Source organism: Chenopodium quinoa, unplaced genomic scaffold (assembly GCF_001683475.1).
Source record: "Chenopodium quinoa cultivar QQ74 unplaced genomic scaffold, ASM168347v1, whole genome shotgun sequence".
Classification (NCBI taxonomy): Eukaryota; Viridiplantae; Streptophyta; class Magnoliopsida; order Caryophyllales; family Amaranthaceae; genus Chenopodium; species Chenopodium quinoa.
The window spans coordinates 3018499-3090587 of record NW_018744895.1 but is presented as its reverse complement, the minus strand read 5'-3'; the positions used below and the strand labels follow the sequence as shown (position 1 = coordinate 3090587).

Sequence of the window (72089 nt, the reverse complement as noted above, 5' to 3'; positions counted from 1 at the left end):
TTTGGAGCAAAACGAATCACTTTTCTTTAAAACAAAATTGGATCACTTTTATGATTTCACCAACTTTAAACTTTCTATCCAAACATGCTAACTGCTAAGTATACTTTTGATTACAAAGTCAAAAAGGTAATTATCATCAGCATTAATGTTAATCCTACTCTTTCAGTATTCGTGTATATCCATTTCAACATTGTTACATGCAGATACAAAATTATCTCTAACTCGTCAAAAATTTGGAAATCCTGAAAATGTTAAATATAGTCCTAAAGGCAATATATAAGGAACGCTAAATATTTACAATACATTAGGTAGATTGTTATAATCTCCTATGTGGAAAATTTGCCAAAGTGAGTCTATAAGGGAAACAATTTCCCAAAGTAGATGCGTGGCAAAACTATTTACCAAACTAAGCTTCCAGGAAAAAACGCCAACTAGGCTGGCGTTTTTACCCTGGACGTTTATTTTTTTTAAATTTCAGTCAAGGCAAAAACGTCATCCAGGGTGACGTTTTTACCCTGACTGAATTATTTTTTAAAAAATTAGCCAAGGTAAAAACGCCACCATGGTTGGCGTTTTACCATTACTAAAAACGCCACCGAGGTTGGCGTTTTTGTATCGGGTAAAAATCCCCACATAACCTCTATTTTTCAGTTGTTCTTCAAAACACAAAAACCCCCAATTTCGCAAACCCTAACCCGCGACTTCTTGGTTGGCCAATCCTCCATATTTACAGCAAATTCAATACTTCCCCTTGCTTAGATCTTCATCATACTCACTAAAAATTATCCCTTCTTCGTTGTTAAACACTTTTACTCAGAAATTTGATCGTAATTGAGGTATGTATTTAGTTTAACTATTTTACTTGTTTATCATGTTTTTTGGGAATTTATATTTGAAATTTACAATGTATGTACAATATTGTTGTAATTTACAATTTGTTGTGGTTTCTATTCATGTATTAGCCCATTTGATTTGATATTGCTTTCTTAAGTGTTATTGGTTGCTTTTGTATTTGTCTGAGCACTATGACTGTAATGACAAAAACTGAATACACTAATTTTATGACAATTTTTATCTTTGCACTGTTGCACACAAAATTTGTTAGGTACATTTAAATGTATGTATACTACATTGTTGATGAAGTATGTAAATAAGTACGTTGTTGAACACTACGTTGTACATACGCTTAGCTTGAAGATTTAATAGAATCATTGTGGTTTTAGTTGTGTTCTTTATATGTGTCATCTAATATGTGTTCCGATTGTTATGTAGAATATGGCTTCACAATTGATTGTTTTGTTATGCCGTTGTGGGGGTGAAATTTTGTGTGTCGGATCGAACGTCGAGTATAGAGGAGGAAAAATGGAACCGTTGGCATTGAAACCTTGTATGACTTACAATGATTTGTTGAAAAAAGTTTATACTATAACTTGTTCAAACCCAACGAGTGTTGAACTGAACATTAAAATGAGGTTTGAAAGTATCAGTGGGATTCAAATCTTACCTGTTTTGAATGACGACCATTTAGAGGTTTTGAGGGGTGTCGTTGCAATGAGGCCTCTTCCCATTGATTTGTATGTGGAAATAGTGCCTATGTGTACTCAACAGACTATTCGCTTGACAGAGCAACAACCTACACTTCTTCCCTCATACAATGCAAGCTCGTTACAAATGCCCTCATACAACATTCCGTCATCTGAATATGGAATGGGATCTTTCAGTAGAATGTTACACGACGATCAATTTGACATTCCATTAAGTTCACATTTTACTTCACCTGTACATGAAGGGGGGTCGGTGTCAATGTTGCAGCAACCTGGTCCATCTACCTCAAACAATGACATTTCATCACCGATGTAGTGGCAAAGTTACTCTCCTACGCAAGAACATGTTCAAGAAACACCGTTTCAAACTTTGGTGAATGCTGAACCTGTTGTAAACAACGAATTGTCTGTTCTTGATATGTATGATGATACAAACGACGAGGGTGAAGGCGGAGATGAGGAAGATGTTATAAACAACGATTTGTCTGTTCATGATGTTGTTGCTAGAACTTCAATGCCTTGGTTCACTCAAATAAACGAGAACTATGAGGTGGACATGTATTGGGCTGATTCGGGGAGCCAGACTTCGTTTGTTGTCGGGGGAGAATTTGAGAAGGGCATGATTTTCGACAGTAAGAAAGTGTTGTAGGAAATGGTGAAATTGTATTCCATAGAACGGAATCAGTTCTACACCACGGTGACGTCGAATGAGAATGTCCTTCATCTTAAATGCAAGAGGGAGTTGCACAGGACAGACCGACGAGGAAAGGGGGACGTGAACTGGGCAGTTTAGCATGCCCCTTTCATTGACATGTGAGACCAGCGGTTGCAGCACGTCGCGGATGGTGCGCCTTTCCAAGGCTTGATGGAGTATCACGATCCATACATGGTATGGTACAGGAACATTACCCGGCGTGTCATCAACCCTAACTACACCCCACCCTCAACGCATTACCAGCCAGCTTTTGAAGACATCAATGGATATGTGAGTTTTTGGTGTCATTTTTTTTTCCAATTTATAATTTCTTATTAAATTGATTGATTGTTGACTAATTTAATGCAGGCGTTTGATATGCTTGCTATACATGATGCACTGGAAGTCTTGAGCATATCATATCCCACCATACCGCAGTTGGAAGAAATTCAGGCAATGACTGTGAGTAGCTTACAGAGACATGGTCATGGCCATCTTATCCAGGATCGGGACCAATCACACTGCCGTTCACACCGTGAGGTTGGCGACAGTAGTAGGGGACAGACTCACACGTCCCCTACAGCGTCCCCGAAGTTTTTTGACGGTTAGGAGGATATCGCCATACCCATGTCTGCACCATACTCATCACAGGAAGGACCATCTTCCAGCCAACAGACTCCTCCCAGACTTCTTCCCCAGATCCTTTCACAACGGTATCTCAGTACTATCGTCGTAGGAGACCGCGAGTTGATAAACAACAATTACATAGAATAGGTGAATCAGGATCTTAGAACTTCTTTTGTTAGTTTGTTGTAATCAGATTCTCTAGTACATTGTATCCAAACAAATATTATCAATTTTACTGACCTTTTTAATTGATTTTAGGTACATTATCAACTTCAACATACGCATTCATTCTTTTCATTGTACTGGTTGTTGCTGTTGTTGTTGTTGTTGCTGATGTTGTTATTGTTGTGGTTGTTGCAGTTATTGTTGTGGTTGCTATTGTTGTGGTTGTTGTTGTGGTTGTAGCTGTTGTTGTGGTTGTTGCTGTTGCTATTGTTGTTGTTGTGGTTGTTGTTGTTGTTGTTGTTGTTGTTGTTGTTGTTGTTGTTGTTGTTGTTGCTGCTGTTGCTGTGTTTGTGTGCAGGCCAGGCTGAGTGTTGCAGATAAAAACGTCAACCAGGCTGGCGCTTATGGCTGAGAGTAAAACGCCAACCATGGTGGCGTTTTTACCTTGGCTAATTTTTAAAAAAATAATTCAGTCAGGGTAAAAAAAGCCACCCTGGATGGCGTTTTTGCCTTGACTGAAAATTAAAAAAAATAAATGCCCAGGGTAAAAACGCCAGCCTTAGTTTGGTAAATAGTTTTGCCACGCGTCTACTTTGAGAAATTGTTTCCCTTAGAGACTTACTTTGGGAAATTTTCCCTCCTATGTATCTGTTTCTTGATGTCGGTGATAGAGGCCTCCATATATATAATTAAATATGGAAAATTTGGGTGACCAATTTGCAGATTTGAAGATCATTGACTAGGCATAAAGGAGACAAAAGATGGAGCCCATTCAAAGATCAAATTGGTAGAACGTTTTCACATGAATCATGATTCATGATGATGTTCCCTCATTGGTTCATTCTACCTTTCCACCCCTTTTATATCAAACAACCATAACTACTCCGTCTATAGTTGCATTATTAACGATAAGCCGAATTGGTGCTCTATGAAGATGAGCTAATAAACACCTTGGCTATCACTAATATATGGCTGGTGAATCTGGTGCAGCCTCAACCCAGCCTGTGTCTGGGTTCGACCAGCCAATGTGGGCTGATCTACAAGCGCACATCCATTGTCAAGCAAAAGTTCACCTAACCCGGTTGGCTGGGCTCAACTACTGTAGAATCGTCCACAACGTAGCTAAATTAGCTACCTGATACCTGTAGGCACAATTTTCACCCAAGTTCAGAGCTGGTGTAGTTGTCATCTATTGACATAGAGGACTGTAGCACAGACCCAAAGCTCAATTTCAGTACAAGAGGATAAGCGTTTAACAAACAATGTCCAACACTCTCTGCATCTAAAGGGCTGTTCAAACTATCATCAAGAGAAATTAAGAATCCCTCTTGTTCAAAATACACGTTAAATTTTGCAGAAAATGCATGATATAATTCTATCACAAGAGTGGATAGCCTAGAAACATGTCAAATTCAGAAACACATCACAACAATTATGCATAATATAAGCTCAACACCGTAGTGATTGTACTACAGAATCAATTAAGCAATTCATAAACTAAGTATTAGCAAGAAGATCCAGTATATGCACAGCAGTAAGAGATACACAAATAGTACAAGTATATGATATAAGTTAAATACCTAAAGGCATTAATTAGAAACATGGATATGAAAAAAAATTCACATCAGAAGTTTTTCCAACATATACAATTTTCCATTACTTGGCAAAAAAAGTCATGTGACACAGAATATACGAGAGAAGGAAACTCCTTCAGTATGTTTATCAGAGAATGCACAATTTGATATACATGTAGTAAAGAAGTGCACTAATTTAGTTACTTTACAGGTATTATGCTGCTTCTTGTGCATGAGTCTCCTCTCTAACAAATGAATTACTCTGGCTATGAAGATCAATCACTGTACCGGACTCTGACTGGTTCTTTTTGGTTGGCACCTTTTTCTTCTTCTCCGGAGGCCTAGGTCCTAGAGCACTTATATCGATAGTAGCACCAAGTGTTCTTGAGGATTGTAATATGGCATCATACGCCTTTGAAGAGGGCTTCAGATCCTCATTTAACGCACTCAAATATAAGTCATACGCTAACCTAGGCTTACCATCATTTGCAAGAGCCTCGATCAACGTATCATATGTGATCTCATTTGGGTCAATGCTCATACTTCTCATGCGTTGAAACCACTCGTAAGCAGCACCAACCAGACCATTCTTTGTACATACACTAATAATTGCATTGAAAGTAACAACGGTTGGGTTGATACCTATTGAGACCATTTCTTGAATGATATAGTCAACAAGATTAAATTTTCCAAGTCCAACATAGACTGAAGCCATAATTGTGTAAGCATATAAGTTGGGTTCAACGCCAATTTTACGCATATGCTCCCACACCCGTACAGCCTCGTCATATAATTTTCCTTTTTCGAGAGCACTAAGTAATGCTCCATATGAAATTACAGTTGGCTTTTCACCTCTCTCTATCATTCTCTTGAATATTTCGACAGCTGCAGTAGCTTCCGAAGCCTTAGAACAAGCTATAAGAACAGCATTCCATTCCCTACTTCTTGGTTTCAAACCTTTGGCTTCCATCTTGTCCAGCAACTTTAACCCCCATCTCCAGATTCCTCTCTTCCTAGCAGCACTAAGCAAGACATTAAAGTGAGATACAATCAGCTCATATGCCATATTATTTGGTTTCGGCCCCTTATCTAACATATCCTCATAAATTTCCAAAGCAGCCCACCATTTCTTAGCTTTGCCCATCAACCAGATGATATGATTGCATACTGATAAACTTATATCAGAGTGATTTTCCCTTATTCTATTATATAGCTCTTTGGCAACTGTATAATGCTCTTCACGTGTACAAGCCCAAATAAGTCGCTCATACTCTTCACGTGTTGGTGGAAGTGCAGCCTTGTCCATTTCTATAAGTAATTTCAAGACATTTGTGGTAAAATTTCCATCCTTAACAAGCCATCGCCGCATGATTTGGTAGCATATGCGACTGGTGAAGTTCTTAAGCTTAAGATACTCATAATGCCAGTCAATATGACCATCTATCTTGAGCTCTCCACTCATATACTTCTCTCTCAGAGCAATAAAAAAGTTTAATGCACCAATCCCATCTTCCATTCTTCGATAAGCTAACAAGGCTGTAGAAAATGAAGGAGGAGACGGAGATAGTCCCTTGCATTTAATATCCTCAAAGAGATTTAGTGCCTCAGCTGTTCGCCCTTCTTCCAAATATATGCCCATCAAAGTATTATAAGTCACGACATTCCGAGAAATGCCAACTTCATCCATCTCACTCAACACCATGTCAACTTTATCAAGCTCTCCAGACTGTTTAACAACACTAAGCAGGCTATTATATATGTAAAGGTTAGGACAATAAGCATCTTCACCCTCTTCACACTTCATTTTAAGCCAATCAACAACAGCCATTGCAGGTTCAAGTCTCTTTTCCCGGCCAAAACCACTTATAATGGAAGAAAAAACCTGAAGAGGCACTTTATCTTCATCTTTCATGATCTCTTCCACATCCTCTACTGATTGTGCCTGCAACAAACATTGTGCAAGCCCACGCACATCAACTCGTCTATCCATTTCCTCTTCCTCTACTTCTCCTCCGTCTCTAATTTCTCCTCCAACATCATCACCACTTCCTATACTCTTACTCAAACACAACTCACCATCATCTTTTTCTAACCGCGTTTCCTTCAATTCATCAATTTCCTCCAAATCCTCATTAATAACACTATTGCCAATGGCTTGCTCCTCTAAAGCCCACCCCACCGGAAAGCACAACCCGGATAAACTTCTCGATTCACCCGAAAGAAACAGTTTAATTTTATCACACTTAAAGAAAACCCTAACACCTATATCATCAAAATCTGACCTACTGTGCCTAGAAGATCTCCTCAGATGAACAATTGAATCAATTCTACCCAAATTTTTTCTTCTAATAATTCTACTTCTTATACGCCCAAAAGAAGTAAAACCCAGTTGAAATTCAAGCTGGGGAACTTCCAATAATTCCCCTCTCAAAGGCCAAACACTTAAAGTTTGCATTTTTAACAATAATTCAGGAATTAAATTCAAAACCCATCATGAAAATACACAATTACAAATCAAAATTACAGTAATTCAGCTCCAGTTCTTCTTTCAATTTCATAATTTCCTGAAATTTATGAAAAGTAAATTCAAAACAACGCTCATTTCTTTCAGGTTATATATATCTAAAAATAAACAAATTATATAAAATTCAAAGCAAATTAAGAATAAATATGTGGAAATTGAAGGAAAAATATTATTTACCCAGAAAAAATTGAGAAATTTGTGGACTAGAGTGAATGCCGTGGCGCTCCAAAACTCCGGCGCGAGAAAATGTTGACGTGGACAACTGTCTGAAAGGATAGAGTTGGAAGTGTGACCAAGTGATAACTCCTCACTAGTCACAAAAATGTTATTCTTATACAGTAAATTATTATAACTGAGTTATTATTACAAAGTGACTCATTTATAAAGGCACAAATGTACTTTAACGTCAAAGCTTAGACAGTAATTATTATTAAGGCATGGGCCAAGTTGGCCCGCGAGTGGCACAGGCACGACATGAGCCTACTTGTAGCCCAGCACGGCACGAAAAACCAAAGGTTGGGCCGTGGGCCGTGCCATGAACATAATTGGGAAAATGGCACGAGTCCCAGGCGGCACGACATTTTACCCCGCCAGCACAGCATTCGGCACGGCCCGAGTCGAAAAAAACGGCTATATTCTCATTTTTCCTACGGCTATTTTGAGCAACAACTCTATTTTAACGGTTCTTTTTTATTTCTATTGGCTACTTTTTTGTTCTAACGGCTAATTTATCAAATTCTTTATAAATACGTCACCTCATCATCCATTTCATTCCAGAATTCATGAACTCATGTGTTCTCAATTCTCTTAATCTCTTATTTTCTTAACCTCTTATTCTCTAATCTCATATAATCTTTAATTATCTAATTCTCTCAATTATCGAAATTCTTAAGAAAAAAAATTAAAAGTTCGTGAAATTACTTAGTGGAAAGCAATCGAAGTTTGGTCGTAAGATCTAACTCATCTTTATTACTATTGTTATTATTATTGTTATTGTTATCATTATTATTATGATGAAAAATAACAAAAACCTACAAAGTCAACCGAATTACTCCTTCCGCCCACTATTATGTGCAACAAACCTACTTTTTGCGGACTCCCAGGCAAAATTTCTTAAACAAGATTATTGAAAAGTAAGAGGAGAGAAGGGATAATTAATCCAAATTAAAAAAAAAAACACAATTAAACATTGGAGAACAACCACCATTCACGAACGCAAAAACACCACGCCACTCCATGAAACACCAACACCCAAGCCCACCTACGCAACCCCTACAAAACCACCACCAAAACCCACTACCCCACGATACCAAACCGCCGAAACCACCACCCCATGAAACCAAACCACAGAAACCCCCACTACACGGACCCAGACCACTGAAACCCACCAGCCCACGAACTCAGACCACCAAAACCCACCACGAAACCCACGACCCAATGAACGCACCAAAACCACGGACTCAGATCTGGAATCGAAACATTAAAGGGCGGTCTTCTTCTTCAATTCATGAGAATGGGTTGAAGGAGGGGAGAGAAAGATAATAGGAAGATGAAGAAGGTGAAGAAATTTGATGATCGAGGAAGAGGAGAGAGAAACTAATTAGGGAAGATGTAGATGATCAGTGCAATTTTTTTTTTTAAAAAATTATATAAGATTAATTACATTGGATTAGTTTTTGATTAATCTTTTTTTAAGTATGTAATTGAAGTTATATATTTATAAGTAAATAGTTACTAAATATGGAAAAAAAACATTTGTTACACATAATAGACAACATCCATTTTTATAGTATATGTTGCATATAATAGTGGGTGGAGGGAGTACACGAAATTAGTGGGGAGCCGAGATACAAGAAATTATTGTTAGTAATTTATTATTATTGTCATTATTATTATTGTCATAACTATTGTTATTGTCACTATTATTATTCATTCTTATTATTGTTGTTATTATTATTGTTATTAATCATGGCATCAAACCCGAACTCCTCCTCCTCCTCCTCTAAGAAAGCCAAATCAAAACATGCTAGTAGTACGAGGGAATCACCAAATCCAAACACTTCAATACCCCCCTTACCCCGACCATTCCTATAATACCCCGTATTTTTGAAGTTATTTTAGTCTCATATTTTGACGTATTTTTCTAAATTAATTATTTTCTAAAGAGTATTTTAGTTTTGGAGCCAAAATGATATTTAAATTTTGGCGCCTAAATCATTATTTTACAAAACTAATTAAATTGGATAACCCAATAAATGAAACTATTTTATGCTTATGTTATAAATAGTACTTTTGATTTCTCAAAATGAAATAGCTAAACCGAAATTATATTAATTCGGTAGATTAGTTAAATTGTATTTTCGGTTTTCATAGAATAAAAATCTAAATTGTTTTAATATCTTTCTAAATTAATTATTTTCATGAAATATATATTTAAAGATTAATTGATTTAATTAATTATTATATGTCAATATTTTCGGCCACCCCAATTATTTAATAAAAATCTGATTTTTATTCTTCAATTATTAATTTTCACAAAATAGATTTTATTGGATTATTAATTTTAGGCAAATAAATTATTTTACAAAATCCATAAATTAACATAGAGGGACCGAAATTATTGAGAAATATTAAGCTCAATATTTTCGGCCACTCATGAATTTTCTAAATGATTCTAATTTATTTTATTAAAAATAAAAATCCTTTAAAATTCCTCATTTCTACTCTTAAATCTAAAATTTATTTGATCTTATTCTATACTTTCACTCCAAGCTCAAAATCTAATAAACAAAATTTCATGATCAAATAAAATCTAATATCCTTCCATACATTTAAAACCCTAATTTCTATTCTTTAAAATTTCCATAAATTATACAACCCTAAATTTCTATAAACTCATCACCTAAACACCTATAAATACCCCCTCATACCTCTCATATTCTTCACACCAAAAACTCGATTCCCTTCTTCTCTTTTACTCTTCTTTTCCCTCAACCTTTTTCTACTTTTCTTCTCCTCATTTCCAAAAGAAGATCTGCCTGTATATCTTTGGAGCTAATGTTCAGGCACTTCTGCTCAATTTTGGGTTTTTCCTATTTCACAAAAAATTATTCCTCTCAAAAAAATACTTGAGGTTAGGCTCAAGAATCACCCAATTCGAAGTTATATCAAAGGAGTTATGACCTCTGCAAGTTTTGCCTATCCTTTCCAACGCAAATTCAATTCCCTTTAATCCTATTTCTTTATTTACTCCATGGTTAGTTTTCTAAAATATAATTATCTATTTCACAGTTATAATTTTATATTAAAGTATTATTTTTAAAAGAGTTTTATAGTCCATGCACATTAGATTTGGGTTTATGTCTAAAGATGTTGTGATAACCGTATGGTTATGTTAATTACAAGGTGTATTCGTGATTGAACTTTGAAAGTGCGAAGTGTTGATTGATATTCGGAATTAAGGTACGTTATGTGGTTTGATACCTTCGAAAGTTGACTATGAAATTATGCTTTAATATAGTTCTTATGAAATTATGTGCCGTATGAAATTATGTTTTACTTATGAAATTGTGTTTTATGATGGCTTGAAATTAATGATTTTGGTTAATCAAAGAGGCTTTGAATTGAGATTAAAATTATTAAAATGATTGGATTAAAAATGATTTACAAGTTTATTGATGTCCAAGTATAACGGATTTTTTTTAAAAGGTGCTTTTAAGCAATCAATCGATATGGTTATGAATCCCACTTAGGGAATGGATTAGAGAAGGCTATGGACTTTGCATGACCTAGCCTTTCCTCAAGATTGACCTTTGTTCATAAAGTAAACCACTTGGGGGGTGTGCACACTTAGTGAGGAATTGGTTTTGGAACGTAATCGATTGAGTTTTAAACTTGTCTTGAAAGAATTGAATTGGAAAAGCTCTTACATGAGTATGACATTGGAATTCTTATGAATTAAACTTAAATGATTTAAATTATGTTTTACTTATCTTACACATAATCTACTTAGCATAATTTTCTAATACGTGCTTTTGTTTTGGCTTTACCCTGTTTACCATTTATGGTAAGAAGGTGAATGTTTCAGGAGGAAGTTGATTGATGCATACGGGAGTCCACGGGAAGTAAACCACGTGAATACATATCCTCAAAGGACATCAATTTTCAAGAGGATTAACATATAGGGACAAAATGCTAAGGTGTACATCCTCTTGAAAATTGATGTCCTTTGAGGATGTGTATTCGATGTAAGCATCTTCACAATAGGTGGAGCATAGTAGGAAAGGACACTGGCATACAACATTCTCATTCCTTCATCTATGAAGGTTACTCTTAGAAAGCGATTAGATACATCTTTGTAATGCTTAAGAACTCGATTGGAAAGTTCGACATTAGGTGGAAGACAATAGGCCAAATTGGGGTTATGATCAACCTCCTAACTTCTACAATGTCACACAATAGGCCTCAGTTTGTGGCTTAAAACCAGCACTTAATTAACATTATGGCTTGAAACTTATTCAGAAATGCTGAGCATGTTGCGTTGTTCAGCTTGACAGAATACTAATCAGGATCCAGATCGCCTGAGGGCTACAATAACAACAGCTTCTACTGAATTATACCATTTATGCATGGTAAGCAAAATGGTACAGCAAATTACAAACACAATAACAGCAGCATGCTCAGCATTTCTAAACTGAAGAGATTCACCTCATGTTTATGGATAAATTTTTGGAGCGCTATACCCCGCTCTTGGCATTGCCCAGACGTGATTTGGTCATTACCAATCTTTTCACCAAACCTTAAGGCGAATCTTCTCCAGAATTCGTCAGTCCACAGACTTTTGTTACTTCCTAAAGCTGCCGAATCTAAATTTCTGAATTGCTGTTATTTACTTGTGAATTTTGTTATAAATTACTATTACAAACATTGATATTGTTGTTACAAATTTAATATTGTTTTTATATTGTGAATTGTTGTTATAAACTTTAACATTGTTGTTACTAACTTGTTAATTGTTGTTATAAATTTTTTAATTGCTGTTATAAACATGTGAATTGCTGTTATAAACTTTAACATTGTTGTTACTAATTTGTTAATTGTTGTTATAAATTTCTGAATTGCTGTTATAAACATGTGAATTGCTGTTATAAACTTTTTAATTGCTGTTATAAACATGTGAATTGCTGTTATAAACTGGTGAATTGCTGTTATAAACTTTAATATTGTTGTTACTAAGTTGTGAATTGCTGTTATAAACATGTGAATTGTTGTTATAAACTTCTGAATTGTTGTTATAAACTTCTGAATTGTTGTTATAAATTTAATATTGTTGTTATAAACTTGTAAATTGCTGTTATAAACTGGTGAATTGCTGTTATTAATTTCTGAATTGCTGTTATAAACTTGTGAATTTTGTTATAAATAACTATTACAAACGTTGATATTGTTGTTACAAAGTTAATTGTTAAGATAAATTTCTGAATTGCTGTTATAAACTTTTTAATTGCTGTTATAAACATGTGAATTGCTGTTATAAACTTGTGAATTGCTGTTATAAACTGGTGAATTGGGGTTATAAACTTTAATATTGTTGTTACTAACTTGTGAATTGCTGTTATAAACTTGTGAATTGCTGTCATAAACATGTGAATTGTTGTTATAAACTTCTGAATTGTTGTTATAAATTTAATATTGTTGTTATAAACTTGTGAATTGCTATTATAAACTTGTGAATTTTGTTATAAATTACTATTACAAACGTTGATATTGTTGTTACAAATTTAATATTGTTGTTATATTGTTAATTGTTGTTATAAATTTTAACATTGTTGTTACTAACTTGTTAATTGTTGTGATAAATTTCTGAATTGCTGTTATAAACTTTTTAATTGCTGTTAAAAACATGGGAATTGCTGTTATAAACTTGTGAATTGCTGTTATAAACTGGTGAATTGCTATTATAAACTTTTTAATTGCTGTTATAAACATGGGAATTGCTGTTATAAACTTGTGAATTGCTGTTTTAAACTGGTGAATTGTTGTTATAAACTTTAATATTGTTGTTACTAACTTGTGAATTGCTGTTATAAACATGTGAATTGTTGTTACAAATTTAATATTGTTGTTATAAACTTGTGAATTGTTGATATAAACTGGTGATAAATAATTGCTGTTATAAACTTGTGAATTGCTGATAAATTGATGATAAATAATTGTTGTTATAAACTTTAACATTGTTGTTACTAACTTGTTAATTGTTGTTATAAATTTCCGAGTTACTGTTACAAACTTTTTAATTGTTGTTATAAACATAAACTTGTGAATTGCTGTTTTAAACTGGTGAATTGTTGTTATAAACTTTAATATTGTTGTTACTAACTTGTGAATTGCTGTTATAAACATGTGAATTGTTGTTACAAATTTAATATTGTTGTTATAAACTTGTGAATTGTTGATATAAACTGGTGATAAATAATTGCTGTTATAAACTTGTGAATTGCTGATAAATTGATGATAAATAATTGTTGTTATAAACTTTAACATTGTTGTTACTAACTTGTTAATTGTTGTTATAAATTTCCGAGTTACTGTTACAAACTTTTTAATTGTTGTTATAAACATGTGAATTACTGTTATAAACTGGTGAATTGCTGTTATAAACTTTAATATTGTTGTTACTAACTTGTGAATTGCTGATAAACTGGTGATAAATAATTGCTGTTATAAACTTTAACATTGTTGTTTGTTGTTATAAACTTCTGAATTGTTGTTACAAATTCAATATTGTTGTTATAAACTTGTGAATTGCTGATATAAACTGGTGATAAATTGCTGTTATAAACTGGTGAATTGTTGTTATAAATTTCTGAATTGCTGTTATAAACTGGTGAATTGCTGTTAAAAATTTGTAATCTTTAATATTGTTGTTACTAACTTGTGAATTGTTGTTATAAACTTCTGAATTAGTGTTACAAATTTAATATTGTTGTTATAAACTAGTGAATTGCTGATATAAACTGTTATAAACATGTGAATTGTTGTTATAAACTTCTGAATTGTTGTTACAAATTTAATATTGTTGTTATAACTTGTGAATTGCTGATAAACTGGTGATAAATAATTGCTGTTATAAATTTTAACATTGTTGTTTGTTGTTATAAAGTTCTGAATTGTTGTTACAAATTCAATATTGTTGTTATAAACTTGTGAATTGCTGATATAAACTGGTGATAAATTGCTGTTATAAATTTCTGAATTGCTGTTATAAACTGGTGAATTGCTGTTATAAATTTCTGAATTGCTGTTATAAACTGGTGAATTGCTGGTAAAAATTTGTAATCTTTAATATTGTTGTTACTTACTTGTGAATTGCTGTTATAAATTTCTGAATTGCTGTTATAAATTTGTGAATTTTGTTATAAATTACTATTACAAACGTTGATATTGTTGTTACAAATTTAATATTGTTGTTATATTATGAATTGTTGTTATAAACTTTAACATTGTTGTTACTAACTTGTTAATTGTTGTGATAAATTTCTGAATTGCTGTTATAAACTTTTTAATTGCTGTTATAAAATTTGAATTTCTGTTATAAACTTGTGAATTGCTGTTATAAACTGTGTTATAAACTTTAATATTGTTGTTATAAACTTGTGAATTGCTGATATAAACTGGTGATAAATTGCTGTTAATTTCTGATAAACTTGTGAATTGCTGTTATAAACTGGTGAATTGCTATTATAAACTTTAATAATGTTGTTACTAAGTTGTTAATTGTTGTTATAAACATGTGAATTGTTGTTATAAACTTCTGAATTGTTGTTACAAATTTAATATTGTTGTTATAAACTTGTGAATTGCTGTTATAAACTTTAATATTGTTGTTACTAACTTGTGAATTGTTTTTATAAACTTCTGAATTGGTGTTACAAATTTAATATTGTTGTTATAAACTAGTGAATTGCTGATATAAACTGTTATAAACATGTAAATTGTTGTTATAAACTTGTGAATTGTTGTTATAAATTTCTGAATTGCTGTTATAAACTTTTGAATTGTTGTTATGAACTTGTCAATTATTGTTATAAACTTGTGAATTATTGTTATAAATTAGGAATATTAGGTACATTGCTTGTAAGTTTGACATGCCAAAGTATAGAAAGAAAGACATAACAGATATTGTGCGTTATTGTGTCTTTATTGTGCGTTATTGTGCGTTCTTTTCAATTCAACAAATTTCCTAAATTTTATGCCTATTGTTCCTAATTTACCAAATTAACACTAATGATGTCTACGGATATGAGATATAATGTAATGCGCAAATATCAACATTTATCATGCATTTATCTTGTAGAATCATATAATCATACCATTTAACATAGCTTGGATGCGAATATGCAGTATCCTACTCATTATTGTGTTAAAAGAGTATTGGAGGTGGACCTTGAGACATTAGAGGCCTGAAACACTTCTCATACTATTGTTTTTCCTAGTAGTTACTAAAGGTTCAGATTATAACACATTCATACTAGGTAATGTATAATACCTAGTAGTCCTTGTTGGTATGACATGTGCTGTCGATTCTTCTGCGTCATTCTCGATTCTTCTCCTGCATCGTAAGAATGTCGGATATTTACAAAAAATTCTATAAAAATTGGAACTTTACAGTTATAAAAATTACAACAATGCTTACTTCAACTTTCAAGTCTGCAAATTCTCTAATAATCTCAGTATATGCATTAGCAGCCGCTTGTGCAACATCCAGACTCTGTGCTAGTAGATGACTTCTCCTTTGCTCATAGTCAGTTGAGGTACGCTCTCTGGATGTTCCAGGTCTCTCAAGTGGACTACTCAAACTAGCACGCTGGATTTGGGGAGGAGTTGCAGGTGGGCTAATGGAATAGGCATGCTGGATTTGGGGAGGAGTCACACGTGGGATAGTCGAATAGGCACGCTGAACTCTTTCCCAAAATGAGCAAGCACCACTACCCTGTACAAACATAAAGTTGAAAGGCCAAAAAATAAACTTTGATTTATAATTATCTAAACTTAATAATTGCTTGATTAAGTTGGTATGTTTTTTGGTATTTGTTGACTTAATAATTGCTCGATAATCATGTACGATTATATAAACAAGGTCGAAAGTAATTGGGTTTATGCATTGGAGGTTTCATTAAAAATTTGTAATCTTTGATGACAGGGTTTATGCATTGGAGGTTTCATTAAAAATTTGTAATCTTTGATGACACGCAATTATAATTAAAGTCAATGGTCTCAAATGGGTTCAAGAAATTATAACTATCATAGTATCACATGAACAACTCTAATAGGTATCATAAATTAGAACCAATTATTACCTTAACAACACAACACCAATATTTTCCGGTTGAGCGAAACTCATTCCGGCAATAGCCGCGTCCACATGGACAACTCTTCAGTTCGTCCACAAAAGAGAAGAATTTACAATCTCCATCACCATCGACCTAACCAAATGGACCTAACCAATTAATGATAACAAATAACACCTAAGATGGTACATGCCTATAGATACATGTGAGGAAACTCACCGAACCAGGGCATTTATAATAGCGCCTAAAATGGTTGATGCCTTTCTTTTGAGTGACTTTTTCAACTAACGGACCCTTCCCACAGGGGCAAAATAGCTCCATAAATAATTCAATAAATAATTCTGAAATAAATAAACAATAAAAATGAACAAAAATCATCAAAAATGAGCAAAATGTCTTAAAATGAACCAAAGAATAAAATGAATAAAATAAGGGCACTCATACGTGAAAATAAACAAAATATTAAAGTCACCCAAACAGAGCCAAACTTCAGCCCCAACATTAACTGATCTCAATTCAGACCATAAAAGTTTTCTATATTTAACATTGGCATCTGTTAATTTAGAGGAGAATTGAGAAAGAGGGGTGTTTGATTTTTTCTAGTAGGTGAGCCATTTTTTGGGTTTAGAATTACTGATTTTTCTGTGAAATTAGATACTTGTTACAAACTCATGTTCAATTGTTATAACTTTAATATTATTGTTATAAACTTTAATATTGTTGTTATAAAGTTTAATATTGTTGTTATAAACTTTAATAGGATATTGTTATAAACTTTAATAGGATATTGTTATAAACTTTAATATTGTTGTTATAAACTTTAATAGGATATTGTTATAAACTTTAATATTATTGTCATAAAGTAATGCAAATTCGTATTACAACTAAAAAATTATTAATTTTATTACAATTGCTCTCGACGAGTTTTCATATTTTGATGACGATTTACAATATCATCCATTGACAACGGTAAGGGTGAAAAACCCAAATCAAATCAAACAAAACCCTTTTGAATTTTAAAGTGATCAAGGAAAAAGGAACTAACCTAAAAAAAATCGAATTTCGACAGACTCACATCACTCACAGGCAATGACACCTCACGTTTGACGCCTGACGGAAAAGGCAGCCGGTGATTCGGTGAACGGCGACGGGGACACGGGGCTGCAATTTGGGCGAACTTTGAGGCTTAGGGTTTCAATTTGGAATTGGGGTTGTAAATTGAAAGTGAGGTTGTAAAGGAAAAAAAAAAAAGTTGGGTCTCCTTCTTTGAGAAGCCAACTTTGAGAGGGCATCTGCTACATAGGTGTACACCGGTCCAAAACCGGACCGGACCTGGACCGGACCTGTTTGGACCGGGGACCTAAATTAGGTAACTTTGAGGACCGGGACCGGACCTGAATGGACCTGTTTTGTGATTTTTTCGTTTTTTTTTTTAATAAATAACTTGTTTCAAAGGCTGTGATCCAGAATTACTATAACTTTAAGATGATTCTAACCTCATAAGATTGCCAATTTATCTCTTCTATGTCCACTCTAGTTCTGTTTCATCAAATTTAAGCATAAAGAACCAAACTTTAATATCTAACTTTCAACGACTAGAAAACCCAACAACCTTAACCTCAAATTTGTCCATCTTCAAATCATCTAAACAATTTTTATCATGATTAATATTAAATACAGACCAAAAAAAGAAATTATTTTGACAGGAGGCTCAGATCGGCATAGCATCAAACAAACAATTTGGTGTGGCAAATCTAGCAAGGGAAAAATCAACAATGGCGGCAAGCTGGCAAACAAAACCTGAAAATATGTGCATTTGAGGAGAGAGAAAATCTCAACCCAGCAACATGCAAACACCCATCAAATTGCTGCCAAGCCAAATGGCAAATTAACCAAAACAAGAAATACCCACAAAAACCAAATTGAAAATTGATTGCTATTAAACGATTAATTATCATCACAGCCTCATTATTGGTACAATTACTACTTCTAGTACTACTGAATCTTATTTTTATTTTTTGGGTTTTTGGATTGATCGATTTTGGGCGGTGGGCGGAGAGACAGTGACTCAGTGAGACTTGAGATTTTGAGAAGTTGAGAGTGAGGGAGAGTGGGAGACAGGGAGTTAGCACTTAGGGTTAGAACTTAGAAATGAAAGAGAAAAGTGAAGAGTCAGCGTTGATTTTTGATTTTTTTTTTTTTTTATAAAAATACAATTTTCCCGGGTTTCAGGTCCGGACCTGAAAACCCCGGGTTTAGACCGGGTCCGGACCGGGACCGGAAACCTGGGTTTTCAAGGACCGGGACCGGACCTGAATCAACGGGTCCGGGTCAAGTCCGGTCCGGTTCAGGTCGGTTCAGGTCCGGTCCAGTTTTTGTACACCCCTACATCCGCCTGATTATTTTTCCGGCACCACAACCAAAAAATCTACGAATGCTTGCCCTTTAATTGCCTTTCTGGGCTCAAAAGATATGGCACATCCACTCAACTCAGTCGCCCAATTTGCCATTCGGCTAGTGGCCTCCTGCCTTGACATATGTTTTTTCAGTGGCTGATTAGTGTAGACAACAATGGGATGCGACAGGAAATAAGGCCTTAACTTCTTAGATGCGATGTAGAGTGCTAAGCCAAATTTCTCTATTGTTGAGTACCGGAGCTCAGCATTTCTCAAAACATGGGACACAAAGTAGACCGGGAGCTACTTGCCGTCCCTTTCAGCAAGGAGGACGGCACTTAATGAATGGTTAGAGGCACCTAGGTACAATACCCACAAAATGGGTCAGGTTCGGGTCGGATTTGCGAGTCGGGCCGAAAATTGACAGGTCTAGTTGCAACTATAAAAAAACGGAGGAAGTAGTAGTATTAGACTTTTTTTTTCAAAAAAACTTTTTAAATATTTTTTCTATACAAAAAATTGGAATTCCCATACTTCAAAGTTTAAAAAAAAAAAAAATCAGAATTACTTGTGTTGATTATGGAGTATTAATCAGAATATACTTTGCATTGTATATGAAGGTTCTACTTTACACCAATTTTTAGATTTTATATTCAACAAAGTTACTTGTAATAAGAAATACTCGTACTAGCTTTGTCTACCCCTCCTTTTTCCAAGGCTGCCATGTAAGTGCCAAGGCAATTAGTGCTAGACCTGCTAATGAAACCGTCGTAGACACTATTGCAAGTCGTGCAACCATTTGTATGCTTGAAATCAACAAGGCTACAAACACTAGTACCAAAACGAACCTATCTATATTTACATTCTTTTGATATAGGTATTTCTTGTGGCATTAGGTGGTAGACATGACGAGACATGCATTAACTATCCGAAATGAAAGTGCAATCGACGTTGCTACACCAAAATGCAGCTTTATATGCTCATCAGCGCACTCACTCTTCAACCACCAGAAAATACATAATTTTGGCCTTTCTTGTAACCCACCTTGGGCAATTAGCTCCCCAAAAATTCTATAAATACCCACCTCCATTTCATTCCCAAATCACAAAATCACAATCTCTTCTTCTTATCTCTTAATCTCTTATATTCTCTAAATCTTTGGGGCTCCAGATGAGTACCCACAATAGTACCATTTTTCCACTAATCATGAAAAAACATTTAAAGCCTATCATCATTAATTACCATTTCAGATTCACCATTTAAATTAAGTGATATGTTTGATACGTAAATACCAAATTTTGTTAAATTTTAAGCTAAAAACTTTGGACTGATGAATTTTGAACCCAGAAAAGCAAGCTTACTAATATCCGAAATGAAAGTGCAATCGACGTTGCTACACCAAAATGCAGCTTTATATGCTCATCAGCGCACTCACTCTTCAACCACCAGAAAATACATAATTTTGGCCTTTCTTGTAACCTACCTTGGGATAATTAGTTTCGAATTCCCATTCGAATGTTGACTCTAGAGATAAATGCTGCAAGCCTGCTATTATTAACTGAGAACGATCTTAGATCAGTCAACAATACATGAGATATATCAGGATGCTTAGAGTTAAAACTGGGCACGGGCGGGGGTGGCCCGCGTGCTGCCCGGCACGGCCCGCTCTTCGATGGAGCACGCACGGCCCGTTCCCCAGCCCGGCACGACACGCAAGTCGAGATTCGTGCCATGGGCCGTGCCACGGACAAGGTTCTGCGATTCCCAGCACGGCCCGGCACGCGACCAGGCACGCAGGCACGGCCTGCCAGGCAAGGCGTTCGTGCCGGCCCGGCTGCCATTAATGGCTAGTTTTTGGGCAATTAGCTCCCCAAAAATTCTATAAATACCCACCTCCATTTCATTCCCAAATCACAAAATCACAATCTCTTCTTCTTATCTCTTAATCTCTTATATTCTCTAAATCTCTGGGGCTCCAGATGAGTACCCACAATAGTACCATTTTTCCATTAATCATGAAAAAACATTTAAAGCCTATCATCATTAATTACCATTTCAGATTCACCATTTAAATTAAGTGATATGTTTGATACGTAAATACCAAATTTTGTTAAATTTTAAGCTAAAAACTTTGGACTGATGAATTTTGAACCCAGAAAAGCAAGCTTACTAATAGTTTGACGAGACATGCATTTACTATCTGAAAACAACAGTAACAACTAACAACCATTACTTTTGGGCATTTGGCATTCATTCCCTCTCAAATGTTTCACAAAGCTCAAAACCAAAGTCCAGAATTAAAAGAGTACGTAATTTTTTTCTTTAAAGTTCTTCAATTTTGAAATTTTTTTGTTAATTTTTTTTGTTAATTTTTGTCAAGACGTGAAACGGATTGAGTAGTCAAACTTCCTCAAAGTCGTTAACTATCTTCAAAGGTGTGTTTGTTAATTTTCTTTGTTTGTTTAATTTTCTGGGTAAGTTTAATTTTTTTGAGTGCTTGACATTCGTAACGTTTGTTTAATTTTCTGGGTAAGTTTAATTCTGGGGGTAAGTTTAGGGTAAGTTTAATTTTCTGGGTAAGTTTAATTTTGGGGGTAAGTTTAATTTTGGTTGAGTGCTTGACATTCGTAAATCGATGATATTTTTTCCATCGTGTTGCTGTAATTCGAAGTGTTTATGAAATTCGAATAGTGAGCAGTTGCAAAGAAATTCTTAGACGGTTTTCTTTTAAGGTTTTTGCTTAATTGCGGTGCGTAATTGGACTTTTGATTGTTGATTCTGATGATATTTGTTCATTTATTGATGAAATTTGTTCATTTTAAGACACAATAAAGAAGTTTATAACAATAAAGTAGAAGTTTGTTTTGGGATGAAATTGACTCTATTTCAGAAATGTGAATGAAATTTGCAATATGTTTTGAGTTAAATGTGAAGATTTAAGAATCATATTTGACTTTTTGATGGAAATGTGGTTGTTTTGTGACTTTTGTGTGAAGTGTAGTAGTTGTTTGTTGTTAGGGACGATTTGGATGTGGTTGTTGCGGAAGTGGGAGGCGCTGTGATGATAGTTGGTGCTGTTGGTGCTGCAGTAGTGCTACTGCTGTTGTGGGTTGCGTCTGCTGCTGCTACTGTTGTTAGTGGTCGTTTTGGCCAGTTGTTGTCGTTGTACTATTGTTGTTACAAACTTGTGAATTGCTGTTATAAATTTATGAGTTACTGTTACAAACTTTGATATTGCTGTTACAAATTTAATATTGTTGTAAAACTTTAATAACTTTAATAACTTGTTGTTACAAACTTGAATTGTTGTTATAAACTTGTTCTCTTGGTTGCATCTGCTGCTGCTACTGTTGTTGGTGGTCGTTTTGTGCAGTTGTTGTCGTTGTACTATTGTTGTTGCGATATTGTGTGTGCAGTAGGTTTAGGTGTCATATTTATAGTGTTGGTTGACTTTTGATGGAAATGTGGTTGTTTTCTGTGAAAGCCAAGTTATTTACCACCGCTGGATTTTTATCTTGCAGGAAAAGAAAAATTAAACTTATCCACCACTGAGAGTGTCTCATCTAGTGTTATTACGGTAATATGTTGAGAGAATTTTTTTTTTTTTTTTTAGTAATGTTTATATGTTGAGGATAAGTTCTTTGAGCTTTGTGATAAGCTTGTTCTCTTGGATTTTTATTGACAGATGATTGAAGCAGAGAAGGAACATTATTTATATGTGATAAATAAATATGTCTTCCCTCTAATTATTTCTCAAAAGTATTCCTGGGATGACTTAGAATTATGGCGAATTTTTAGTCACAATTACAACAAGGAAATTAACAGCAAAGGCTTACGTATTGCTAAGCGCACTAAAGCAGAGTTGATTGGAATGGGAAAAGTCTTTAAATGGTGCAGCTGTGTAGAACCCTCTCAGGTAAGTTGATCATTACAACCTTCAAATTGATATATAAGTTTACACACGACCCTCAATTATTTATGGCTGGCGGTTGCATATGCAGTGTACCTGCAAAATCCCGTTTTTTTCCGGGTGTGTGGGCTCCTGTAGAATATGTACCTCTTGTACAACCCACTTCCGGTACATCGGTTACTTGGAAAACTCGTGGTTCCAAAAGAAAGAATTATGATGTGGATGAGGGTAGTTCCAAAAGATTGAGTTATGATGTGGAACAGAATAGAACTGAAGAGTCGAGTGGACTCATGAAGAAAGTTGCAGACGAACTACTTTTAATAGTTCCAAGTGAAGAATGTTCCGATTTAGATATTTTGAGGGCAAGCTATGTCTATGATAATCTACTAATGAGAAAGCAAATGTTGCCGGTTTTAATGTTTCTACAAGCCACCAGTAAGGATAAGGTTTGAATCCTCAAAAATCAACTACGTTTGTCTGCCATTGATAATGGGATCCCGAATACGGACCCGAATGCGACTCAACTACTTATGTCACCACACATGTAGTTCATGTAGTTGAGTTACGATGATTTCAGTTGCTTTCTTACCCTTCTTGAGATCCAGTTTTTAACAATAAGTAAGTTTGTAACAAGTTATTACCCTTCTTGAATTTGTAACAAGTTTTATCTATAAAAGACGAAACGGTATCCCTTTCGTTGTGATTAGATTCGATCAAAACTCTGATTCATAACATTATACACAGATTTTCAATTTAGGGTCCGTTTGGTAGGGTGTAAAAATTTTCAATGTGAAATGGTTTTCCATGAAAATCATTTTACAATGGAAAATTCATTTTCAAAAAATGTTTTCCGTTGTTTGGTTGAATGGAAAATGATTTTTCATTTTAAGCATTTTCCATTGTTTGGTTGAACTGAAAATTCAATTGTGAGGGAAAATGTTTTCCCTCCACTTGTGATGGAAAATGTTTTCCCTCCACTTGTGATGGAAAATGTTTTCCTTCTAAATTGTGGGGAAAATGTTTTCAATAAGGTGGAAAATGTTTTACACTAAACCAAACAATGTAAAATGGGAAAACACTTTTCAGTGAATATGTTTTACGCCCTACCAAACGGAGCCTTAGTAATAAACTTAAGTTAGGGTCCTAAGAAGAAAAAACAATATCTATTTACCCAAAAAAACAATATCTATTTACCAAAACAAAAATAAATCGACTTTATAACTTCCGTTTTAAAATTTAAACTTCCCATCACTCCCACTCCTAATAAACTGACTTTATATTCCTACCAAAAAAATAAACCGACTTTATAACAAAACCCTCTCCTCGCCTTCTGTCAAAAAAACTGAACCCTCTCCTCGCCTTCTCTCAGGAATTCTCAAGCGAAATTCAGAAACAAGCAAATGGGAAAAAAACTGCAAAACCATCAAAGGAGGAAATCGAAACGCTCAAGTAAGCATTGCTGTAATTTTTATAACTGTAAAGTTCCGATTTTTATAGAATTTTTTATAACTGTAAAGTTCCGATTTTTATAACTGTAAAGTTCCTATTTTTATAACTGTAAATATCCAACATTCTTACGACGCAGGAGAAGAATAGAGAATGAAGCAGAAGAAAGGACTACAAGGTATTATACATTACCTGAACCTTTAGTAACTGCCATTGTTATTTTTAATGTTGTTGATATGTTATATTGGAGGTGTAAATGTCTGTTGTGCATTTTATTGTTCATAATGTTATTATTGCTTATATTTGATGGTTTTTTTTTTGTTTTTTTTATTTTTCATATTTCATTTTTTAAATTGTCTTGCATACATAAAACTATGGAGTTATTAAAACATATATGATGAATGTTATTTTTAATGTTATAAACTATTTTGAATACCAAAGCAAACCGCAACAAACACATTGTTATTTTTAATGTTATAAACTATTTTATAAACTCATTGTTATAAACATAATCGTTATGCTTACAAACTTTTATACTGTTATTATAAACTCTTATAAACTCATGTGTAGTTGTTATAAACTGTAATATTGTTATATTGGAGGTGTAAATGTCTGTTGTGCATTTTATTGTTCATAATGTTATTATAGCTTATATTTGATTAAGGTTGATGTTTTTTTTTTTTTTTTTTTTTTGTTTTTTTTTTCATATTTCATTTTTTAAATTACAATGCCCTTATGTCTTGGCTCAATTAAATTATCTTGCATACATAATCTCTTACTTCATAATCCCTATATCCAATGGATAGCAGGAGTGTACTCTTGCTCTAGTCCATTGGACCTAGGGATTTGAGGAAATTTGAGGAAGAGGGGTTGTTATAACTTTAATATTATTGTTACAAACTTTAATATTGTTGTTACAATTACAAACTGTACTGATTTTGTTACAAACTCTAGTAATGTTGAAGCAAAAGACAGACATCTAATACAAAGAATTCCTCCAAAAGCATTCATCAATATGCTTAAAAAGGGTATGTCTGACAATCACAAGGAAGCCATAAGAAATATTGGTTTCGGAGGGTTCTTAGACCTGGATATTGGCTGGACATCCAGGGGACTTTTCTGTGCTAAATTGATAAAGAGCTTTGACGTTGCTAAAAAATCATTAGTATTTCCTTCCAAGGAGAAGATAAAGTTTAGGCCTAAGGATGTACATCTGGTCTATGGAGTTCCCGCCAGAGGAGCTAATATTGATGTCTCCAAAGCTGCAGATGCAGAAAATCAAGCTTTCTTTCAGGTATTGAGGACTGAATACTACTAATGTTATAAACTTCAGTATTATTGTTATAAACTTTTATTTTATTGTTATAAACTGTAATTTGTTGTTATACACTTTAAGTTTTATGCTGTGTTATACTGTGTGTATTCAGAAATGGAGAGCCCAATTCGGATTAACGTCTGGAAGTCCTTCAAATGCCAGTCTAGTGAAAAGAATACAAGACCAAACAAGAGAGGCTGAAGTTTCTGATGATTTTTTATTAAATTTTGTCGTAGCTGCTGTAAATTGCTGTATTAGGTCAACAAACAATCAGTCAGTTTACTTTAAATTTTTACATTGTTGTAAAGATATTTCAAAAATAAACTCTTATGACTGGTCTTCTATTACTCACCAACAACTGTTAGTCTCAGTTAAAGAGTGGAAGGATGGATCAACATTCTTCACAGGTCCACTGCCCTTTCTCATGGTAAGAATAACTAACTGTTACAAAGTTTCTTTATGATGTACAAAAATTTAATAAACTTTTTTTTTATGCTTTTATACCAGATTAACTATTTTGATAGAATGAAAAGAGGGAATTTTCCATCCCCAAGACAATTCCCTCTTATATCAGTATGGAACCAGGATTTGGTTAAATCAAGGATAAATATTGAGCAGAAAAAGGGGTATGGAAATGGTGTTGTCATGCGCAGATTGAAGCTGGAACAAGATCAGCCTGCCCAAAAGGCTCGGCCTGCCCAAGAGGCTGGGACTACCCAAGAGGCTGGGACTGCCCACGAGGCTGGGCCTTCCCAAGAGGCTGAAAATTCTGCCCCTAAGAAGAAGGAGTTCTTTGAAAAATTTGCTTCAAATGTCGATGAGATTTATAAAGTTTGGGCAGCTGCCCAAGAGGCTGAAGGGCCTGCCCCTTCCAAAGAGGTGTTCTTTGAAAAAAGTGCTTCAAACATCACTGAGATTTATAAAGTTTGGGCACAAACATAAGAACCTGGACAATCTTCTCTTGTTGTATCTCCTGGTGAATTGCTGTTATAAATTTCTGAGTTGTTACAAACTCTGATGGAAATGTGGTTGTTTTGTGTCAAACCCAAGTTATTTACCACCGCTGGATTTTTATCGTGCAGGAAAATCTCCTCATGATTCCCCACCGAGAATGTCTGGTCCTGGACAATCTTCTCCTGTTGTATCTCCTGGACAATCTCCTCCTGAACCTGTTGTATCTCCTCCTGAACCTGGACAATCTCCTCCTGAACCTGGTGAATTGCTGTTATAAATTTCTGAGCTGTTACAAACTCTGTTGGAAATGTGGTTGTTTTGTGTGAAAGCCAAGTTATTTACCACCGCTGGATTTTTATCTTGCAGGACAACCTCCTCATGATTCCCCACCGAGAATGCCTGTTGTATCTGCTGGTGAATTGCTGTTATAAATTTCTGAGCTGTTACAAACTCTGTTGGAAATGTGGTTGTTTTGTGTAAAAGCCAAGTTATTTACCACCGCTGGATTTTTATCTTGCAGGAAAAGAAAAATTAAACTTATCCACCACTGAGATTGTCTCATCCAGTGCTCATGATACCCCTTCTGTTGTATCCAGTGCTCATGATACCCCACTGACCATTGCTTATGATACCCCTTCTGAGCAGCATCTACAGGTGGATGAAGGGTATGTTGTTATAAACTTTTGAATCGTCAAAAAATTAACCTTTTGAATTGTTGTTATAAATTTAATAATGTTATAAACTTTAATGTTCTAATGATTTTTTACAGTATGAAACAAAAGAAAGTTAAACGTAAGGGATCGAGAACAGTAAATCAATGTAAGAGACCGAGAAGAGTAGTCCAAAGCCTTCCACTGAACCAAAGATCTCCATTTATGGTTCAGAATGAAAAACCATTATCAGATGTTTAATTAAGGAGAGTTGTTGATTATACTTTGTTGCTTGAAGACAAAACGTAAGTGTTCCAAACTTTACAATTAAACTTTAATTCTAGCCTTATATTTGTGTACAACATACTAATGTTACTTTACGTTGATGAATATGAAGGGAAGAGTTATTTGATGATGGCTTGAACTATATGACCAGATTAGAATTTTTATCATTGAAGGAGGGCACTCATATTTTAGACAATATGATTAATACTTGGGCACACATTCTCAATGAAGCAAACAGAAAAAAAAACCCTCATTCAAAGGAAAAGAAAGAGAGATTTTTCTTCAGCACAACTCCCTCGGTAAACATTGTTCCAAACTTATTCTCTTTGTATTATAGTTCAATAAAGTTCTTATTAACTATTAACATGTTGTGATTAACTAAATACATATTGTTATAAAATATATATATATCATTACAAACTAGTAATGAACTGTTATAAACTGATAATAGATTGTTATAAAGTTTTGGTTGAATTTTCCTGGCCTTAGCAGAAGGCACCATTTCTTTGCCCTTTGCCACTCATTGAGTTGGTCTTCTGCTTCCTGGCCTTAGCAGCAGAGACCTTTTCTTTGCCCTTTGCCCTTTGCCACTCATTGAGTTGGTCTTCTGCTTCCTGGATTATCAAACAATAACCTTCCTAATGCAAAATCTCTCTTTATCATGTAAGAAACATCATTGGGATTTTCCTTCACTACTCTAACCTTCACAATCTTTATTTTCTTAAAGTTATATGAAAGAATAGGGTAACATTTGACATAAAATTGCTGTTACAAACCGGTGAATTGATGTTACAAACTTTAATATTATTGTTACAAACCTTACTATTGTTGTTATAAACTTATGAATTGCTGTTATAAACTGGTGAATTGCTGCTATAAATTTCTGAATTGTTGTTACCCTATTCTTTCACATAACTTTAAGAAAATTAGACATCTTCAAAAGTTACAAAAAAACATTCATGAGAGGTTTGCATCGATGACAAGATAAAGAGAGATTTTGCATTAGGAAGCTTAATGTTTGGTTATTCGGTAATTTTGGTTAACAGATGTCAACAGATATGAGATCAGATTAAAATTTGATGAAAGAGACAATTAGCTATTTGAATGGAAATTTAACAAGTCGCATTTATCAACAAAAAGATAGAATCATACCATTTATGGATGCTTCTATCACACAAAGCCATCTCATCTTCATTATTGCGAATCTGCAGTATTCCTACTCGTTGAGTTGGTCTTCTGCTTCCTGGCCTTAGCAGCAGGGACCTTTTCTTTGCGCTTTGCCCTTTGCCACTCATTGAGTTGGTCTTCTGCTTCCTGGCCTTAGCAGCAGGGACCTTTTCTTTTCTCTTTGCCCTTTGCTTGACTCGATGCAGTCGGAGTAACTGTTGGCTGGGAAGGTTGTGTTGATGCCTGAGACAGAGGTGGACCTTGAGACAGTGACTATGTTGGCCGGGAAGGCTGTGTTGATGCCTGAGACAGAGGTGGACCTTGAGACAGTGACTGTAATTGTGGCTGCTGTGAGGGATAATAGATTGTTATAAGCTTACTAATATTTTTGCACATTATAGGTTTATCTACTCACTGACAACTTTTCCGCAAAACATAATACATGGGAGTTCAGATAAAATAAGGCAAAAGAAAGCATGGAAACAGAAATGGGCATCTACAAGGTGACAAACTTTAGTAAATTTGATCTGGTAAGCTAATCTGATAAAGTACTTGTTATAAATCTTGTTATAAATTTTAATACTTTTTAATCTGAAAAATAACAAAAAAAAAATGTTGCAGATATTCTTTCCAGTAATAGCTTCTGAGCACTACTACATTTTTTGTTTCAACTTTCTGTCCAAAAGCCTTGAGATTATTGACAACAGATTTTTGGAAGGCGGAGTGCCACGGGAATCCAAATACCACGATTTTCCAGAAAAAATGGTATGAACCTATGAATTCAAATTTGATATTGTTGTTGTTATATACTGTATTGTTGTTACAAACTTGTGAATTGCTGTTATAAACTGGTGAATTCACAAGTTTATTACAACAATCCAAATACTACGTTTGTTTTATTGTTCTAAACTGATATACTAATGCATTAACATGTGAATTGTTGTTATAAACTTCTGAATTGTTGTTACAAATTTAATATTGTTGTTATAAACTTGTGAATTGCTGATAAACTGGTGATAAATAATTGATGTTATAAACTTTAACATTGTTGTTACTAACTTGTTAATTGTTGTTATAAATTTCTGAATTACAATTACAAACTTTTTAATTGCTGTTATAAACTTTTGAATTGTGTTATAAACTGGTGAATTGCTGTTATAAATTTACAAGTTTGTACCCCTTATAATGGGCATGGAATAGGTCATATAGGCCATTGTTGTTACAAATTGTTGTTACAACTTCAATATTGTTGTGAATTGCTGTTATAAACTGGTGAATTCACAAGTTTATAACAACAATCCAAATACCACGTTTGTTTTATTGTTCTAAACTGATATACTAATGCAATAACCTCTTTTTTGTATAAAGATAAAAGCATTTTCAGAATTCCTGAATGAAAAAAGTCTAGGGAAAAATGGTAACCTTGTTGCTGAGTTCGATATTGTCATAAATGAAATGAAATGGAGAAACAATGACAATTTCATCGACTGTGGAGTATTTGCCATGAAGCATATGGAAGAATACCAGGGGAAAGGTGAAAATTGGGACATCCAAATTAACATAAATGATGTGAGTTGTTATAAACTATTGTTCATTTGTTATAAATTATGATATTGATGTTGTAAACATATGTATTATTGTTATAAACTAATGTTCTTATTGTTCAGGCTGAAATCTTGAAGAAGCTCATAATTGAATTATGTGGAAGAATTATAACTTCAACGTTAAACCAAAAACGAAAGCAAGTGATTTCAAAATCAAAGGATTGGGCAAAGAACAATTAAGAACATTTTGTTAAGTGTACGTATTGTTACAAACTCATGTAATATTTTTGGATATTGTTATTATTATGTGCTTCTATTATATCATTTAGCAAAGGAAACAACAATTCAAAAATTTAGAAATTTATAATACAACAATTCACCAGTTTATAACAGCAATTCACAAATTTATAACAACAATACAGTTTATAACTTGCTCGGTCTAGGGCCAAGATGGAGTTCGAAGTTCGGTCCCTGTATAAGGAGGCCTAGAATCCTTCTCCTAGGGAGTCGCAGGCCTTCTGAATAAATCATCAGCTATTGTTATAAACTCAATGCTTTAAATGACTGCTTAAAAATCAGCTTGTAACTCTCCATTAAAGCTCCATAAAACCGCCATATGATGCTTGTAACATCCCCTTGGTTAACACTCATTACATGCTCTCTTTATTCTTCTACACACACTTTTAACATCAACTAAACTACTAAAACTGAAAATTAAACTACTATAATCAACTTATCAGAAGTTACACCAAAGGTGGCACCTAACTTAATGAAAGAAAACTTCCCAGATTCACCTCCAAAATTTGCATGTAACCTCATGGAAGTGCATACTCATGATCCATAGCATACTCATGATTGGACTTGGACTCACGAACCATAACATACTCATGATCCAATTCCGGATCAGCCTCATTGTTTGGGGTAAAAACCCGTGAATCGCTAAATATCGCCCGCAAATTACCATATAAAGCCCACAAATATGACTTGGTGTGACCATTATGCCCATTTTCTAAAATTGAACAAATCTCGGTTTAAAAAATGTGGAGCCGTACTGGCTCGCCGGGGGAGACCGGAGGGCAGGCCGGAGATGCGGGGGACGCCAGAGGTACGTCGTCGTCGACGGAAAACGAGGTAAGTCACCGTTAAAATTCACGGTTTACCGTAGGAGTGGCTCCGGCGCCTAGGATGGACGCCCTAAGCGTAGGTGTGACCATTATGCCCTAACACTCTAAGAAGAAGATACGTGGCCCAATAAAAAATAAGACACGTGTCACTATACCATTGGTCCAAAGCTGGCCAACCAAAGGGTGACACGTGGCGCATAAGTGTAAGGGGAAGAAAACGGGCCAACAGTCTAAGCCCTAAAATCAGATAAAGCAAGGATACGGCCAAAATCTCCGGAATAAACCCGAGAAGGGCATACATCCCAAGGCTATAAATGCTCTCATTAATGAGGGTAAAAGCACGCTTTACACAATTTATTACACAAATACTCTCTTTATATACTAAATTGAGCGTCGGAGGTGAACCTGACCCGGTCGTGTGTCCATTCATTTCATCAGTCTAAAGTGTTCATGGCTTAGCCTAAAGTTGTACGACACTTAATTCGGTATTTACGTATCAAACATATCACTTAATTTGTCATTTAGTCATTTACGTGTCAAAAAAACCCTACTTACAAACTTCAACATATAACGGCAATTCACAAGTTTATAACAACAATTCACAAGTTTATAACAGCAATTCAGAAATTTATAACAACAATTCACAAGTTGATATCAAAATTCAGAAATGATATGTTTGATACGTCCTAACCTCCAAATTGGGCCAAATTTGATATCAAAATTCAATAGCTTGACGAGACATGCATTTACTATCCGAAATGAAAGTACAATCGACGTTGCTACACCAAAATGCAGCTTTATATGCTCATCAGCGCATTCACTCTTCAACCACCAGAAAATAAATAATTTTGGCCTTTCTTGTAACCCACCTTGGGATAATTAGTTTCGCATTCCCATCCGAATGTTGACTCTAGAGATAAATGATGCAAGCCTGCTATTATTGACTGAGGCCGATCTTAGATCAGTCAACAATACATGAGATATATCAGGATGCTTAGAGTAAAGGTGAATGGTGATAAGATGATCCAACACCACACCTCCCAAGAACTCCAAACGCTGCAAAAGAGAACGTTTTCAGAAAACTTGTCCTTTTCAAAATTAATATCTCAAATATATCCAAAAACAACAAATTAAGTAGGCTTTATTTGACACGTAAATGACTAAATGTCAAATTAAGTGATATGTTTGATACGTAAATACCGAATTAAGTGCCGTACAACTTAGTTGTTAAATTTTAGGCTAAGCCATGAAAACTTTGGACAGATAAATTTTGAACCCAGAAAAGCAGGCTTACTAATAGTTTGACGAGACATGCATTTACTATCATATACTTTTGGCAGAGAGAAATAATCAACAGTAACAACCATTACTTTTGGCAGAGAGACCTATCGGCATGCATTCACTCCCTCTCAAATGTCTCACAAAGCTCAAAACCAAAGTCAAAGAAAACGTAATTTTTTTCTTCAAAGTTCTTCAATTTTGAAATTTTTTTGTTAATTTTTTTTGTTATTTTTGTCAGGATGCGAAACAAGTCAAAGAGTACGTAATTTTTTTCTTCAAAGTTCTTCAATTTTGAAATTTTTTTTTAATTTTTTTTTGTTTGTCAGGACGCGAAACGGATTGAGTAGTCAACCTTCCTCAAAGTCGTTAACTACCTTCAAAGGTGTGTAATTCGAAGTGTTTATGAAATTCGAATAGTGAGCAGTTGCAAAGAAATTAGGTTTATATTTTTTCTTTTCTTAGACGGTTTTCTTTTAAGGTTTTTGCTTAATTGCGGTGCGTAATTGGACTTTTGATTATTGATTCTGATGATATTTGTTCATTTATTGATGATATTTGTTCATTTATTGACATAATACAGAAGTTTATAACAATAAAACAGAAGTTTGTAACAAGAAGGAATAACACTTTTATAACAATAAACAGAAGTTTATAGCAATAAAACAGAAGTTTGTAACAAGAAGGAATAAGTTTATAACACTAGAACAGAAGTTTATAACAATAAAACAAAATCAATGAAATCTGGGTAAGTTTAGTTTTGGGATGAAATTGACTCTAATTCTGTGGTTGTAGTGGCTCCTTCCTTACCTCGACTCTGTTGGTGCTGCAGCAGTGCTACTGCTGTATTGGTTGACTTCTGATGGAAATGTGGTTGTTTTGTGTGGATGCCAAGTTATTGTTTTCTTGCTGGATTGTTATTTACGGTTATATGTTGAGATAATTTTTTTTTAAAAAAGATTTAGTAATGTTTAATGAAATCTGGGTAAGTTTAGTTTTGGGATGAAATTGACTCTATTTCTGTGGTTGTAGTGGCTCCTTCCCTACCTCGGCTCTGTTGGTGCTGCAGCAGTGCTACTGCTGTATTGGTTGACTTCTGATGGAAATGTGGTTGTTTTGTGTGGATGCCAAGTTATTGTTTTCTTGCTGGATTGTTATTTACGGTTATATGTTGAGATAATTTTTTTTTTTAAAAGATTTAGTAATGTTTATATGGTTGAACATTGTTTATATGATAAGCTTGTTCTCTTGGATTTTTATTGACAGATGATTGAAGAAGAGAAGGAACATTATTTATATGTGATAGACAAATATGTCTTCCCTCTTATTATTTCTCAGAAGTATTCCTGGAGTGACAAAGCATTGTGGGAATTTTTGCTCGCAAGTACAACAAGGAAATCGAATTAAGATGCGTAGATATTATTACCCGCCATGTAAATGACTTGATTGGAATGGGAAAAATTTTACAATGGTGCAACTGTGCGGATAAAAGTAGGGTAAGTTGATCATTACAACCTTCAAATTGATATATAAGTTTACACAACCCTCAAATATTTATGTGTGGCTGTTGCATATGCAGTGCTACTGCATAGTCCCCATTTTTCCGTATTTTGGTGCACCTGAAAAATATGTACCTGGTGTACAACCCACTTCCGGCACATCAGTTACTTGGGAAAACCGTTATGAGGTGGAACTAAATACCATTGAAGAGCCGAGTGAACTCATGAAGAGCGTTGCAGACGAACTACTTTTAATGGTGCCAGGTGAAGAATTTTCTAGTTTAGATATTTCGAGGGCAAGCCATATCTATAATGATCTAATAATGAATAAGCAGTTCACGCCAGTTTTGATGTTTCTACAAGCCTCCAAGAAAGATAAGCCTCGAATCCTCGTAAATCAACTACTTATATCTGCCAATGATTATGGGGTCCAGGATATTGATGTGGTCCCGAATACTCCAGATTAGATTATTGTTATAAACTTTACGATTATTGTTATAAGAATTTATAACAACAATATACTATTTGAGGAAGTCCTAAAAGGGATGGTTGTTAGATTTGATTTATGTTGTTTTATGTGTATGAACAACATCGTTAGAATCTACATTTCAGTGGGGTTGATTTTTGAAGAGGGAATATGCTAAAGGAGTGAGATGGTGAAACAATTTCAAGGAGAATAGATGAACTTGTAGCTGAACTTCCTTTTCTTTCAAACTGGTTTCACTAAAAGTTTATATTAATAAGATAGAAGTTTATAATAATAAGACAGACGTTTATAACAATAATAATATAGTTGCTAAATTCATTGTTGCTAAATTCAGATTCTATAGATGGACACATTTTTTACCAGCGTTGCTGCGATTGTTGAAAACTTGGCATAATAATCCTTCAATAAATAGGAGAAAGGAGTGTAAAAGTTCAATTATAAAGAAGAAATATGAACAATAGGTATTTGTTAGGAATATAAGGAAGAAACAATAAGAACAATGAGAATTTATCTTTGGAACATTAACTTGATGCAGTCGGAGTAACTGTTGGCTGGGAAGGCTGTGTTGATGCCTGAGACAGAGGTGGACCTTGAGAGGCCTGAAACACTTCTCGTTCTAACAGAGAGAATGACGACAGAGGTGGACCTTGAGACAGTGACTGTGCTGGCTGGGAAGGCTGTGCAGCCTGAGACAGAGGTGGACCTTGAGACAGTGACTGTTTGAAATTAACAGATGTATTAAAATTTGATGAAAGAGACAATTTTCTTTGCCCTTTGCTACTCATTGAGTTGGTCTTCTGCTTCCTGGCCTTAGCAGCAGGGACCTTTTCTTTTCCCTTTGCCACTCATTGAGTTGGTCTTCTGCTTTCTGGATTATCAAACAATAACCTTCCTAATGCAAAATCTCTCTTTATCATGTAAGAAACATCATTGAGATTTTCCTTCACTACTCTAACGTTCACAATCTTTATTTTCTTAAAGTTATATGAAAGAATAGGGTAACATTTGACATAAAATTGATGTTACAAACTGGTGAATTGATGTTACAAACTTTAATATTGTTGTTACAAAGCCATCTCATCTTCATTATTGCGAATCTGCAGTATTCCTACTCATTGAGTTGGTCTTCTGCTTCCTGGACTTAGCAGCAGGGACCTTTTCTTTGCCCTTTGCCCTTTGCCACTCATTGAGTTGGTCTTCTGCTTCCTGGCCTTAGCAGCAGGGACCTTTTCTTTGCCCTTTGCCCTTTGCTTGACTCGATGCAGTCGGAGTAACTGTTGGCTGGGAAGGCTGTGTTGATGCCTGAGACAGAGGTGGACCTTGAGACAGTGACTGTAATTGTGGCTGCTGTGAGGGGTTGGTTGCTGCAGTAGATATTTGTGCTACCCCTTTGTTTTCAGTAGGTGGTGGGGCCTGAAACACTTCTCTTTCTAACAGAGAGAATGATGACAGAGGTGGACCTTGAGACAGTGACTGCATACTCAACAACCATTCTTTCATTTTTTTTATTGTCTTGAATACAGTGACTGCATACTCAACAACCATTATTTGTCAAGAATGGTGAACGTAGGTGCAACAGCATCATCACGGTGCAACAACATTTGTACAATGATAGGATCATTGATGCTAATTTATAAAAACTAAATCGTTATTACAACCAACTTCAAGCCTTCTTGGTACCAAAACCTATACTTTGTGCATTTATTAGATCAATTCTTAATCACTATCAATGATCTCAACCCTTCACAATCAGCCACTGTGATAACTGAAAGCTATATCACTGTAAACAAGACTGTGATAACTTGTACTCTCACTTGTACAAGTTAACCCAGCCTTCCCACCACCAAGCTATATACAGTCTGACAATTAAATTTAAATACACGATATAACACTAGATTGTCAAAATCTAACCTTATTGACTCAATTATCAAACTAGACTCCAATAGTTCAATTATCCAACTTTGAAGAACCCTAAAAACCCTAAATTGAATATAGTGACATAAATTGAGTATAAATTGAGAATTTAGTTTTACATTACCTTATATATAATCTATCTTGTATATAATCTCAATGGAGAAATTTTAGTTTTACATAATTTAGTTTTACATTACCTTGTATATAATCTATCTTGTATCTCAATGGAGAATTTAGTTTTACATAATTTCGTTTACTTTACCTTGTATATAATCTATCTTGTATATCTACTCTTATATTATATTACTCTTATACTTTGGCATGTCAAACTTACAAGCAATGTATAGAAAGATTGAGACAATATTGACACCTTATCGATCCCACACCATTTTCTCAAAAGAGCCCATTGTAAGTTTTGTATTGTAAGTTTTTTGCTTTCAGCTACTAAACTATTAATGTCACGAACAGAAGCTACATCCTCAAGTTTACCTCCAAAGTAATTAACTGACTCCTAACTGGAATGTCTCAACCAAATTAAAGTGAAATTTGAGGATGTAGCTTATAATGGGCTCTTTTGAGAAAATGATTTGGCTTCGATATGGTGATCAATATTGTTCCAAAGTTTTTCAATACTTTTTCGAACTGTTACACTTCAACACTAATTACTTAATGTTCCAAAAGTTTATACCTATTGTTCCAAACTCATAAATGAAGTATATAATGCAATGCGCAAATTAAAATTTGATGAAAGAGACTAGGTAACGTTAGGAATTTTTAGTTTTACATAATTTAGTTTTACATTACCTTGTATATAATCTATCTTGTATCTCAATGGAGAATTTAGTTTTACATAATTTAGTTTTACTTTACCTTGTATATAATCTATCTTGTATATCTACTCTTATATTATATTACCTTGTATATCATGGTTGTTATTGTTAAAGTCATAGAAAGATCTATTATGTCTTTCTTTCTATACTTTGGCATGTCAAACTTACAAGCAATGTATAGAAAGATTGAGACAATATTGACACCTTATCGATCCCACACCATTTTCTCAAAAGAGCCCATTGTAAGTTTTGTATTGTAAGTTTTTTGCTTTCAGCTACTAAACTATTAATGTCACGAACAGAAGCTACATCCTCAAGTTTACCTCCAAAGTAATTAACTGACTCCTAACTGGAATGTCTCAACCAAATTGAAGTGAAATTTGAGGATGTAGCTTATAATGGGCTCTTTTGAGAAAATGATTTGGCTTCGATATGGTGATCAATATTGTTCCAAAGTTTTTCAATACTTTTTCGAATTGTTACACTTCAACACTAATTACTTAATGTTCCAAACTCATAAATGAAGTATATAATGCAATGCGCGCAAATTAAAATTTGATGAAAGAGACTAATTAAGTATAATGCTGTTATAAACTTTAATATTGTTGTTACTAACTTGTGAATTGTTGTTATAAACTTCTGAATTGGTGTTACAAATTTAATATTGTTGTTATAAACTAGTGAATTGCTGATATAAACTGGTGATAAATTGTTGTTATCAATTTCTGAATTGCTGTTATTTACTTGTGAATTTTGTTATAAATTACTCTTACAAACGTTGATATTGTTGTTACAAATTTAAAATTTGATGAAAGAGACTAATTAGCTATTTGAATGGAAATTTAAAGATAGAATCATACCATTTATCCGCTTCTATCACACAAAGCCATCTGTGACTTCATTATTGCGAATCTGCAGTATCCTACTCAGCAGCCATTTATGGTGGTGGAGAAGGATAGGTAAGAATTAAGGAGGCATGAGGCAAGGAGAACTAAGGAAGTTAAGGAGGTTGATCAAAGTTGATCAAATTAAAGATAGAATCATACCATTTATTCATCTTCATTATTGCGAATCTGCAGTATCCTACTCAGCGGCCATTTATGGTGGTGGAGAAGGATAGGTAAGAATTAAGAATGAGGCAAGGAGAACTGAGGAAGTTAAGGAGGTTGATCAAAGTTGATCAAAATCTTTCAAATAATTTAACCATATAAATTGATCAAAATTACAGATAGTAAGATCAGATGAGCATATACCTGCTTCTTGTGCATTCAAGTGAGACCAAATCCTTCAGAATCAGAATCAAGAGCCAAGAGCCTTACTGACACTGGGTACTTGTAAATGTAGCATCTCTTTTCAAATCCAGCACATCATTTTGGTTATATCTCTCTCAAGTTTCGATAACAAAATGCATAAGAAAGGTTTTCTGGGATAGCCAAACACAACTCTTTACTACCAGTAAACCTAAAATGCAGGGGGTCCCTCGTCTTCGCACTGTACTATTGAAACCCAAAAGGCATTCTTGTTTCACCTTTTGTCGTATTGCAAAAGCAGGGGGTCCCTCATCTTCGCACTTCTGAGTAAACTCAACATTTTCAGACAAAAATCCATAAACAGAGTGGATCTCCTGCATGCCACATGTTCCATATTCAAATTCAACAACATTTATAAACCAGGGTGGATCTCCTGCATGCCACATGTTCCACATGTTCCATATTCAACCAAAATTGACTCGATTGATAATTAAAACCCCAAAATTAAAACCCTAAATTAGAATGATGTGCTTGGATTTGAAAAAAATGCTCCTCTAATTGCTGCAGTAAACAGTCAAGAGAGCATAATGTCACGTGCTGACTAACTCCCCTAGTCTTGAGCACGCTAGCCTACTAACTTCCTTCCCTTGGATGCTAGTCAAGGCTTAATCCCGAAATGCTTTTTAAGCAAGAGTGTGCAACGAAAGCTAAGAGAATGTGAGAAGATAAGAGAATGTTAACTGAATGCTTTTTGATAGCTTGAGAAAGAGTGTACAAGTGTTTTATGAGATGCCTCAAATGAAGGCTAAGTCCCCTACTTATAGGGCTCTAAGCATGGACTAGAACCTTCACTAAGCCCCTAGGCCACATAACATTTCTTTTAATCTAACAGAATTAATGAACATCCCGAAAATAAACAATATGGAATTCTAATTATATTTCAAAAGTCATATTTCAAAAGTCATATTTCAAAAGCTATGGAATTACTATCGTGTCATATTTCAAGTCATATTTCAAAAGCTATGAAATTAATCCAGTCATATTACAAAATCTATGGAATTAATGAACATCAATCCAAATTCAACAAAATCTAACCTTATTGACTCAATTATCAAACTAAAACATGTTCTTCTATTAGAGAAGAACAAGTTTCAGATGACTTTTGTGACTTCCCACACATGAATCAATGACTCTAAACTCATGGTATATACTGCTAGTCTGCTACACACACATGATAAATGTAGAATGAAATCGATGAATGAATGATAAATTCAATAATCAGTATAATAACCATATTTAAAAAATCATGAAGACTAAACGAAATAGCATAAAAAATCCCCAAATTGAGAACTTGAGAAGTAAATTAGCGAAAAAAATCCCCAATCTTCAGCTTTACAAAAAATCCCCAATTCGTAATGTACATTAGCATATGAAATTCAACGATTTAGCAAAAAGCGATTTACAAAAAATCCCCAATTTGTAATGTACATTAGCATATGAAATTCAACGATTTAGCAAAAAAAAAATCCCCAAATTGATTAGTATTAGCAAAAAAAATCCCCAAATTCACTTACTTTCAAGGTCGTCGTCGCCGCTGCGGACAGACGACCGACAAAGAGCACAGGAGGGAAATGAGGAAGAAGAAGTTAGGGTTTTGCAATTTGGGGGAATGAGGAAGAGGAAAGCTGGAAAGGTAATTGCGTTTATTCCTTAATTGGACCAAATGTTAGCCATATTTAACGTACTTAAAATTTGAGCAAGATCGGAACACGGATGACGGGATGAGGTTCGATTGGGAGGTGAAAGGACACACGATATTTAACAAGCATAAACAACAAGCAAAGGACACACATATTTACGGTGAAGATGAAGCCCTTGATGTAGAATACAAGTTGTTACAAATTTAATATTGTTGGTAACACATAGAAAAAATCATACTTTGTAGGATTGGTGCATTGGTGCAGCATGATACCTCTCATAAGTTGGTAACACATAGAAAAAATCATACTTTGTAGCATCTGAGTAAGTTGAAGAACCGATCTAATAAAAAAAAATACGGCTGATATATAACCTAGACAATTGGCGTAAGCTTTATATAATAAGGCTAACGCATCGTCATTTATTAAAGCTTATCAGTTTTATCAACAATAGTAAAAATTGAAGTGAATCTAGTAATGGTAATTGGAGTTAATGGAATTTGTAACGGTTGTGGTCCACTAATATAGTAGCACAAAAAACTTAAATTATACTAACTCCGTTTTTTAATACTTGCAACACTTCCCTAAAATGAAATATCACAATACTTACAACACATATAATTAGAAAGTTATTTTGGGGAAAAGTATGACCTACTTAATTGTACTTCTAACAACCTCTCACCCCATTTTAAAGGGTATTAAATCATGTGAACCCCACTTTTTTTAAACACGTGAAAAAGTGTGTGTTGCAATTAGACCTGTCAATCGGGTTGGTCGGATCGAGGTCGGGTCGGGTTGATCGGGTCATGGGTCATTTTGGGTCTATGTGTTACCAACTTATGAGAGGTACCATGTTGCACCAATGCGACGTTTGGTTCAGGATTTTGACAATCTTATTATCGCCTTTTGAATCTTATTGAGTTAATGCTATTTTAAATTCGATCATGGTTTCCCTGTCTAAATCATCTATTAATTCGTCTTCATTATCTTTTGGCACAAGGTATTTTTTCCGTCACTAATTATGAAATATACTATTATATTATATTATTATGTGTTTATAATTATGAAAGACTATTCAATGACTACAAGAAGATTGGAGTCACTGTAATTAGTCTTTTTTTTTTTTTTTTTTTTTTTTATAATTTGTGAAAACTGTGATTAGTTTTAATGTTGAACTCGTATTTATTTTTTAAGAATCAATATTATCCATCCATTGAATTGACTTTCATTTTTCTTTAAATATAAAAGAAATAAAAAATAAAAAAATAATTTTAAAGTTTGTAACAATTCTACAATCTCCATCGATTGTAGTCTTAAATCAACACTAGAATTTTTCATTTCTAAACATAGATTTTTAGGTTCGTGGTTTTCCATCAAATTCATCGAAGAATGAATTATCCCCCATTAAAACAAAATCAAAATTATGTTACTTTTTGGGCTGATTTGGAATCCATTCTCGATGATGTTTTTTCTACTTGTTCTAGCTTTGATTTTGCCTCCTTTGCTCATCACCTTGCAAGTTTAGTACCTTTTGGAAATGAACAGGTTTGGGAATGTCATTTCCCTCCTGATGTTTCGGCTTTTGTACTCATGGACAAATTGTCCATTAATTAATGAAAGGTACTTTCTTCTGGTTTCAAAATAAAAATAAATAAATCAAAATTTTTTAGAAAAAAAAGATCGACAAGATTATTCAGTTGCAATTGGCTGTCTAGGCATTTCCTGAACTTGCTCAGTCAGTCTTCTATTCTCATGCTCCAAACATGTCACTCTTGCCTTTAGGACATTTTGCTCAGTGGCCATCCTGTGTTTCTCAGCCAACAACACATTTATCACATCCTTCTGCCAATCAACCATGTTAGTGTCAACCCACTTGAAATAATCACAACCACTCTGCATTGTTTCAAAATCGAAGAACTTGTAGCACCAAAATCTTCTTCCTGGGTTTTCATGCAACTACAATGTACAACAAACAAAGATAATTTCAATTTGCAAAAGTAAACTTGAAATTGAAGTGGGATTGTCACCTTACCCTTGTTCGACTCACGTTGCATGCCCTCAATTGGCCTTCAATTGTAATTTCTAGGTTACGAATGTAGGGTTTCGTAGTGACCCGACACTACGCGGAAGGAAACCCACCAAGACCCGCCCCTTAATTAAAGCAATTAAACAAGCATAATAAACTTAATCAAATAAGATTAAGGACAAGAATTATACCTTTGACGCGTGCTTCGCTCCTAAAGAGCTCTTACTTCAAAATCCCGAAAAGACGAGATCTCCGAAGGATCGTACCCTCGACCAGACCCGAGTGTCCTAAGTCTTGAAGGTTAGTCAAGACCCGGACAAAATAACTATGAGTTTTACGAATCAAAGGTTTACTCTTTTCTTAGAGTTGCCTTTTTAATTCCACTCAAGGTTGTTTCGAATCCCAATACCAAGCTTGGTATTTATAGGGAAATGATCCCTTGATTCTCATTCCCCAACCAATGTGGAAGAATTTTTTATTTGCTAATTAATTTATTTCTAAAATAAATCAATAAATAAATGCAATCACAATTCGACAAGTGTCAAAGAGAGAGAGAGTATTAGGTGAGGACCATGGAGAGGTGGGGGGACCAATGCCTTGCTCCCCAAGGCTTTCCCAAAGCCTTGGTCCCCACTCTCCTCATAAACCGCCTCATCCTAGGCTGCTGCCCAGCTGCCAGCTAGCGTGCCAGCCGGCTGTGCCAGCTAGCCCAGCATGCTAGCACAAGCCGAGAAGCATCGCTGATGCTTGCTGGTGCGTGCTGGCGCTGGTGCTGGCTGGTGCGTGCTGGCGCTGGCGCTGGTGCGTACTGGCGCTGGTGCTGGCATCCCACGCATCATCGCTGCTCGCAAGGCCCAGCATGCGTGCTGCTAGCGAGCCACGCATGCTGGCCTCTCGCCACGCCTGCTGGCCTCTCGCCACGCACCGCACTTCCACATCATGCGCAGCACGCATCTCTCTCGCACACAATGCCTAGCATGCGTGCTGCTAGCAAGCCACGCATGCTTGTCTTGACGTTGCTTGCTAGCTTGCCAGCCCCTCGCACACACTCTCGCACAGCCACACACAACCAGCATATTCCTTTTACTGCATATTCCTTCCTATCCAATTTATTGATGCATCTAACAACCACGCCAAATCCACCGCTCCCGATTTTCTGAATTTCATCAAATTCAGTCAGGAGTCTAGATTCTAACCCCTTTGATCCAGTTTCGGACTTTCTAATTGATTTTCCGGATTTAGGACAAAATATCATCATCTCCTGTTCACAAATTAATCCTTTCTATCAAATAATAATAATACTGTATAATAATAAAAGCATAAAATAAGAGGAAAACAAACAAGAATCAATAATCCAGACTCTTAACAGGCCAATATTAAAGCAGCAACAATCAACAAAACAGCCGATACAATTCGCAGAAATTGAACATCAACAATTCAAACCGAAGTAAATTCAGAAAAATCGATAATCAACCTTAATTCTTCAGCAATAATATTAACAATCTCCCGCTTGCAAATCTTGTTATAATACTGATCAATCCGAATAAGAAAGAAAGCAGCAACAATCAACAAATCAGCCGATATACTTCGAAATCACTATAGAATCTAATAATTGAAGGTAATTTGAAATTTTAAATGAAACATGTTTATAAACAAAATTGATTTTAAATCGTGAAGAAAATTGAATTATCAAGTAGAACAACAAATCCAAAGGAACCATTGCACCACAAACTAACTTGCAACAACTGAAATTTCCTCTCATTGTAGTACCGATATTATCAGAAAAATATAAAATCCTCACGCAATTATATTGTAATACTTCCGAATGAAGAGAATATCAAAATAAGGAATTAATTGCTTCTGAAATTCAAAAAGTGGGGAAGAGAAATATTATCAAAAAGTGCACCCACAACAAGAAAACAGCTAATTTACGAGGGACAAATTCCGTCGGAAAACATTAAAAATCCGTCGGAAAATCCAGTTTCCGACGGAATTCCGTCGGAACTCACTGTTGGAGACCCCTTTGTAGGAAATTTGGGTAATACCGAGGGATTTTCCGTCGGAAACATCATTACCAAGGGAATTTCCGACGGAATTTAGTTTCTCGGAACCTTAGTTTGACCAGAATTGGAAGTCCGTCGCAAGCTTCCGACGAATTGGAATCCCTCGGAATTTTCCCCTTTTCCGACGGAAATTTCCGTCGGAAGGCCCCACGTTTCCGAGGGAAAATTCCGTCGGAAAAAGGGAAAGTTACGAGGGATAATTTCCGTCGGAAGGTCCCCTTTTCCAAGGGAAAACTATTCCGTCGGAAGGTAACCTGTTCCGAGGGATTTAATTTCCGTTGGAAGCTCAAATTTTCCGAGGGATTAGAATTCCGTCGGAACTTTTCTTTCTTGGTATGAGATAAATTTCTATATTTGGCTATATATTTTCCTCCGGGACAAACCTGAATTTCCTGCTTCGTATATTATATTACTCATTAAATAATTTGTGCAAATATATATATATATATATATATATATATATATATATATATATTAATTCCAATATTTACAATAAACACTAAGTTAATGGGCTATACAATAGCGCGAGAGCCCTGGCCAGCTCCACCAAACCCCGGGTCGTCATCCCTGGGATCTCGAAATGGAGGTCGCACGTTGGAACATGGGTCATTGGCGTAACGACCCGTCATACTTTCTTCCAGCCTCTTCTCCATTTCTTCCATTTGGGCTTGTAGTTGGGCTTGAACTTGGGAGTCAAAGGGGTACATGCCTTGAAATGCCAAAAAAATACAACTCCCTAAGGTTTGGGACGCATTTTGGAGCCAAATTGAGCTAACTATGGCCTATATGACCTATTCCTTGCCCATTTTCTATGTTTTTGACCAAATGAACAATTTCTCTAAACATCTCTATTACAGGTAGTCTAAGGGGTACATGCCTTGAAATACCAAAAAAATACAACTCCCTAAGGTTTGGGACGCATTTTGGAGCCAAATTGAGCCAACTATGGCCTATATGACCTATTCCTTGCCCATTTTCTATGTTTTTGACCAAATGAACTATTTCATTTTCTAAACATGCATATTTTAGGTATTATAAGGGGTACAGGCCGTGAAATAAAAAAAAACTACAAGTCCCTAAGGTTTGGGACGCATTTTGAGCCAAATTGAGCCAACTATGGCCTATATGACGTATTCCATGCCCATTTTCTATGTTTTTGACCAAATGAACTATTTCATTCACTAAACATACATATATTAGGTATTATAAGGGGTACAGGCCGTGAAATCACAAAAAACTACAAGTCCCTAAGGTTTGGGACGCAATTTGAGCCAAATTGAGCCAACTATGGCCTATATGACCTATTCCTTGCCCATTTTCTATGTTTTTGACCAAATGAACTATTTATTTCTCTAAACATGCATATTTTAGGTATTATAATGGGTACAGGCCGTGAAATCACAAAAAACTACAAGTCCCTAAGGTTTGGGACGCATTTTGGAGCAAAATTGAGCCAACTATGGCCTATATGACCTATTCCTTGCCCATTTTCTATGTTTTTGACCAAATTAACTATTTCTTTCTCTAAACATGCATATTTTAGGTATTATAAGGGGTAAAGGCCGTGAAATAACAAAAAACTACAAGTCCCTAAGGTTTGGGACGCATTTTGAGCCAAATTGAGCCAACTATGGCCTATATGACGTATTCCATGCCCATTTTCTATGTTTTTGACCAAATGAACTATTTCATTCACTAAACATACATATATTAGGTATTATAAGGGGTAAAGTCCGTGAAATCACAAAAAACTACAAGTCCCTAAGGTTTGGGACGCAATTTGAGCCAAATTGAGCCAACTATGGCCTATATGACCTATTCCTTGCCCATTTTCTATGTTTTTGACCAAATGAACTATTTCTTTCTCTAAACATGCATATTTTAGGTATTATAAGGGGTACAGGCCGTGAAATCACAAAAAACTACAAGTCCCTAAGGTTTGGGGCGCATTTTGAGCCAAATTGAGCCAATTATGGCCTATATGACCTATTCCTTGCCCATTTTCTATGTTTTTGACCAAATGAACTATTTCTTTCTCTAAACATGCATATTTTAGGTGTTATAAGGGGTACAGGCCGTGAAATCACAAAAAACTACAAGTCCCTAAGGTTTGGGACGCATTTTGAGCCAAATTGAGCCAACTATGGCCTATATGACCTATTCCTTGCCCATTTTCTATTTTTTTGACCAAATGAACTATTAATTTCTCTAAAAATCTCTATTACAGGTAGTCTAAGGGGTACATGTCTTGAAATGCCAAAAAAATACAACTCCCTATGGTTTGGGACGCATTTTGGAGCCAAATTGAGCCAACTATGGCCTATATGACCTATTCCTTGCCCATTTTCTATGTTTTTGACCAAATGAACTATTTCTTTCTCTAAACATTCATATTTTAGGTATTATAAGGGGTTCATGACTTGAAATCACAAAAAACTACAAGTCCCTACGTTTTGGGACGCATTTGGAGCCAAATTGAACCAACTATGAAGTATATGACCTATTCTTAGCCCATTTACTACGTTTTCGACCAAATGACCTATTTCTTTCTCTAAACATGCATATTTTAGGCATTCTAAGGGGTTCATGACTTGAAATCACAAAAAAATACAAGTCCATACGTTTTGGGAGGCATTTGGAGCCAAATTGAACCAACTATGAAGTATATGACCTATTCTTAGCCCATTTACTACGTTTTCGACCAAATGACCTATTTCTTTCTCTAAACATGCATATTTTAGGCATTCTAAGGGGTTCATGACTTGAAATCACAAAAAAATACAAGTCCATACGTTTTGGGACGCATTTCGAGCCAAATTGAACCAACTATGAAGTATATGACCTATTCTTAGCCCATTTACTACATTTTCGACCAAATGACCTATTTCTTTCTCTAAACATGCATATTTTAGGCATTATAAGGGGTTCATGATTTGAAATCACAAAAAAGTACAAGTCCATACGTTTTGGGACGCATTTCGAGCCAAATTGAACCAACTATGAAGTATATGACCTAGTCTTAGCCCATTTACTACGTTTCAACCAAATGACCTATTTATTTCTCTAAACATGCATATTTTAGGCATTCTAAGGGGTTCATGACTTGAATCACAAAAAAATACAAGTCCATACGTTTTGGGACACATTTCGAGCCAAATTGAACTTAATGAACTATTTCTTTATCTACACCTATTCATGAATAATGAACCAAGGAAAAAAGTTTAGGGAATTTGTTACCGCCATCTGCTGAGCTGTGGGGTTTACTGGCACTGTGCCTTTCCCAGGAAATTCCTTGAAGTGTGTCTTCAGAAACAGCTCAGGAGCTGTTGGTAGCTGGCCCTTGTTCTTCGCCGCCTTTGATACAAAAAAAAAAGGAATAATCGTTAACCATGTCAAACCCTTGTTACATTGAAATCACAAATGTCTTGTAATATAAGATATTTTTAAACAAACTTACCATCCTTTTTTCATGTTGGGTAGCTGCCAACGAACCCTGAAAGTGGGTCCCTCAGACGGGATTTTCCATAGAACCGCCCCTTCTGTTCTTCTGGTTCTGTGCCGACCTCTCCTTGTAAGTTGTATCGTTAGCAACAATGTCCATCATCTGCTTGTGGAGCTCCACACTCAACCAACTTGGCCTGGCGCCTTTCATCTTGTGCGTGATGGTGTGGAACATGTCACGCAGGCGTGTGGCTACCCTCCTCCGGAATGTGATCCTCACTAGCTCGTCCATCTGAGGTGCCCATCTGTATTGTGCCTGCAAATGATAAAATACAAAAGTTATACACAAAACTAAATCAATACAATAGCTAAAACATGTATTAACCAAGACCCAAAAATATCATAAGCCGAACAAGTTCCACCAGTGTTCCTTCGTAGCTGGAGGCACTTCGAAGAAGTTCCTCCAAGGGCCTCGGTAGTATCCAGTAATCGTACCGGATACCGCACTCTGAACCTTAGGATCATCGAACCTATCACAAACGGGAAACAACAATGTTAAACAAGTTCGAAATATGTAATATAAAACAAATGTATCTGATCTTCCATATCATGATATTTACTTACCACAGCGTAGTAGGGTCCAAAAACGGGAGCTGTGACTCATCCCGTGGCTCGTCCTCCGACTCATCGCGATGCCCATCATCTACAGGAGTGGATGGGGACGTTTGATCATCAGCCAAATCGGCTGCCTCCGCATCGAACATCTCCTCATCCTGGTCGTCGGTGAACAGGGCGCGGGCGGTCTCTTTCTCTTTCCCCCTTGCCGTTATATGTTACTTAACTCCACACCTTCAATTACATGATACTCCGTACAGTGTAGAGCTTACATTTTAGGAATATGTTTCAATGTTCACCCTTCACTTCCCTCGACCAATAAACTACACTTGTAAATTGTAATAGAGAAATCGAGAATTACATGGACTGAAGGAAATTGGGAATATAACCCTCTCTTTTACAAAGGTCTTCAATTGACAATCTAAATACTACGTATCTAAACTGTAAATAGAGTCTTGATCTGTAATGATACACAATTACTAAGGCTGTTTCAGCTTAATTGCTTCAATGCCCTCCATTATCATTCATGGATTAGGAATATAATGCGACGGGATATTGTTGAGATAGATCTTCAATTATTAGATGAGGGAATACTACCATCAGAGACTTTTTCGAATGAGAAACTTATGGTGTTAAAGTTGACGGGTTTCGATTCCCCTCTTCGAAATCCAATTCATCTACCAAATCTGTTAACTTTCTACACTTCACACACATTAATTTTTCAGATGATTTTTCTTTGAATGATATCTTGATGAGGTTGCCTCGACTTGAAGAATTAATTATTCAGCATTGCAGAGGATTGCAAAATATATGTATTCATTCTTCATCTCTAAAGCGATTAAATCTCGATACATATTCCAGAGGAAATGAAGTTACAATTGTTTCCACACTTGTAGTCTGAAGTTACAATTGTAGGTGCTCCAAGTCTTGAATATCTTTGTATCGAAAGTTTTTTATCAGACTAGAAGTTTGGCAACATGCCCTCACTAGCTGAAGCTAGACTTATCATCCGACACCGTGATTACTTCTGTGTACAATTGTTTAAAATCCTTCAACAAGTTTCTAGCTTGATGACTTTACGATTACAAGTTGATACAATAGAGGTATGAGCTAATATTACTACTTCTTACTTAGAATTTTTCACTGTTTTTCTTTCAATATCTGATGATATTTCTACCTTTGTTTTGCATCTCATCAACTTTAAGGCTACTCTTGGAGGAACTGAGCACGATCAACTGCCCTTGTTTCCACACTTGAACCATTTGATGTAAGTGGCTACCAGTGTTCAATCAAATGCTTAAACTTTTCATGGCGGTATCTTGTGTTATGGATCTTGCAGCGTGCCCCTAATCTCGTCTATCTTGATTACTCGGTAGGACAAGGTCCTCTAGAACTTAATCTCTTCACCCTTGATTACTTATGCAACTGTCCAGAGCCTCCAGTACTTCCAACTTGTTTGCCCAAATGTCCAATACCAACACTTGAAGTTATCAACATCAGCTTCTTTAATTTGGTGAATGCTGATAAGATACTGCTGGAATATCTGTTGAACAATGCCATAAACTTGAAGGTGCTCAAAATCAATTTGAAGGGTAGGGTTAGTGAAACAACAATTGCTGCAATTGGATGGCTATTCAAAGTTCCGAGGGCCTCATCTGTGTGTAAACTAGTAATTTTTCATCTACAATAATGTCTTACTTTTTTGGTAAGAAACTAGCTGGTAATCGAGAGGATTTGCAGATTGTTACCCCTAGAAGCATTTACAAAATGCTGTATGTTAGCCATCTATTTCGCTTCTATTTTTGCTTTGCTGAAAATGTGATGAATTTCTCAATGGTTATAATTTTGCAGTAAAATTATGATGTCGTTGATGATGTTTTTTTGGTATGCTTATGGCCGTGCTGCCATAATGTTAATCTTGTGGTAAACATGATATATTTTTCAACAAGTAATAATCATTCATATCACAATATTGCTACATAAGAAGGTCTAACAGGAGGACCACCAAAATAGCATTGCTGCTATTATTTCATAAAGCAAAAAAAAAATAAAAAATAAAAAATAAAAAAAATAAAATAGAAATCCTGAAATAACTAATTCAAATCCAAACAAGTACAAACTACTACAATGCTTTTCCATTCATTAGGATTTGTTTTCACGTTAACCATATTGCATTTGTTACTTAAGTTGATGACTGTAATTCCTCTAGAAATTCCTTTTGGCTCTACAACAGACAAGTGTCAAGGATTAAGGTCGGTCAATATCCAATTTGCCATCATCTTAGACACTGTTGTTTCCGATAGCACAATAATTGGTGTTCTATTTACTACCATGGGCATCAGGTAATTGAAATCTGAAATCGTATCTAACTTTGTAAATAAGTTTGCAACGGTTGCATTCCCAATTAACCACTCAAAGTATACCTTGAGAGCTATGGGTAGTAACGCATGATCGCTTAAATCTGGTATGTGGAACGATGAAATGTTTCCGCCTTTTGACACTTGGACGATGTTGGTTGATGAAGATCCTATGTTTTGAGGATGTAAGATGAAAGTTAAAAACTCTCTTTTTGGAAGGAACTTAATTTGGATGAAATAGGACACATAAGAACCCCAATTGATTTTGATTTCTTGTTGGGAGATTGAAATGATTCAGGGTGTCGCCGTTTTTTTTAATCTTTTGAGTTCTAATCATGAAGGAATGGATGAGTATCTCATTCAAGATTTTTAATGTCCTGTTGAGAAATGGTGAACTGCATGTCCATGAACCTGTCTCCCCGTGGGATTCGACCTGTATTTGCTAACCACAAGCACCGTTTGAAGCCATAGCTCGCATCCATTGAAGTCCACGGACCACGACAGACTCGAGCGAGCTATAGCTCCTCGTTTGAAGGGACTTTTTACGAAAGTGAGCTAATTTGGCAAAGTATTTACCAAATTGGTCTCGTGGCAAAAGTATTTCCCAAACTAAGCTTTTGGGGTCGGACAACGTTTTACACCCAGTTTTTTTTTAAAAAAAAATTCAAGAAGTTAAACGCTGTCTCGGACAGCGTTTTACTTGTTTGACTTTTGTTGGCCAAACTTCGTATTTCATAATTTATTAAAAAAAAAAACCCCAATACTGTAAAACGCTGCCTGGGGCAGCGTTTATACGTTTAAATGAAACGCTGCCTCAGGCAGCGTTTATTGTACAGAATAAAACGCGGCCTGAGGCAGCGTTTTATTTCTGAACAATAAACTCTGCCTTAGGCAGCGTTTCTTGCGGGGCATTAACCCAGATTCTGGTGCGTTTTTCACATTCTCACAACCGCATTGTACACTCTTTCTCTCACTAAAGCAACTCTCATTCTCACAAACACCGAACCACCGCCGCTGCCACCGCCCAAGTGAAGGGAAGCTGTTGCTCACTCTCTCACTCACTCACTCACTCTCTAAATCCAGGTAAACCCTAAATTCGTAGTATAATTTTACATTGAATAGTTGGTAGTTTTTGTATGTTGTAGCAAAATGTGATGTAAATTGTATTAATTTGTTGCTAATTAGTAATGAAAATGTGATAAATTGTTGATAATTGTTGATGATAATGTAGTACATTATTGAAGAACAATGTAGACGAAATTGTTGATGGTAATGTGATACATAATTGACGAAAATAATGTGGTTTATTTTTGATGAAATTGTTGATGGTTTTATGGTTTATTTTTGTGAAAATAATGATGAAATTGTTGATGGTAATGCCGTACTAGTATGTTGATAGTTGTATGCAGTACTAAGAGTTAATGAAATTGTTGATAGTGAGAATGGACTTGTTTCATTGTTGTCATATTAGCTAAACATGTAGGTTCTTGAAATATGATATAACTTTCCATTATCATATTAGCTCCTCGTTTGAAGCCTATCAGCAACCCGCATGTTTTAACAAATATAAAAATTAAAAAAGTCACTCCACGGCTCCTACGAACCCACGGCTCACTCATTCTCCCTGCAGCCCGCACCTCCGAACCCCACAACCACCACCGACTAATCACCGTCGCCGGCGACCTCTTTTCGCCACCCTTCAATCACTCCATCACCTCCAATTCACCTCTTTTCCCCAATCACACCCTTTGCATAAACCCTAACTTTCTCAATTGAAATAGGGGCTTTTGATTTCATTCACATTGAAGCGCACTAAGAGTTCTCCATTGAAGCGCACTCAGAGTTCTCCATTGAAGCCGCCTCTCAATTTCAGTTTCTTTTTCTTCAATTTTCAATTGATTTCTGCATTTCATCTCTCTTCCATTCTTTCTACCCCGATTCAAGGTCTCAAATATATTTCTCTTCCCCACTTTTTGAATTTCAGAAGCAATTAATTCCTTATTTTGATATTCTCTTCATTCGGAAGTATTACAATATAATTGCGTGAGGATTTTATATTTTTCTTGATAATATCGGTACTACAATGAGAGGAAATTTCAGTTGTTGCAAGTTAGTTTGTGGTGCAATGGTTCCTTTGGATTTGTTGTTCTACTTGATAATTCAATTTTCTTCACGATTTAAAATCAATTTTGTTTAAACATGTTTCATTTAAAATTTCAAATTACCTTCAATTATTAGATTCTATAGTGATTTCGAAGTATATCGGCTGATTTGTTGATTGTTGCTGCTTTCTTTCTTATTCGGATTGATCAGTATTATAACAAGATTTGCAAGCGGGAGATTGTTAATATTATTGCTGAAGAATTAAGGTTGATTATCGATTTTTCTGAATTTACTTCGGTTTGAATTATTGATGTTCAATTTCTGCGAATTGTATCGGCTGTTTTGTTGATTGTTGCTGCTTTAATATTGGCCTGTTAAGAGTCTGGATTATTGATTCTTGTTTGTTTTCCTCTTATTTTATGCTTTTATTATTATACAGTATTATTATTATTTGATAGAAAGGATTAATTTGTGAACAGGAGATGATGATATTTTGTCCTAAATCCGGAAAATCAATTAGAAAGTCCGAAACTGGATCAAAGGGGTTAGAATCTAGACTCCTGACTGAATTTGATGAAATTCGGAAAATCGGGAGCGGTGGATTTGGCGTGGTTGTTAGATGCATCAATAAATTGGATAGGAAGGAATATGCAGTAAAAAAGATAATCCTGGATGCTGGTGAAGCTTGCTATGACATTGTCATAAAGTAATTATTTTCTCAAATAATTTTGTGTATATAATACGAAGTATATTATTTATTATCTCTAATATCTATTTTTTTTAAAACTTGTGCAGTGAGGTTCTCTGTTTAGCAGAGATATCTCACAATAATATTCTGCCTGGATAGAACCCTCAATTGTGGGTTTGTATGAGGATTCTGACGAATCCATTGAAGCTGAAGATGAAGCAGAGGCTCCTTGTTTGTACATCCAATTAGAATTGTGTAATACATCCTTAGACAAGATTCTCAAGGAAAAAAAAATGGAGGTTGAAGAGTTATGGAGTATGTTTAAGCAAATTGTTAGTGGTTTGGACCACATTCACTCAAAAAAGATTAGGCACGGTGATCTCAAACCTTCCAATGTTTTTCTTAAAGGCAATGTGGTCAAAATTGGTGATTTTGGACTAGGTATGTAAGTCAACATGTTGTCTTTTTATACCTGATCTTCAATAGAAGGTTTTTAAGATTTGAATCTGTGATGAATTGCAGCATGTTCCTTAAAAGAAGCTACAAACTTTCCTATTGCAAGAGGCATATACACCGCACCCGAACTGAAATCGCCAGAAAAGCCATTCACTCTATATTCTGATATGTTCAGTTTAGGTATGATTCTGTTAGAAATGTTGGTTGGATTTGAGTTTGGCACAAGCCAAGAAAAATTTGAAGTTCTCGGAGATCCTGAAAAGAGAACTGAATACTTGGTGAAAGCATGTTTGGATGGTTTTAAGGAAGATATAATCAGAAGTCTACTTGAAGAGGATTTTAATGAAAGGCCTGACACTTCAATGATTCTTGAGGTATGTCCTTTGCTGCTATTTTTGAATTGAAAGTTTGTAATTTCATTTCTTAAAGAAGCATTGCACCTCACTGCTACTTAAATACTATCTACAACTTTAAAACATGTGCTGTTGAATTGCTAATGCTTGTTAAAGATGGTTCATGTTTTGCCTCAGCTATAATCTTGTACTCCCTGTAATTTTAGCATGTATGTGTTATAACTTATAAGTGTATAATCAACATCTTTCAATCTGTTTAATTGTTTTAAAATATTTTTTCCAGTGAACCCAAAAGGGAATTATATATGAGGAAAGATAACTTCTGAATAGATGTTGTAATTTATAACATTAAACCATGTTAAGAAGGTAAAAAACAGCAACACAATGAGATGTGGCAGCTATCAAGATAGGGCATCATATTGCTTGTTACCTTCACTTCAACAGAAAAAAAATTGAATGAATTTTTTTCCATTGATGTAGATTATAGATCTATTGTATAATGTTGCTCTCGTTTTGAACAATTGAAGTTAATTTCTCCGTATCACTATCATAATGTATATGACTTGATTTTACCTGAATATATAATTATTTCGAACCAATAAAATGGTGACACAAAGTATGCACATAAATATAGGGTTATACTTTCAACTTCAATTGACTAATGTTGGTAACTCGTTTGATGAATTAGTTATCAAAAATTCAAAATTTAAGTACTCATTAGTTAAGATGATCCATGCATAGTTAGCTAGTGTGAACAAATGGTTGTTTAGTTTCCTTATGTTAATAAAGACAAATATGAACAAATGGCACACAATGCAACCTTGACTAATGTTTGACAATTAAAAATTAAAATTAATCAATGTTCAGTATAAGATTTTAAGGTATGACTTTTGTTTTGCACTCATGTGTCATTCACATACAATGAGAATAATATCCATTGATGTAGAATTTGGAATGCTTCTATATACTTGGAGACTATATGAGCTCTATAAATTTATAGTCCATTTAGTTTTCTTGGTGCGATAGTCTATATAACTGTCAAATATAATTCTAATACTTTAATTTCAACTGAGGGGCATGGCTGTTGAATTTATTGAGCAATAACCATTATATATATAGCAAAACAGAAGTTGTCAATTGTACTCCATATGACAATTTAATAAAATAAAGATAGAGATACAAATTATTTAAGTAAGCAAAAGCATAACATTTGAAATAGGAGAAAACTACGAAGGAAGCTTATATCCCACCAATTACTAGTGCATTGTACAAACAAAATGTCATTGATGTTGTTAGGAGCACATTATCATAGTGAAAGTTCTATCCCTCTTCAATTTATCGTGCTCTGGTCCTTTTCCTTATTATATGCTGGCAATGACTCCCGATTACATTTTAGGAGCACATTATTAATCTTGCAAATAGGAAATGTTATAATGATATTGCGTTGTTTGATTCCTGACAACAAATATGTAAACGAATTATTTTGCATATCTCATATTTGAATTTGTAATAATCTGGTTTCACAAGGGCAGTACAATTTTTATTTTTACTTTTTACTTTGTAATATTTTTGGTTTCTAGTTTGTAGCTAGAGTATTGCAACTGTTCCTTGAATATAGCCTTAACTTGAGTACTTTAATTGTTCCTAGATTTAGGCCTTGCTATCCTAAATTCCTAATGTACTGTATATATAAGGCTTGATGGTAATGAGAAAGAGACCAAGGGGGTTTTCTCTTACAGTTCCCAAGAATTTGGTATGAGATCATGATCAATCTTGATATGGCATGAAGCGGAGTTAAAAAGACTATTTCATGTATAAGGTAGCTAGGCATTTAAAAAAAAAAAGAAAAAGAAAAAAAAAAGAAAACTAAACACATCATAATTTAAAATAGAGGTCTGTTAGGGCTGATCTCAGAGGGCCATTAGCACAGGCACATGAGATGTGGGATGTATCTTTGCTGTAGGGGGCAGCTGCAAAGTATATTACTCTGATATAGGAGATAATGATCCCCTTAATATTACTGTAACTCTTTGAAGAAGATAGAAAAAAATATAGAAAACGAGTGAAGAAGAGAATCGAAAAGAATGAGAGAAGAAAGAAGTGTTTGCATTATATCTTCAATGAATATTCTTACTATTGTTTTAATTTCTAATTTTTAATTGTTTGCCAGCTTTTGAAGGAAGACACCTAGGATGAAATCTTGGTGGTTGTGGATAGATGCAACGTACCTCAGTGATTCTCTCCTTTTTGGTAAGCCATATTGATCCATAATCAAAGTTCAGATTTTAGTTTTTTTAGGCTAATGTATTCTGGGTAAATTGTGTTTGAAATGATAATCCTTATTTAATAAACACTGAGTACATGAATAAAAGGTCTAAACACTCACTAGTCTAACACTAAGTAGGTATTAATCAGCAAAGAACTGTAATGAACTCACTTCAACCATCCAGTTAATTCTCAAATATGCAAGTATAAAAGAAGAGAATAAGGAAGATGATAGCTTTGATGTACTCCTATAAGAAGATTAAATGATAACTACAAGCTACAACGTTGACTGTTGAGAACTTTCGAGAGGTTCTCTGCTCTCCCAAACCAAACTCTAATGACAACTGAATGCCTTTTTACTATGACAACCTAGATTATGTAACCCATCAATCCCAAAGTTGATTCACCAACTCTCGTACTCTGTTTTTGGTCGCACTTGTGCCGTACTCTACTGTCTTTTGTACTCCTGTTGTGTGTCTCCACTAATACCTTGTCCTTAAGGTGGAAAGCTGGAAAACCGTCTTGTATAGCCGTGGCTTCCTCCCATGTAGCTTTGGAAGGTGGTAACCCTTTCCACCTACCTTCAACTTGCTCCCCTTACACGTTTATAGGGCCTAGATTAAAGCTATGAATAAGCATTAAACAAAGCTTTAATCACCTTTAAAAAAAAAGAAACAAAGGTTTAATCACAAGCTAAACAGAGTTTGACGTTCTGGATGATAAAAGATAAAATATTTGAGTCATTGCATTGAGATCCAACAGTGCAATTCCCATGAAAACTGTAATGCCATGATATAATGTTACATTCCGAAGTTGAAATTTTGTGGAAGTTGTTTTGTCTTGTTGATGTAATTGAATTCCTTGAGAATTTGAAAAAGTTAGCCCTCATACAGTAGTGGGCAATTACTTATGAAACTTAAATCCAGATTATATTTGGATCAAGATTGATTTGAATGCCTTTTTTTTTATTGCTGCTCATGTTTGATTTTCTGCTTCTTCAACTGCAGGCATTTGATGATATGGAATGTATAGAGAAGACTAATCACACCATCACAATAGTCGTCATTCTTTAGAACTGTTGTTGGGTGTCATATTGTTTTTGTACCTAAGCTAGATACTTCGCATATAATAGCAATTTGTCTACCTAAGCTAGATACTTCGTATATAATAGCAATTTGTCTACCTAAGCTAGATACTTCGTATATAATAGCAATTTGTCACTATGTTATTTAGCAAGGCCACTGTAGCTCTTCATCACAATATTGCTGGTAAATGACCATATAGCAGCCTTCTCTCCAAAAAGAGAAAGAGAAAGAGGTAATGTGTACAGATATGTGACATTGAAGATTGCAATGTGTGGAATTGTGGATGCTAAATACCTCTTATGAATCTTTCTCTTTGAACTATTTTCAAGGAATGCAAATGTTGATTTACATACTCTTGAGTGGCAATATCTAGCTTTCAGAGTTTTAGTGTAAGGTAAGGAAGAAGATTAAGTTTCTTCGTATTTTACTCTTGAAAATCGAATTATGAACAACTAAGATGATTTGAAACAGCTTTTTTGAGGATGGCAGCTGTATAATCCCATCTTTGTTTTGGTATCACTGGGAGAGGATAACTCAAGGGATTATCACCTTGTATCTGACACAGTGGATCTCTAAGTTAAAACATCGGCATTAATTTTCTAAATTTGATTATGTATGATATACAAGTACTAAATCGCATTGATGACAGTCGTTAACTCAAAAGGTCTAAGCCAAAAAATAAAACTTGCAGACATTATAGTGAAAAGGTATTTATGTCATTCTAAATAGCTTCAATGATAAGTTTGGCTTCAATTTTTATTTGTACACAAAATGAACAAAACAACTTTTTATAATTGATACTCCGTATATTTTTAGTTTTATCTTAAGTAGTTATCCACCCTAAACTATCATTCTAAGCTAAATTAATATAAGAATATGTAATATGTATGATGAAATTGAAAGAAGAATGCTTTCATAGGATATATATATATATATATATATATATATAATATATAATATATATATATATATATATATATATATATATATATTATATATATATATATATATATATATATATATATATATTATATATATATATATATATATATATATATATATATATATATATATATATATATATATATATATATATATATATATATATATATATATATATATATATATATATAGGGGAGGGATCATGTGAGAACCTACCCCTTAGGTGAGAACCCTCTTAAAATAAGAATCAATCTTACACCATCAATTTTGAGATTATGGATGGCTGAGATTAATTATCACTTTCCCATGCATTTTCTTGGGAACACGCATTTCAGTCATTAGTACATGCTTTTTAATTTTTTTTCCTTATTTTCTGCATTGAAACACCGATTTATGTACTATAAAACCAAGAGATTCAGCCATTGAAGAGAGAGAAAATGGAAAATCTGGTTTCATTTTAATTTAGCCATTGAAGAGAGAGAAATAAAGGCAGATTTCAAATGAAGATTTCTCTCTCATAAAGAAAGCTTTTGAAGCGATTTTTTTTTTAATTTGATTATTTTTTTTGTGCAGAATAAGCATACAAAATTTCATAATTTTTGGAGTTCGTTTGATATTTTTTTGGGTAGAATTTTCGAAATAGTGCAAAAAAGGAGCAAATCTGGAAAGACGGATTTCAAATGAATATTTCTCTCTCATAAAAAACCCTTTTGAAGCGATTCTTTTTATGAATATGCTTATTTTTTGTGTAGAATAATCATACAAAATTTCAGAATTTTTGGAGTTCGTTTGATATTTTTTTGGTAGAATTTTCGAAGTAGTGCAAAAAAAGAGCAAATCTGTATGTGGTACAATAGTTGAAAATTCTGGAACGACATATTTAAAATTCGAAAACTAGGGGCATATCATGTAATTGGAACACTAGTTCTTATATATGGAACAATATATAATATTTGTGGGACAATAATTCATATTTCTGGAACAATATAAATTGTATTGACAATAACGGGCATATCATCCAATTGGAACAGTATTAATTACTTATTTTATTGTATTAAAGGAATAATTTTGAGATGTTTCAAAAGATGTTATTATTGTTTCAAAAAGACTTGCCGCTATTTCAATTAAAAAATGTAATGTTACATTGAATTGTGTTGTCAACGTTAAGTTAAAATGTAGTTGAAGTGTACGTTAATGATGTTTCATAAAATATATTAAGTGTTTCAATATATATTATTGCTTGTTTCATATATATTATTGCTTGTTTCATATAGTTGGGTTATATATGAACTAGGTTTACTCTGATTTCTTATACCTTATTGATGTTTAAAAAAACATATCTTATGTTTCATTTTATACTACTTATGTTCCATAAAATATATGTATTGTTTCCTATACTAATGATATTGTTTTATACATAATATAATATTTCATTCGGATATTATTTATATTGTTCCAGAAATATGAACTATTGTCTCATAAAACAATATCATTAGTATATGAAATAATACATATATTTTATGGAACATTAGTAGTATAAAATGAAACATAAGGTATGTTTTTTGAAACATCAATAAGGTATAAGAAATCACAGTAAACCTAGTTCATATAGAACCCAAGTATATGAAACAAGCAATAATATATATGAAACATTAATATTATAAATTGAAACACTTGATATATTTTACGAAACATCATTAACGTACACCAACTACACATAATGGATGACTGAGATTAATTATCACTTTCCCATGCATTTTCTTGGGAACACGCATTTCAGTCATTGGTACATGCTTTTTAATTTTCTTGGGAACACGCATTTCAGTCATTGGTACATTTCACACATATGGTATGGAACAATGTATAATATTTATGGGACAATAGTTCATATTTCTGGAACAATATAAATAATATTCAAATGAAATATTATATGAAACATCAATGATTTTTATGTATAAAACAATATCATTAGTATATGAAACAATAAATATATTTTATGGAACATTAGTAGTATAAAATGAAACATAAGGTATGTTTTTTGAAACATCAATAAGGTATAAGAAATCACAGTAAACCTAGTTCATATAGAGCCCAACTATATGAAACAAGCAATAATATATATGAAACATTAATATTATAAATTGAAACACTTGATATATTTTACGAAACATCATTAACGTACACCAACTACACTTAATGGATGGCTGAGATTAATTATCAATTTCCCATGCATTTTCTTGGGAACACGCATTTCAGTCATTGGTACATGCTTTTTAATTTTCTTGGGAACATGCATTTCAGTCATTGGTACATTTCACACATATGGTATGGAACAATGTATAATATTTATGAGACAATAGTTCAAATTTCTGGAACAATATAAATAATATTCGAATGAAATATTATATGAAACATCAATGATTTTTATGTATAAAACAATATCATTAGTATATGAAACAACACATATATTTTATGGAACATAAGCACTATAAAATGAAACATAAGGTATATTTTTTGAAACATCGGATAAGGTATAAGAAATCACAGTACACCTAGTTCATATAGAGCTCAACTGTATGAAACAAGCAATAATATATATGAAACATTAATATTATAAATTGAAACACTTGATATATTTTACGAAACATCATTAACGACGTACACTTCAACTACATTTTAACGTAACGTGTTTCAATGCAATAAATAATAAAAAACATGTAATAATGACAGCTTTTGGCAGATTTTGTGTCCCAATGCACAAAAATTAAAAAAAATAATACAAACAATCATTACAATTAATGAAGGTGGTCCACGTGAATTCCCACTAATGAAACAATAAATCTGAACCATTCATCTAATAAAAATGAATGGTGTTAGATGAGTTCTCATTTTAAAATGGTTCTCACCTAAGCCATGGGTTCTCACATGATCCCATTTCTATATATATATATATATATATATATATATATGCAAACCTCAAGTAAACAAAAGAATACCACTAAAACACTCTTTGTATATTTTGTAAATCTATACTAATCTATCAAAAGGCGTTCCTAAAAACGTCTATGCGCCACGTATACCCCTTATTTCGCCATGTCACTTACTCAACTTCTTATTATGCCACGTCATCCACTTAGCACCTCAATATGCCACGTCATCCACACAAGTAGTCTCAATTATATTGAAAAAAATATATGGATGAGAAGGTTCGAACACTTGACCTCTTAGAAAGAAGGTTATTGTTTAATCATCTAGACTTATTGTCAATTATGCTTTAACCTTACACAATAAATAATGTTATACTATAAAGTATTGAAGACATATACTAACATACAAACTATTAGATGCTCTTAAAAATTAACAGTTGCATAGTTATAAAGTAGTAACCCGGGGCAACGCCCAGGCTACTCACTAGTTTATTGATTAAAAAGAGCTGATAAGATATAGGAATGAACACCAAACAATTAGGATTCGTTTGGCATTGCTGTTGTTTTCTGTTTTTTTGGTTTTTTGTTTTTCAAAATCATATAATATATGTCATATAATGAATCAAAATTTGTCAAACTTAAAATTATGATAATTTTGAAAACTGACAACAGAAAAGTGAAAACACCTTTTTCTTGTTTCTTGTTTTTGGTTTTTTGTTTTTAAAAAAAAAAACAAAAAACTGAAAACAAAAAATGATGTCAAACAATTTCCCTCGGAGTAGAAAAAAAAAAAATCTATTCTAAAATTACACCTTTCTAAAATTTGCATAACCTGATAACACCAAATAACTACAAAGGTCGGCATGCATTGGATCAATCCGCAATTGCTTCTCATCTAAATTTCCCACCTACCGAGTGTTCAACCCATTGCTGCAATAAATAAAAATAATAATAAACAAATATATAAAATCATTTCTTAAGGGTGTTAAATAAAGAAAAAATTGCCCAGAATAATCTCACATTTGAGACATCCGTCCAAAATAATCCCACCTTTGGGTTATTTTTAAATAATTCGACCTTTATACCAAATCCAGTGAAAATGATCCCAACACTACTAAAGAATATTGAAAAAGCTTGTCCTTATAGTGAAAGCTTGTTAGGTAGGCTTTTAAATACATACTAAAGAGCATTGAAAAAAACACTTCCTATTTTCCTCTCTACTCACTTTCTCACTCCTCTTGCTCATTAGCATTTTAATGATCATATTTTTATCCCACCAATGATTAAAAAAAAAAATGTCTTCACCATGACACTTTGCTAATACAAAGCAAAAATTTTATAATTACTCTACTAATATAATTCAATTTATCATATGATCAAGGTTGATTCAGAGATGTAACTATACAAATTAATTGACTTTAGTCTAAAACCCAAAAAAAAAAAAAAAAAAAAAAAAAAAATAGAGAAGGTATTGCGTGCGTATAGACGCACGAACTGTTTGGTGCGGAAGGCTTGGCTAATACATTTTACTAGTTGGCTGATATGTTTCATGTGTTGGCTGATATGTTTCATTTGTTGGCTGATATGATTTTTGTATTGGCTAATATATTCCTTTTGTTGGGTGATATGTTTTTTTTTTCCTTTTGTTGGCTGATATCAGACATCATTTGGCTTATATGTTTCTTTAGTTGGCCGACATATTTATTTTGTTGGATGATATGTATATTTTTATTGTTGGCTTATATGTTTCATTATGTTGGCTGATGTGTTTATTTTGTTGGCTTACCTGTTGCTTTTATTTGCTGATTTCATCCTTTTGTTGGCTGATATGCTTCATTTGTTGGCTGATATGTTCCGTCTCTTGGCTGATAAGTACCTTTTGTTGGCTGATATACTCCTCTTGTTGGTTGATATGTATCTTTTGTTGGCTAATAGGTTCCTTTTGTTAGCTGATACATTTATATTGATGTCTAATATGTCCATAATAATGAATGATATCAAACATCAATTGGCGGATATGTTACTTTTATTGGCTTATATACAAAGTATGTAAAATTACAAAATATTTTTATTTCTTCTCTCTCCTCTTTCCTCCTCTTCTTCTTCCACTCTTGCTTTCTCTCTCCTGTCAGTCCTCACGCCACTTCCCTTTCCTCCTCGAGAAATTAATCCGGCTACCGAGCCTCTCCTCGCCGTTTGTGCCGCTGTCGTTCACCGAACCCACCAAAGATCGCAACTCACTGCCACAACTCGCAGCCCACCACCACAAATTGCAGCGCCACCACCACAAATTGCAGCGCCACCACCACAAAATCGCAGAACCACCACAAATCGCAGCCCACCACAGTCCACAAATCGCAGCTGAAGTACACTTCTCCAGGGAAACACTAATCTCTTGATTGAAGAAGTGAAGATTGAAGAACCTTAAAAATTCGATTTCAATCGATTAAGATGAGGTATGATAATCTTGAATATGAGTTTTTGTTGATTTGATCTTTGATCGACGATTACTCCTTCGTTGCAATGGATACGGAGTTTCCCGACAACTTTTTCCAGCAACTACGGCCTCCACCTCCGCCGCTGCCGCTCCCGATATCTCCTAGCCGCACCAACCGTTGGGTGCGGGTGGACACACCCAATAGTTTACGATTTATGGTTAAATATTTAATTATAGAAAACAATCATGTGAAAAGTTTTCTGCAAGATATTATAAAAATTTAAAGACGCGTATGTAGTATATACAAAAACGTCTGAATTACCTCTTGATATACAAAAGGGTTGATCACCCTAGCGTTACAATTACAATTTTCAAAAAAGCAAACAAATTAACATAAGCAACTTAAATGCTAAATTTATCAAGTAATTAAACTAAGTCTTTTGGTCTTTCTTAACTACTCCATCATGCTTATTACAAATATAAAAGCAAAAGTACAAAAGTAAATACGTAAATGAATTTTTTGAGGGATATATTAGTCTCAACACTATTCATAAGGATTCAGTGATACTTTTGTATAGGTAGGGATACTGCAAGTTACTGGCTGTACTTGCGGTGCTGAAATGAAACTACAAGTAAGGGAAAGAAAGAAAAAACAGGAAAAACAGTAATAGAGGATTTGAGAGCAATGTAGATAACATTAAGTAAAGGAGTCACGTGAGGTCCTCCACCTACCCCCACCCACATAAGTACTGAGTATATTCCCTACTGACCCCACCCCTTGTTTTTTTTTTTTTTTATAAAAAAAAAAGAAATTGAACAGTTAAACGTGTCGAAGAAGCAGAAGAACCAGCCTCCCATCGCCGAGAATGAAAACCGACAACCTCTTAGTGTCGGCCTACTCGCCTTTCACTTTCGAACAAAAGCCCCAAGGTTTAGACTCTTTTTTTGAAATTTCCGCAATTCTATTTTAGATCTAGGGTTTATGACCGACGAGTCCACTTTTTCTCCCAAGCGTCCGACCCGGATTCCATGTCTGCACCCGGGTCGCGTCGTGTCGACACCGGTACGGTGGGGTGGTTGGCCGAGTCCGAGCTTCGCAGATGCCAATTGATTAAACAAAAAAACGAAACTCCTGAACCATATAATCAACCAATGTAACCTGTATGAATTTTAAGAACTTCAGAGGATAAAATGATATCGGACTCAGAAGCTCATCTTTGTTTATCATTACAAATCCATAGCATTCCTAACTCATTTCTTCAAGGAGGTCAAGCAGTTTATTTTGAATTGAGTTAGCTCACAAAACCATAATATTTTACATAGAAAAGAATATATTAAATTGAGTTAGCTCACCCTAGTAAACTAAGTTATTATAATCGGATCAGCATAGATAAACAACAAAGGACAACCAGTCTTTTTTATCAATTGATTTCAAGAATTCTAAAGCTTATGCGGAAAAAAAAAAAAAAAAAAAAAAAAAAACCCTCATTACATTCAATCCTTACTAATATTAAAGAACAAAGGCAGTCAAATCAATTTAATCCTTATAAACAACAATAGACAAAGTTTATCAAGAAAAAAAAATTACGAGTATTTGAAGGGCATGATAAACTTAAATGATATTAATTTACCCACCAGCTATAGGATTAAGAGGGAATCAGTTACCTATTCCAATATTGAAGAACAGAATATAACTTTGTTAATTATAGAGAGGAGTCGGCAATTGGCAGCTAAATAGCAAGATTGTGCTATAACCAAATCCCATCAAATTGAAAAGGCAGTCAACTTGATAGTTACGGCATCATTAAATCAAGGTTCAACAAAAGATCCAATAAACCAATACAAGCAAATATTAAATGCTTTAAATACTATTAAAAATAACTTGAGAGTCAACTACAAAGACAAGCAAATCAATAGCACATATTTGTATCAGCCAAAACAGCCATCTTAAGCTACAGGATGCAAACCTGATTGCAACCTCTCCTTGCTGTGATACCATTATTGCCAATTGTGTATATATATTACTCAATTCGTGAATTGTAGACTCCACATTCTGAAGTGCTTCAGCTCTGCTCTGCATATAAGTGTCTTCTAATGGAACCATCTGTTGCTGTTGCTGATTCTGTTATTGCAACAATGGCTGAGATTCCACATCAGCTGATTTTCTGCAAAATTAAAGATCAATGAAGTCAACATCTTAACTAAAGGAAACAAATGCCATTATAATTACAAGCTACTAAAAGACATAATTTGCTCGGTAAAAAAATATATATATTATTACTCAAGTTTAATCCCATGAACGATTTGCTCCTCGTATTCTCACTTTCAAACCATCATACTCAACAAAGTAAAAAAATTTCAAAGGTTAGGTTAGACTTAATTGAGCAAAATATAGAAAATGCTCACTTCAATGCCTCAATTTTTTGACACCAATCGAAAAAACAAAAAGCTAAAACACTGAGAGCTCACTCAATTTGTCAATCATAAGATTGAAGGTTGCATAGGATATCATTGTCCTAGAGAGGAGGAATTACCTTGATTCGAGGAGCAGAAATGAGGTGGGTTGATGATTGTTTTTAGGAATAATAAATGAAAGAAATAGAGAAGTGGGCCTTTAACCGGTGCGAGGAGGTCGCCCATGTTGAATCTAGCAACAAAGGATAATGTGGTAAATATATTTTCTTGAGGATAAAATGGGAAGAGCGCTGTTCATAAGAGATACCCATTTTACTCCAATTTGGCTTTAAGAGTTATAGATAACACATGCATTACATGTTATAGCATCTAATAATAAGATGAACGAGGGAGTAAATGATATCCCATTTATTTAACCAAACATTAAAGATACAAACTCTTGAGTTCACACTGCCAATATATTTTATGAGTTCAGTGAAATGTTAATGAGATCTTTAACAACAAAATACAACTACTCTACTAGCATTGTATCGGCACGAGCTTCAAACCTTTCATGTACCATGATCCAATGTCGACGAGCTTAAAGACAACAGTCGACCAACTCACAGTATTTGGAAGGGTCTGACACCTATGCCCCTTCCAATGCGGGATTAAAACCCGCTGCTAGTTCAAATACAACAGAAGACTTGCGTAACAATAAGCCTAATTGGTACTACTCTTATTGAAGCATACCACCAGATTACCATAAATTAAAGAGGGAGCAAACACCTGCTTTTCCTTTATTCATTCATTAATGTACAGTACATGCTGTAGAATCAGCACAGTGCAGCATCTGACGATGGTTGCCTGCAACAAGCTTCAGCTCTTACACAGCTTTATAAATAATCATTGCTCAGTGAAACACCAATCATCTAGCACCTCTTCAACGTTCTGACCATCAAAAGCAAACATGAGCTTCAGTATAATGATAAGTGGATAGCTTTTTCATTTCAAGGTAAACTCTAATTCCACAATGGATAAACATACTTGACACTTTGTAACAGTCAAATTATAACGAGATAATCAATAATTATTAAAACATTGATTAAACTCATGTCTAGTGGCTTCAAAGATCAGACTAACAGCTTGGCTTCAACTAGATAATCCAAGAAACGAAATTGTAATTTACATCAACAGGTTCTTCAGATTGATCCCACATCCAAAGAAGATATCCCTCCCACATTGGCATACAAATGTTAAGATGCATAGAAAAAGTAGGAAGATGATGCTATACATGGAAAACTAAATAGGGATTAAGAAAGATGAGCATAATCTTGGGCAAGAAGGGTAAAACACCTTGTGTATCAAGAGCTGAATTGTGGCCAGTGCATTGGTTACCTCAACGGGTATATTCAGAAATTCATATATCCACTTAACTCTACTCTAATTTGGTGACAACCACATTTGAAATCAAGCTTCGCAAACACCTTAACCTATAAATTTCATCCATCAATTCATCAATCATGGATATTGGATAATTATCATGCACATTCCACTTTCACAACCATCCACACATAATCACCCAAAACTGTCCATTTACTTCTCTAAGAGCCCGGAGCAGGAGAATGCACTAAATATTGATCATTCCAGGTACTAACATATCCTTAAACAGCCTCTCTATTTTGTCGGATTGTCCTATCGTCAATGTGAGTACCTGTTGTTCCCTTTCTCAAGGGTTAATGAATGTTACTTTCCACGGTTCCATGCCTACTCCCTACTTTCTGGAGGTAACTATGTAACTTATCCGGACACAATTCCCCTTCCTTTCCTTCAACCTCCATTTCTATACGATTCAATTCCACTAAAACATTTCTTCCTTAATACCAAGATCAAGTGATACAGTGAACACCAAAGGAAAGGACTGACCTTATCACAAACTCGAACTGCATTGTCCTTTCCTTTGCATAAGTGACCATTGGGCCCAACTTCCCAACTTCTGAACACCCAAAATTAAGTTCAAAGGATAATAACACTACACACGAATCAACCCCTCGCAACTGAAAAATTCTACGATTGAAAGACTGGAAGTGTGAATTTTTTAGTACCTTAACGGAAATGAATTTGTGATATACCATAACCTCCGGTTCACCGACTCACTAATAGCAACTCTTCCCACTAAACAGGTCATACAGTTGTCAACTCATGTCAGATACATGGTTCACTATTAAGTTGGAGTTTAATCCAAACAAGGATGCAAAGAGAAAAGTAATTCACACCTGACATCTCACATATAAGTTATATCGAAGATTCCTAATGGTTTATGGGATGTCACAAAATGTAATGCAATTACTCATCAGAAATTGGTTAAGTTTTTTAGTTTATAAATTCATTTATATCAAACATGCAATCAATATCAATTCAAATTTCAAACACTATCTAAGTTGGGAAATCATATTCTTAGTCATAACTGTAAAAGCCAAGGATCAAACAAGACACCCGTATGCAAGAACTTAGAGAAACTAGAAAAGAAAAGAAAAATAATTATGAAAAGGAGTCTTGAGCAAATAATTACACAATGACCGTAAGAATGAAGTATGCCATAATTAGAAAGCGAAGCTCAACATGGAAACAATAATTGCAAGAAACAACATGAAGCAACTGATCTTGTCAATACTCACATCGAGTTCGCAGGGAATTTTGCGCCAGTTCTTCAACGTGATTATAGTGCGTGTATATGTGAACATAGAGAACAAGGATCCACAAAATATATTACATATTCCATTCTTTCGCACAATTTCCATATGATCAGAATCAAGATGATACATCATAAGTGAACGCGCAGAGCCCACAAATAAGATGTCAGATTTCGGATGAAATGCATATGGATGTAACCATACATTGAAACACTTGATGCTTATTCTTGATGCAAGATCACATATGTGGGCAAGGGAGATTTTATACTTCAATATCCATACACTCGGTTCACTGTGGCTATCACGCAACCAGACCCACAAATGTCCACATTCTTCCTTTGCATATGAAAGAGAGCCAGCTAACACCCCAAGACATCCTGGTAGTGTATCTTGTACCTTGTTTGGGGAAGCAAATATACAGGCTTTCTTAGTTTCGAGGTCAAAACATAGAATCCTATGATACAGGGATAATCTATATAACATGCCTTTAAAGTAAACACAATGCCTTAGCAACCTAAAGCAGTCATGAGGAAGCAGTAACTTTACTTCAATCTCATGTGTCATCCATTCTCCAGTTTGGGAATAAAAAATATGCAAGCACTGTGGCTGAGTTGTAAGCGATGAGATGACAATACGGAAATGAATGGACTCGGAAGGGTCAAAAGCTAACGAGGCATAAAGGGAAGGCAGATGGATTGTAGGTGGAGGGAGAGGGATGGGCACACATTGTTTGATGGCAGGGTTACACACGTAAAACTGAGGTTTAGGACACCGAACAAACAAAAGCAAGCCGTTACAGCAGTCCAAAAAATCAGGACCACGATGATCAAACGGCAATATACTTGCATAATACATGCTCTCACAGGCAGATGTATCATAAAGAGCACAGCTACGGAAAGCACGTTGTGGATGCACCTTCAAAGGGGAACAATCAATGCTGTGCACACTATCATCATAGGCCATACGGTTATGAAGTTGCATTTTAACATCTGGAGGGGAGATGGATGTAACTTTCCTCAACTTACAAGTAAACCGAGCAATACGAAAGTAAACCCCAAAAACTGGAGCCTCAATTGACAACTTGGGAATGCAAACATGGGTGATAATTCTATGCCACTCTTTTGATACACACTTGCACCTCATCAGATCCTTTTCTGAGAGCTTACTCATAATTTTAATAATCAGATCCTCACAAAGGAGCTCCATTCTCGCTAAAACCAACTCCAATTTACTTCCCAGAATCCCAACAGAAGTGAATAAATTAAACCTACAACATACATAAATTCGTCATCAAAATCTACGACATAAATAAATTTCTTTTCTTTTATGACTCCTTCAATTCAGTATGCAAAAAGATAATAAACAAACTAACATTAGACAATGATTTTTTTTTTTTTTTGGTGCACATTAGACAATGAATATTATAAGTATATACAAGAAAGATTAAAACTTTCAATTGAATTTATCAGAATTAATCTCTTGCAGTTAACATTAACAGTAGGAAAATCTTTAAGAATCAAATTTGACCCCAAAAAAAACCATAAAGTTTAAATCTTTAAGTGATGCGGAAGATCTGGAATTGAAGAAAACTTACCAGCCCAACTTGTGAGAGGTGTTACTATATTAATCATATACTTATATAAGTCACATCGGAAAATTCATGTAAACGCAATAATTTTTTGTAATTGATAGAATTGCTAAACAAAACCATAAATAAATGATAGAATTGTAAAACCAAACCCATATATAAACACAGCTATGTAATACAGTTCGTAATTCTAATACTTACAAAACCAGTTGAAAGATTTAAGAAAAAGCGATCAACACTGCTAATCTAATGAATTGCAAAGTACAATTCTTGTCCCGTCAAAACAAAAACAAAGAATTAAAAGCAATTTAGTCAACCCTGGTTTGGTTATACCTGCGCAACTCCCGTAGCCGAAAGCCTTCTCCCGTAAAAGAATGTGAAAAGTGATGAAAACAGGATGTTACAACAGAGGATACTTTTGTTTATTTATTAAGAAGCTTTAACAGGGCATTTGGCAGGATCAATAGGGATGACGAGGATAAAAAAGTAGGATAAAAATATGAAACTAATAGGTGATTAAGGATAAAAATTATGTTATCTATTGTTTGATATGATTTGGGAATTATATTGGGATAAATAGTAAAATTACTTAACTATTCTTAATAACATTTCTCCTCTTCCTTCCCTTTCGTTAAGGGTAAAATTGTCTTTTACTTTTCAATATTAATCCCTACACCCCTTATTATAAAAAGGAAAAATTGTTAAAAAAAACCTTTCAAATGCCTCGTTTTGCAAGAAAAAAACCTTTTAAACGGATCTTTGTTAAAAAAAAACCACCACGATGACTTTTTTTGTTTAATGAAACCTCCACTTACTTTTTCGGCATTAATTGCTCAATTTAGGCGTTTGACTCTTTCTTTTCCCTACTTGCAGCTTACTGTTGGGTACTTTTCCCTCTCTTTTTTTTACTCCCTAATTTTCCCTAAATAAATATCCTAGGGCAAGCCTCCCCAATTGAATTGAAAAAAAAAATAAAAAAAATTAGGACAAACTTCCCCAAATCAAAACAATTGAAAGGTAATTTAAAGTTCTTAATCTATTTCTTCCTCATTGAAGTGCTGACTTCAACATTGTAGTACTCAAACCAACGTTCTTCTCTCTTCTCTATCTCATAGTTCTCTTCTTGCGCGTTTTTTATGTTATGTAATAGTTCTGTTATTGTGCGTTCTTTTCAAAAAAAGTTCAACAAATTAGGGCAATAATTGAACAATTTTAGTCAACAAATTCAACAATCCATCAAAGTTTCTAGATTTTATTTAAGCATCACACTTCAAAATCACCACCAACAAGCAACAATTAGGTTTGTTTTTTTCGAATTTATCTGTTAAACCCTACCCAGTTTCACGCAATTTCTGCAATTCAGTACGAAATTAAGGGTTCGTACTTCACTATGTAATTAGGATACCTTGATTTGCGTCCAAACGACCCCTTT

The 72089-nt window shown here is 34.5% G+C and overlaps 3 protein-coding genes across 9 annotated transcripts; 1 reads left to right on the top strand and 2 right to left on the bottom strand.

Moving 5' to 3' along the window:
• Window positions 1-4593: 4593 nt before the first annotated feature.
• Window positions 4594-7446, bottom strand: LOC110706063 (pentatricopeptide repeat-containing protein At3g46610-like). Its single transcript, XM_021883973.1, has 2 exons — window positions 7306-7446; window positions 4594-7168 (listed from the first exon to the last, which is right to left on the bottom strand). Exon 2 carries the CDS (start codon window positions 7057-7059, stop codon window positions 4819-4821), a length of 2241 nt encoding a protein of 746 aa, XP_021739665.1. The 5' UTR covers window positions 7060-7168; window positions 7306-7446; the 3' UTR covers window positions 4594-4818.
• Window positions 7447-52213: 44767 nt separating this feature from the next.
• Window positions 52214-58026, top strand: LOC110706062 (interferon-induced, double-stranded RNA-activated protein kinase-like). Of its 5 annotated transcripts, XR_002508230.1 has the most exons (7): window positions 52214-52670; window positions 53040-53095; window positions 53309-53535; window positions 53625-53958; window positions 54040-54347; window positions 56497-56576; window positions 57599-58026. XR_002508230.1 is itself a non-coding variant. In XM_021883972.1 (6 exons), exons 3-5 carry the CDS (start codon window positions 53811-53813, stop codon window positions 56515-56517), a joined length of 477 nt encoding a protein of 158 aa, XP_021739664.1. In that variant the 5' UTR covers window positions 52214-52670; window positions 53309-53535; window positions 53625-53810; the 3' UTR covers window positions 56518-56576; window positions 57599-58026. The 5 variants fall into 5 exon arrangements, 4 of the variants coding, with proteins under 4 accessions (XP_021739664.1, XP_021739663.1, XP_021739662.1 ...); XM_021883972.1 differs by lacking the exon at window positions 53040-53095; XM_021883971.1 differs by having other exon boundaries at window positions 53040-53535.
• A 6518-nt stretch (window positions 58027-64544) lies between these two features.
• Window positions 64545-71799, bottom strand: LOC110706060. 3 transcript variants are annotated; one of them, XM_021883967.1, is made up of 5 exons: window positions 70991-71799; window positions 69055-70336; window positions 66517-67327; window positions 65950-66147; window positions 64545-65141 (listed from the first exon to the last, which is right to left on the bottom strand). In XM_021883967.1, the coding sequence occupies exons 2-3, from the start codon at window positions 70273-70275 to the stop codon at window positions 67283-67285; spliced, it is 1266 nt and encodes a 421-aa protein (XP_021739659.1). In that variant the 5' UTR covers window positions 70276-70336; window positions 70991-71799; the 3' UTR covers window positions 64545-65141; window positions 65950-66147; window positions 66517-67282. The 3 variants fall into 3 exon arrangements, with proteins under 3 accessions (XP_021739659.1, XP_021739658.1, XP_021739660.1); XM_021883966.1 differs by having other exon boundaries at window positions 64545-66147; XM_021883968.1 differs by having other exon boundaries at window positions 64545-66147; window positions 67166-67327.
• Window positions 71800-72089: the final 290 nt, after the last annotated feature.

Coding starts and splice junctions, on each gene's coding strand:
- LOC110706063 (XM_021883973.1), bottom strand. CDS start 7,059: ATGCAAACTTTAAGTGTTTGGCCTTTGAGAGGGGAATTATTGGAAGTT.
- LOC110706062 (XM_021883972.1), top strand. CDS start 53,811: ATGGAGGTTGAAGAGTTATGGAGTATGTTTAAGCAAATTGTTAGTGGT. Junction 53,959..54,039: donor AATTGGTGATTTTGGACTAG/GTATGTAAGTCA, acceptor GATGAATTGCAG/CATGTTCCTTAAAAGAAGCT. Junction 54,348..56,496: donor ACACTTCAATGATTCTTGAG/GTATGTCCTTTG, acceptor ATTGTTTGCCAG/CTTTTGAAGGAAGACACCTA.
- LOC110706060 (XM_021883966.1), bottom strand. CDS start 70,275: ATGGAGCTCCTTTGTGAGGATCTGATTATTAAAATTATGAGTAAGCTC. Junction 67,328..69,054: donor AAATTCCCTGCGAACTCGAT/GTGAGTATTGAC, acceptor TTTGATGGTCAG/AACGTTGAAGAGGTGCTAGA.